Source organism: Xenopus tropicalis, chromosome 2, assembly GCF_000004195.4.
Source record: "Xenopus tropicalis strain Nigerian chromosome 2, UCB_Xtro_10.0, whole genome shotgun sequence".
Taxonomy (NCBI): Eukaryota; Metazoa; Chordata; class Amphibia; order Anura; family Pipidae; genus Xenopus; species Xenopus tropicalis.
In genome coordinates this window covers 115592587-115664675 of record NC_030678.2, presented here as the reverse complement: position 1 = coordinate 115664675, position 72089 = coordinate 115592587, and positions in this window count along the sequence as shown.

Below are 72089 nucleotides of genomic sequence, written 5' to 3'. Positions count from 1 at the left end.
TAAAGCCAATAGGCTTGTTTTGCCTCCAATAAGGATTAATTATATCTTAGATAGACTCAAGTACAATACACTGTTTTATAATTACAGAGAAAAAGCAAATCATATTTAAAAGTTAGAATTATTTGATTATATGAGAGATGGGCTTTCCATAATTCGAAACTTCCTGGATAACGGGTTTCCAGATAAGGGATCCCATACCTGTATAAGGCAAGGGGAGAAGGAGGTGGGAAGTGCTCAGTCACCTATTTATATACCAGCCTTCTTCCATGTATACCCAAGCTACACTGATCCTAAACAAACACAACCTAAGAACAGCAAAGCTGTATTTCGTAGTTTGAGATATGTTTTTGCATTTACACCACAGGAAAGGATTCCTTAGGTTTTCATATGTTGAAACATCTAGGTATCCTACTTTTTAGGCTTTTTTCTTTCTGTGAGCCTTCACCAATTTGTTTAGTTAGTAACATTCAATAGATACAGCCTAAACTTAAGGTGCAGGGGAGAAATATGTGTTTTGTTGCATGATATCCATTGTCATAACATACCCCATTTTGATATTTGTTCAACTATTTGCTGATTGTGGATTTTCCAAACTGCAGTACAGCTTATTATGTACATTCATAACTTTTCCGGTTTTGATATCACAGATCTAAAATCCCCATAGTGTACAATTCTGTGGCTGTCTGTAGAATCTGTTTAAAGCCTTAGCAACTTGCTGGACAGCCCTGAACTAAAAAGTGCAAAGTTTTTGATCCTGTTGCCCTACAGCTGTTGTTGTACTATAGCTGAGGGATTCTCTGAGAACCCTGGGTGCTGAGGAATCCTGCAATTTGTACTTTAATAGCAGATGAGGCTCTATCCCTTCCCTTACTTCCCTTACTCCATTGCAGAATCCTCCATCCTCCAGATGTTGTTAAATACAGCTTGAGCATCCCTTGACAGAAATAAATGCTTATTGATTCTTGGCATTTTCATTTAACTAGGGCTTGAAGGACAGTATAGCATGACTAAGCAGTGAAATCTATATATATATCATATTAACCTCATACCTTCTATTAAATGTGATTGCATTAAATTAAATGTGCATGTTTAAGTTTTATACACTCTTGGCTAACCTGAGAGCCATTTTGTTCACTTTCATAACTTAATTGTGGTGCCTGCATGTACCAGGTTGGTTATTCATTTTATACTACATTTGATGCGGTTTAATTAGCAATCTGATTTTCTGTTTTGGCTAGGCAACTGTTGTTATAATACACCACATTTTCTTTTCTTCCTCTGAAATGCACATTCAGGGACCTCACATGTGAGCCAATTGTTATACAAATTGCTCAGTATGATCATACTTGCTAGGAGATGCAGCTCCACAAAAGATTCACGAAAGGTCATCTACATGTTTTGACAAATTGGTTAGCAGATGTTAAGATGAGGTAGTGTACAGTAGATACAAGGGGGGGGGGGGGATTCAGAAAAGTGGTGATATTCCGACAAGATAAAAGTGGAGATAGATTTGTCAGATTTTCCACCTAATTCACAAACATCTATCTCTACTTTTGTGAATTTGTCTTTTAAACAGACAGTTTTCAGATTTTGTAATTTTCCCGACATTTTTTTAATGAATTTGCCTTTAGCTCTTAGTAAATCTGTCGGTGCCATCAAACCCAGTCCCACAGCTACATGAGCCTTGGGATACAAATTTTACCAGCAGGATTTTGCATTTCATTTGCCATTTCACTTTGGGGCATTTCCTGAGGGGTAATTTTAGTTTGCCCAAGGAAACTATACATAATTTTTTCAGGACAATCTGGGCTTTCTAATGTTTTCTATATTTCTGTGTAATTCCACTCCTGTAACAAGATTTAAGGGTCTAAATACCTTCTTCTCTAGCCCCTACTCATTACTGGGCAGCAGCAATCCGGCCCCCACCCCAACATGCCCGGTGAATAGAGGTCCAACAGGACTAGGGCCCAGCGGGTTTTTATCCAGTGCCCTGTTGGGGCCAGTCCGACCCTGTACCCCAATATCCCAGTTTGGGTGCCAGTGTGTATGTGCCACCAAGATGGCTGCTGGGAACATGTTGGGACCAATGCTGTGAAGCAGCTCTGTAGTTCAGGACATGCTATGGGGGCACAAGTAAGTTGGGGCAAATGTCAGTGAAGTGGTTAAAGAGGGGGGCACTGCTGCTAAAACTAAAAATTTGCCTGGGAGGCTTTACTTTTCCTTTTAATAAAAATGTTTACAATATATTCACACAAAATGTTATTATTGCCTCATTGATTAAGCTAAAACTAGCATAATCATGCAAATGTGAGGTAAAAACTTTTTATATAAAAGATATAAATTAAACTTTTTTTAATCAGTGTTTTACTTGTTTATAAAATGTTAATGAGGCTTTTTGCACCTATTGTTCTAGGGTTAGACAGAAACTTGTCCCCTAATCTGCTAATGCCCATTAATATGTTAACGATCCCCCAATTGGGCCCCTACCTTGGGTGTGAAATGGAGACTGGGGGAAACAAAACAAAACAGAAGAGCTTAGAATTGGTCTGACAGAGTTACACTGAGCTTTACTCCATTTTGAAAAAATGTCGTTAAAACGTCGTATAAATGTCGTTTCAACTACAAATTCACAAAAGTGTCTGTAAACTGTCTTTCTTTCACCAAAAACAGAAAAGTGGTGGTTGAGTCGGAATTTAGGCTGATTTCTGTTTGTGAATCTGGAGATAGTGTTTTCGACCAGTTTTTCCACCACTTTTACTCCAAAAAAGGGCAATCTCCACTTTTGTGAATTCCCCCCATAGTTTTCATTATAAGTTTCATTGTTTTCAGCCTTCACACGCTTAAAGGGGAAGGAAAGGCAAAGTCACTTGGGGGTGCCAAAATGTTAGGCACCCCCAAGTGACTTTAACCGCTTACCTTGTACCCCGGGCTGGTGCCCCTGTTAGGAGAAAATAGCACCAGCCCGGGGTACCTGGAGCGCAGCGCTTCCTCCTTCCGCCTTCCACTTCCTAAACTGCCGGTGGCCGGGCATGCACAGTAGAGCGAAAAAGCCGACTTAAATGTTTAAGTTCGGCTTTTCACTCTACTGCGCATGCGCGCGCAGCGAAGCCGGAAGGAGGAAGCGCCGGCAGCTTACTTAAATGCTTACTTAAATGTTTGTCATTCTTATTTTACTGTTTACTAGGAGTCTTCTCATATCAACTGTACATACTTGCAAGCAAGCACCTGTTTCTCAGCAAATTTCGTATTATAGTTTTTTGACTGTACAAGCATTTGTGATCTTGCTGATTGCTTTAATATGTGCTCTATGCACAGCTTGTAAGATCTATTTTATAATTTACTTGCAGATACCATGGTTTCTCTTTATGAAATAATGAATTTGAGCATAAATTAGAGGCATGATTAATCTGTTGCAATTTTGGCAATTTACAAAGCTGCAGATTCATCTAGTTTTGCTATATAATATTCTTTTTTCCCAGAGCTATTCTGTTCAGCACAAACCTGGCATAGTTTCTTATTTTATAACCAAAGACTACAATTTATGGGCTAGCAGGAAACATATTTGCCACTATCTCCTAATTTGTGGGGGTTGTGGTGATCAAGCACTATCAAAAAATAAAATAAATGCCATTATTGTGTTTCCTTTATGCCTTCTCTTGTTTTGAAGAAGAAGGGTGCTCCGTACCTATAAGGTAGCAGGAGCCTTGACGGTGCTAGGAACAGCAGGGGAAGTGGAAGGGGTTAATTATAGAGGCTAAGACTGGGGGGAAGGAGGGCTTGTAAGTAAGAGGAGGGACCAGGATAAGGAAACTAACAGCAGCGGAAGAGGCGGTACCATTACCTCGTGGAGAGTCAAGGAACATTGTCCCGCCCACCCGCCCTTTAATACAAGCAAGGTGGACTGGGTTGGGGGGGGGGGGTTCGTTTATGCCGTCACAGCTTGCGGTAGGAATGCTTGCTGGAAGGTGGGGGCTAAGCCCCAGTTTTGGCACATGGGTGTCAAAAGGTGGAGGGTAACCTCCTCGGACAAGGGTCCCAGGAGAGTAGTGGATTCTGGTTGCCTGCTCTCACTTGCCCACCTGAAGCTGCTGCGGAAGGTGGCCGGCATGGCAGGCAGCCATGGTTGGTGGTTTGGAGTGGGCAAGCATTGCAATGGGTTATTGTTAAAATGTTGATCATTTTATAAATTATTTTGTATGTATATATTTACATATTTTCTGTTAATAAAGCTGTGGCCTGTTATATCCCATCCTGGACGTCATTATTGTCTCTGAGGTACCGGGGGTGGGGGAAAAGAGCTTAAGGTAAGGGAGCCTGCGTAATTGACGCTGCACTGTCAAGCAAAAATAGGTTATTTTCTACTGCACTTGCATTAATAGATACTGTATCCCTTGTATCTACAAATATGTTTATTTAAATAGTGTATGTAGTGCTGTACATTAAACCAGCAGATGAATCTGATCAAGACAATAATAGAATATAGAAATATAGAATATGCAAAAATAAAAAAATACATTTGTGTTCAAGTGTTCCATATCAGACAAGAGGATTGAGACCCCTGTTCTGTAGAGCTTACAATCATAGTGGTTAGGTAACTTACACAAACAGGAGGATAATAATTGCTGCAATTTAGAGGGGTTGGTAAAGTCAAAATAATTGAGAATTAGGGGCAGATTTATTAAGAATTGAATTTGACTTTTTACAGAGATTCAAAGTTTTGGCTGAAAAAAGAGCTAATTCGAATTCAAGTTTTTAAAACCGAAACTTTCAAAATATTCACCTGTGAAAAACTCAAACTGAAAAATGTAGTATCGAAAAGCTGGTGAGTAGAAGTCAATGGGAGTTGTATTAGCAAAATGTAAACTATTTTTCATTTCAAGTTTTCAAGATTAACCCAAGATTTGGCTCACTGAAATTTAATGGTGTGATTTTGCTTTTGTACGTTTTAAGCAAATGAGTTTCCACTTTTTTAATAATTAAGTGCACAGTGGAGTTTCACAATTTTCTCAAATTAGAAAAAAACCCCAAATTATATTTTTTCAACAACTGCCATCTATAATCAGTAGGTAGAAACTGGGTGTCCCCAGTTAATCTACCTGAGATGTCTTTTGACATTACACAGTTTATAACAATGCCACAGTATATATTTTAAAAAAAGGTGTTAAAATGTTCTATTTAAATGGAATGACTCATGGTGGGCTACCCAAGCCAAATGTGTAGATTAGGTTAGCTCCTATAAAGCAGCAGTACAGTTGATTGAAACACCCTTCTGTGATGTGAATGTCAAAAGAAAACATCCAGTCAATAATCATTTGATTATAATCATTGAATAAGAATGTAATAAATATGAAACTATAAAAGGGGTTGGACAAGGAACATGTGTGTGTGTTTTAGGGGCAGAGGATAAAAAATGAATAATCACTGAATCCATTGCACTTAAATTGCATCCTCTTCAAAGTTCCTGAGGATTTTTCAGTGGAATAATGCCTGCAATACCCGATATGTACTGTGGGACAAGGTCAAGAAAGCCAACGCATTGTATTATAGCGGTTGTTATATATATATTGTAGAATATATTTATGTAAATATGTATATTTATTCTCATATTCACATGTTCATAAATATTCCTGGTTATAAGGTTTTTTTTTAATAAGAGAGATAGTTCAATCAAAAATATATATTTATTACCAAAAGCTATTGACACACATTTACAGAATTAACAAACATGCAAAATACCAAACAACACTGTGTCTAAATAAAATATACACATATATTATACTCCCTAATTGTTCCATTAAATCTGGCATCTCTGTCCTCACTGCAGGAACTCCAGGAACACACTAACTAAAACCCATGCTATTAACCTAGATATTGACCATTGGTTCATGTGTCATGTTCTTATTGGTCTATGACCATTAAGTTAATTTTAGGGAGTTGGCCATGGATTTTAAGGCAGATTGGCCGATGAAAGTTGGGAAAATGCAACTGAGGACAAAAGGGATTGAATTTCCAACAATCCTAGGTCAAAGGGGAGGAGACTTAAATAGGATGTGTTTGAATCGTGCATCTATTGTATCCTGATTGTATCTAATATGTAATTATTGGTTGCTAGAGGTGGTAAGTACAGAAGCAAACTTTGCACCTTATATTACATAACCCCCAAATAAAGCAATCTTTTACCCCAAGGGATTTTAATAATAAATGTAATTACAGGTTTTTTTTTTTTAAATAGGTGTAGTATTAGGAAGAGTAGTTAATCATGTAAACAAAGTGGTAACACATTTATACATTTACACATTTATCAGTAATGTAATATATAGAGACAATTAGAAGCTGATTAATTAAAATTTGATTTCAGGTTTTTTAAAAACTCTATCACAGCAAAAAAATAAAAACAAAATGTAAACTTTTTTCTGTGATGACAATTTTTTCTTGCCCGCTAGCATATTTCTGAAAAACTTGAATCTTACAAAATGCAGATGTGTTAAGAGCAACAAAAAACATAAACAAAAATTACTTATTTTCATGAAGTTGTAAAATTTGTCTTTTTGAAAAACTACAATATTAAAATAGCTTGAATGTTGAAAATCGACCTCCCATTGATTTTTTTAGAACTTTGCCAGGTTTTAGTTCTTAAACTTTTTACTGTCATTTTTGCAATTTTATTAAATCATAAAAATTGAAATGGGGTTATGTAACAAAATGCAGTAAGTCTGACCAGGAGCAGTAACCCACAGCAACCAGCCCATAGATATAATTTACTGGTCACCTATTTAAAAGCAAACATCTTATAAGTTGTTATAGATTACTGCTACTGGGCAAACTTAGTGTCTTTTTTTTATATATGATGATAAATAATCACATTTGTGTGTCACAGCCCTTAATACACACACACGAGCACATACACACACATATAAATACCGCATTTGCATATTTTTGTTAACAAAAATCATTATGCAAATATTGTGACAAATTACGTACATGATTTAATTACGTATTTACATAGTAAATGTGTGTTAAAAAAATACAAACTCATCAAGTTCAACCCCTCCAAATGGACCCCAGTGCACATACACAGGTGTGGAATCTATTATCAGGAATGCTTGGGACCTAGGGTATTCTGGATAAGGCATTTTAACATAAATGAAATCACCATAACATACAGTAAGGGGCACATTTACTTACTCACCATCGTTCTGATGGCGTCCGAATGCGTTTTTTTCGTAATGATCGGTATTTTGCGATTTTTCGGAAATTGTCACGACTTTTTCGTAGCCGTTACGAATTGCGCGAAAAGTCGCAGCTTTCGCGCCGAGTACGAAAGATTCGGATTCATTCAAGCTTCAGTATGGGGACTTATCTTGGGCCAGGTTGGAGCTGCAGTGTGCCATTGAGTCCTATGGGAGACTTTTCTTGGGCCAGGTTGGAGCTGCAGTGTGCCATTGAGTCCTATGGGAGACTTTTCTTGGGCCAGGTTGGAGCTGCAGTGTGCCATTGAGTCCTATGGGAAGCTTCCAAAATCATGCAAAGTCTGAAAGTTTTGCCCGCCGCTTACGAGCGCTCAATACGAAAAAGTCGCGACAAGATATGAGCGAATCGTAACGGCTCCAAAAAATTCGCGTCTTTTCTCGCAAGTTGTATCGGTTACGAAAAAGTCACGACAATTTCCGAAAAATCGTAAAGGCGCCGAAAAAAATCGCAAAAATACGAAAAAGTTGCAAAATGTTCGTTTTCCAATCGGAATTTTTCCAATTCGGATTCAAATTCGTGGGTTAGTAAATGTGCCCCTAAGTCTGCTAAAAACATTTATACATAAAATAAACCCAATAGGGTTGTTTTGCCACCAATACAGATAAATGCAGTTTTGTTACCATAAAGTACAAGGTGTTGATTTGTTTCAGCAGAGAAAAAGGAAATAATTTTTAAACATTAGAATTTCTGTATTTTGGAGCTTTCTGGATAATGGGTTTCTGGATAAGTGATTCCATACCTATACTGACCTATCACTATACTTGCATATATATTAGCTTGAAGTTATTTTTACATAGAAGCATAAATGTAATCTCAAAGATGCAGTAATCAGCATTAAAATATGATAGCTAGCAATGATGAATTAAGCAAATTGCTAAAAAAAACTAGATTTTATTGTCAAGATAATATCATATGCATGTTAAAATGTAGCATATAGAAATAAATATGTAAATTTCTGTTCTTGGAGAACAGGGTTGGAACATGATAATCCCTCGACATACCACAAATGCTTTTCTGCACAATGGTTAAAGCTATAATACTTCAATGGGATTATGAATGTGTAAAAGACATTAAACCAGTGTTGGTGGACATTGATTAATGAGGCCATTAGTACTGAAAACAATCATGGACCACTAAATCAGCATTTTCAGTTGTCTTGTTATCTTAAATGAAATCATCACCTTAACAACTGCACTGTGTGTGTTGAAATTGTTCCGTATGGCCTTTGCTAATATAAACAATTTGCTTCGGTGTGTCGCTTTTCTCTGCCCTGGGTAAAAGTTTTGTCCACATATATTAGCTACAAAACTGCAATGCCTAGTTTAATGAGCAGCACAAAATAACTATTATTTTGTATTTTATTCAAAATGAAATATTTTAATGTAGAACAAACTGCAATTACTGTCAATAATATAACAATAAATGTAATTAACTAGGAACAATTTTTTTTTTCTATTCATGTCAATCTTGTAAGTCTACTGAAGCCAAATGAGACTATCAAAGCCTGAAATGGCTCTTTAAGATTATTATAAAACATGACTGTCCAGCTGAGATGGGTGTGACCCTCCAAAGAATGTTTAAGTCCCCAGTCTACTCCAAACCTACACGGCCCTGTGTGAAAAAGTAATTTTCACCTAATAACTGGTTGGGCCACCCTTAGTAGCAATAACTGCAATCAAGCGTTTGCGATAACTTGCAACGAGTCTTTTACAGCTCTCTGGAGGAATTTTGGCCCACTCGTCTTTGCAGAATTGTTGTAATTCAGCTTTATTTGAGGGTTTTCTAGCAGGAACCGCCTTTTTAAGGTCATGCCACAACATCTCAATAGGATTCAGGTCAGGACTTTGACTAGGCCACTCCAAAGTCTTCATTTTGTTTTTCTTCAGCCATTCAGAGGTGGATTTGCTGGTGTGTTTTGGGTCATTGTCCTGCTGCAGCACCCAAGATCTCTTCAGCTTGAGTTGACGAACAGATGGCCGGACATTATCCTTCAGGATTTTTTGGTAGACAGTAGAATTCATGGTTCCATCTATCACAGCAAGCCTTCCAGGTCCTGAAGCAGCAAAACAACCCCAGACCATCACACTACCACCACCATATTTTACTGTTGGTATGATGTTCTTTTTCTGAAATGCTGTGTTACTTTTACGCCAGATGTAACGGGACCCGCTCCTTCCAAAAAGTTCAACTTTTGTCTCGTCGGTCCACAAGGTATTTTCCCAAAAGTCTTGGCAATCATTGAGATGTTTTTTAGCAAAATTGAGACGAGCCTTAATGTTCTTTTTGCTTAAAAGTGGTTTGCGCCTTGGAAATCTGCCATGCAGGCCGTTTTTGCCCAGTCTCTTTCTTATGGTGGAGTCGTGAACACTGACCTTAATTGAGGCAAGTGAGGCCTGCAGTTCTTTAGATGTTGTCCTGGGGTCTTTTGTGGCCTCTCGGATGAGTTGTCTCTGCGCTCTTGGGGTAATTTTGGCCGGCCACTCCGGTTCACCACTGTTCCATGTTTTTGCCATTTGTGGATAATGGCTCTCACTGTGGTTCGCTGGAGTCCCAAAGCTTTAGAAATGGCTTTATAACCTTTACCAGACTGATAGATCTCAATTACTTTTGTTCTCATTTGTTCCTCAATTTCTTTGGATCTTGGCATGATGCCTAGCTTTTGAGGTGCTTTTGGTCTACTTCTCTGTGTCAGGTAGCTCCTATTTAAGTGATTTCTTGATTGAAACAGGTGTGGCAGTAATCAGGCCTGGGGGTGACTACAGAAATTGATATTGAAATTGAAAATTGAAATTGATAAACCACAGTTAAGTTATTTTTTAACAAGGGGGGCAATCACTTTTTCACACAGGGCCATGTAGATTTGGAGTTTTTTTTCTCCCTTAATAACGTAAACCTTCATTTAAAAACTGCATTTTGTGTTCAATTATGTTATCTTTGACTAATAGTTAACGGTTTTTGATGAGCAGAAACATTTAAGTGTGACAAACATGCAAAAGAATAAGAAATCAGGAAGGGGGCAAATAGTTTTTCACACCACTGTATATGTCACAAATCCTGGCCGTAGACTAACAGTATTGTTTTGGAACACATGAACATAGCCTGACCTAATAGGATTGATGGTTCACATGGATGCTGCCCATGATAAGTTTGTGAAACCTGGGTGAATGATATTGAGAACCTACACCGGGCTAGTGTGGTGCTGGAATAGACTGGGCAGAAGCTATAATGATAATATCCAGGTATAAGTCAACCTAGCAGGCACATGGGGAAAGAAGGAAGCCTTGGGAAACAGCTCTGGTCAAGTCTTCTGTTGCCTGTAAAAAGGTCCTGGATTGGGCAGCAGTATGCTATTTGCTGTTACATGCAGGCAAGTCACAGACTGGTTTGCCAGAATAGCTGGGCTCTTGGTAACAAGGGTTTTGTTGTCCAACAATAGTGTATAACAAAGTTTTGTAAATTTTGGTAAAGCTTTAGCAATTTAGAAGTGAAAATTTTTGACAAAACGACTTGCTCACTTCAAATACCCCCCACTAAGGCAGACATGTCAGAACCTAATGTAGTAACTCTTTCCCACTAGATTAAAGCATAGTCAAGCATTAAACATAGTGAGATATAAGTATCTTTATATTATGGGACAGATTTACTCTTTCTTAATTTTTTTTTTTTTTTGAAACAACGAATAAATGAATTTCCACGAATGGCAGTCATTTATCAAGAGATCTGAGCTGAACTGACTTTTTCGTATTGTCACACAAAAGCCAGCATCAATAAACCCAAAAACGTATAAAACTAAGCAAAGAATCTGCCAGTTGTAAAAGGGACATCTGCCATTGACTTCTACATGATCTCAACAGGTTTTAGGTGGAATATTTTTGGATTTGGAATTGTAGCAGATTAGCTGCATGATAAATCTTGGAAAATTTGGGGGGAGGGGGTTCTGCAACAAATTTGGATTTTTGGTGTATAAAAGTCTGACCCAAAAAAGCCGCAGATTAGTAAATGCCCCCACATGGTTTTAAAACATAAACTTGATAAAGCACCTTATCTAAATGTCACAGCCTCTGTATACAATACATGCAAAAATTTATATTATGGTAAAATAACCCTTACATGCAGTAATTAATACTAAAGTTTAACATATTTTGTTTTTTTTGTGCCAAAGTTAATTGATATCCATTGTCCCTAATTCCTCTGTCAGATACTACTTCTCACTTTTCCAGATGGCAGGGTGTTTATCTAACCTTTAAGCGATCCCAGTTTCCTCACCACAACCGTTACATATTACATTACCATTACATATTAGAATAGAACATTTTCTGATGTCATTTCTTTTAGATTATACTAAGCCAATAGCTTTAGACTGGAAATTTCCAGGCTTCCCCCAAATGACATTTTGAACACATCTAGTAAAGCAAGCACTAATAAATGACAAATGAAGCCAACCAAAAATAGATATTATCTCTTGGAAATACTGACAAGACTCCCTAACAGGGTAGAATTTGCTTTTAGTGCCATCATAGGCCAATTTGTTGTAATGAATTTCTCTTGGTGAGAAGCCAAAGTGGGCCAGAAGCTGGTGAGCTGGTATCCTAGGAGGGGAGAGACAGCAGGGCTAAGTGAGTAGACCAGAGAGTGTTTACGAGTGTGAGAGTCACTGTGGATGTGTGAAAGTCATTGGGGATGATGAGAAGCCCCGGGCAAAGTTTTCAGTGTAATAGTTACCCTGGAAGGTGAGAGCCCTGAAGCAGGGACAAATCATAACCATGTTTGATGAACTGTTTATCAACTGACCATTATGTTTATATTGGGAGGAGTTTACCCCAAATAAATTTTATGTTTTTGATGAAAAACATGATGTCATGTGTGGTGTCCCTGTCTCTTAGGCTCCTAATCTTCTGCATACCTGTTTACCATAGCTAATTCCCCCAAAATTGCATGTACAGGCAGTCAGCATGTCACACTATATATAGGACATTAAGATATTCTGTGAATTAAGCTACCAAGAAATGCCCTCCCCTTTAAACAAAAAAGGAATTGCTTGTCCACATATTGCAATATACTTCAAGTTGGCAGAGGACCGCTTGTTGTTGCCTTCAGATTGACTTCCACATCAACTACCTTAAGAACCCATATGACACTTCAAAACCCCATCAAAGTCTGGGTAAACCTATTTTAATTGGGTATCTTGGAGAACACTATTTTTAAGTCCCAGTTCTCCTTTTACCTTTTCACCCCCTTGCAAATATCTTGGTCATATACAATTAAAATTATGATCTGGGGTTCCACAATTTACACTTCACCTATAAGACAAATGCTTTGTGATCATTTTAAACTATAGCGTGGTCAGACTGGAAAAGAAAATTTGCCATGAGCCTAGCACACATTAGATACCACTTTAATATTAGCCTTTATATTGCCCTGTAGATTGCACCATACATTAAGGATATTAAAAAAAAAACATACTGTTTCAGAATTTGCAAGTAAGTAAGAATTTAATGCAAATACATTCCACTGGTCTTTTTCAGCTAACACCTTAGGGCAGTAAATATTCACTTGTTAATTACAGTAATAGGTTTACCTGTTTAACTTGGGATTTTTTATCAACAAAACTAAATGGCCCTTAGCAGGATAAAGCTGTGATGGAAGTTAAAACAGACAGACAATATTATTGCATTTGATCATCCTTTTTCTGGGTGCTCTTGAAAAAAATTACTCACATCTTTATTCTTTCAAACAACACTAAAATCATTGCACTTATTTATGCTGATTTAAAGCAGTGTTTGTAAGAGGGCTCCCTACATTTGTGACTTAAGAACATTATAGATATTTTATATTTTTCAGTCTTACTTATCTGGATATTGCCTGAATAGATTGCATTAAACATTGCCTGGAACTTATTTAATATTGGAACATTCATCTTCGGTGCAGAGCTGTCACATCTTCTGCTGAAACAATAAGACGATACAGGGCACTACAATGCAATAAGTGGGGCAAACCAAGAAGAACAATTAAAGATACATTTTATGAAGTGTGGCAGTCTACACTCTCCAATATTGTACAGCATTGTTAAAGGACCAGTAACACCAAAAAGTTAAAATAAATGAATATATTACTTAACAGTTTATCCACTGTGCAAAGTTGACCCTATTACCCTACAGGGCCCTTACAGGATGTTATTTCTATAAATTATATTAAAGTAGGGTCGCTACTTCACCCCTTTAATACCGGATACAAATCCTGCTTGGCTAATTAGCAATTCATTTAGATGTATGCTGCAGACTGAACTGCAGCCATGCAGCATGCATTTAATGAATGCACGATGCAGATTTAATATGTGGCCGGTATTAAAGGGGTGAGGTGGCAACCCTATGGTAAAGTTAAAACTAGGATGGGGACACATAGCTGCAGGTATAAGACAGACCTGGGTTGCTATATTGCTGGGAGTTTGATTCACCAGTCAGTAATTAGGCACAGGGCAACTTTCCACTTCTTTGCACCCTAAAACAAATGCATTTTGGGATGGATTTAGCAGCCTATGGCTTTCATGTCAATAGTTAATATTGTTATTAATAAAGCTGTGGGCATTTGTGTGGCACATTTTTTTGCAGCAAAATTCATGGTATCGCAAGTAGCAAAAATTTTCGCAAATCAGTGCTACAATTTTAGAATTTGTTTTTTCACATGGAAAAAAAACAAGAAAAAACACCTATTGACTCTAATGCATTGGGCGCAAGAAAACAACATGAGAAAAAATGTCCTTTGAAAAAAAAGTGCAAAGTGAGCAATTGTACACAAGGGGGTCCATGGCTTAGAACTGTCATTGACAAGCTGTAACGCCAAAAAAGAAAAAAGTTTTTACGTAATTAAAATAGAATATACTGTTGCCCTGTACTGGTAAAAGTTGTGTGTTTGCTTTAGAAAGACTACTACAGTTTATAAAAATAGCTGCTGTGTAGCCATGGGGGCAGCCATTCAAGCTGGGGTAAATGGAGAAAAGGCACAGGTTACATAAACAGATAACAGATAAACTCTTTCCTTCTTTTTTCAATTTGAATGGCTTCCCACATGGCTACACGGCAGCTTTGTTTATCTAGACCAGTGATCCCCAACCAGTGGCTCTTGAGCAGCATGTTGCTCCCCAACCCCTTGGATGTTGCTCCCAGTGGCCAGGTGCTTATTTTGAATTTCTGGCTTGGAGGCAAGATTTGGTTGCATAAAAATCACATGTACAGCCAAACAGAACTTCCTGTAGGCTACAGTCCATATAGGGGCTATCAAATAGTCAATAACAGTCCTTATTTGGCACCCCAGGAACATGTTTTATGCTTGTGTTGGCCCCTAAGTCTTTTTACATTTGAAAGTGGCTCATGAGTAAAAAAAGGTTGGGGATCCCTGATCTACACTATAGTAGGGATTTAAAGCAAACACACAACTTTTACCAGTTACCAATAGTATATAATTTAATAATTACTTTGATACACTTTGATACATTTTTTGTTGTTACTGTTTCTTTAAGTAGGAAAAGGTTCTGCAAATTGTATAGAATTATACACCCCACGCCTATCCATTTAGTGCACATTAGGTCCTGGTTTGAATTGTTAGGCACAAAATGTTGAGCCAAGTTTCAGCAGTCACAATTTACTCCCAGTTTGAATAAGATACTCCCATGTTTTCATCAGTTTTTCTTGGTACTTCCATATTTAAAATATTTTACAAATTATGACCAGTTATAATGCAATCAATGGTCCACAATCATGTCTACAACCACTTACACATAAATCAATTTTGATCAAATGATTATGATCAATTTGATTATGCAGAAATACAACTTTATTTGTAGTTATCTTGCTATAAAATCTCTGTAATGAATCTTTACCGGAAAATATAACAGGGCACAATGAATCAGTAAGAGATATGTTAAAGTAACATGTCAGGCAAATTAACTTTGTCCTTTTATAGATTGATTGAATTTTAATAGTATATCATTACCTTCATTTTAATGAACATTAAATTACTTTTTTAATGAAAGGAAATGTCAATAATTACTGAATTCCTGCTCTAATCAAGAGTCTAGGATATAATGCATGTTTAACAGTATTGGTGTGAACAAACATCAAGTGACGACTTCAGTAATTGCTACATGTAAACTAATCCCTGTAACTATCCTAAAATTAGTCTTACATTAGTTGCCAGTATATGCACAAACCGTTTGCTGATAGCTAAACATTTGGCCTGCTGACCTTTTGTTACTAAGACAACTGGGCTCATTTACACCGGCAAGTGCACTAAGCAAAGTGCAATTTTGAGATAAATTTCCATTTTTTTCCCCCCATAGTGCACTCTTTTTTCCCAGAATTCCGGCATCATTGTGGTCACAATGAGGTGATGCCTCTGACTCAGTTGCACTGATGCAATTGTGTGAAAGTCTGGCTGGTATAATTTGTGGTGTCCAGCGTGCATGTGTGTCTGCGCCTGATTCTTTAGGTCCAAGTGTGCTGAGCCTATTGATGCTGGGAGTGAAGGTAACCCTGGAGCTACTGTCTGGTCTGGAGGCAGCGGTGGCTCCAGGGTTCCCCTGTGTAGGTGCAGGGATTACATTTTGACGCAATTAACTTTTTTTTATTTATTTATTTATTTTTATTTAGGGTTTTAACATTTTTAAACAACAATAGAAAAAAAAAAAATTTAGAAGGAAAGAAGAAAAGAGGAAAGAAGGAGAGAGTATATAGAGCTTTGGTGAGCCTGGCAGAGTTATACAGATTGTGCATTTAACCAGGTGTCCCACACTGCATTGAACTTGGTTGGGCAGCCTCTAGAGATATAGACTAGTTTTTGCTTAGGTAGCACGTCGTTGATTAATTTTTTCCAAAAGGTAAGTGAGGGGGCAGTAGTCAATTTCCAATTTAGCAAAATGGCTTTTTTAACATATAATAGCAGTTGCAAATAGCACAAACGTTGGTATGGCGATAACCCCAGGTCTTCTAGCACCCCCAATAAACATTGGCTTTGGGGAGCGTATGTTGGGGAAAGCCAATGTTTCATTGATGTATTTCAGCACTGCTGACCATAATTGTTGAATGGCTGGGCATTCCCAAAATACATGGAGAAAGGAGCCTATTGCTGTGTTACATTTGGGGCATAGGTCCGACATTTGAGGGTATATCTTTGCTAGTCTGTGGGGTGTCAAATAAGCGCGATTAATAAACTTAATTTGCATAAACCTGTCTCTGACTGACATTGTTATTTCGGGAATCTGGTCAAGGGCATCATCCTACATTTCGTCATCCAAGTCTGGTATATCGCTCTGCCATTTAGCCTTGGTCTTGGCCAGTGGGTTTGGGGTAGATTGCCATAATAGGTTGTAAAACCATGACATAGCTTTTCTCAAGTTTGGTCTATGCAGGTATTTTTCAAGCGAGGTATCCTTCACCTGTATCAGTCTGATAGGAAACTGGGCATAGAAGGCATGCCTGAGTTGTAGGTAGCGGAAATACATGGCAGGGGGGAGCTCAAATTCCTCTTTAAGGGTACCAAATTGTTTTAGTTCCCCATCTTTCACGATATCCTGCAATATTTTGATGCCTTTACCTGCCCATTGACTGATCTCAGGCATAGAGTTGAACTGGGCCAGTGTGGGGTTGCCCCATAGAGCAGGGGTCCCTAACCGCCGGGCCGCGGACCAGTTCCGGGCCGCGGACGGCATGGCAGTGGGCCGCAGCGCCCCCTCCCCCCCAGCGCGTCGCATGTATTACGCGCTGCGCCCCGCCCCCCTCGGTCCGTGTAAAAGATTTTGTGCCTCCTACCGGGCCGCGGGGCTACAAAGGTTGGGAACCCCTGCCATAGAGGAGTTCGTGGGGACCAAATCTGTGGGGATTTCTGTGCTTGTTGGAGAGATCTTTGGAAGATCTTAGTCACCGTGAGCATTGGGGTAGTAGTGCGGTAGTGTCGTGAGGGGCCTCGGTAAGGGAGCTTAGCTAGCGCTTCTAAGGAGTGCAGGGCTGCAGCTTCAAGCATGACAGCTGGGTTGTCTGCTGCTGGCGTGAACCACCAGTGTGCGTTTACCAGCTGGCTGGCCCAGAAGTACAATTTAAAGTCTGGCAATGCCAGCCCGCCTTTAGTTCTGGGCGCCTGTAGGATTTTTATATTAAGGCGGGGATGTGCTCCAGCCCAAAGGAATCCCCGAATTACTCTGTTGACGTGGTTAATGACGCAATTAACTTTAATGAAAGAGGTTAAAGTTTGCAGAACCGCAACTGTACTTGCAGTCATAAATGACCCCTAATATCTGCTCTATGGTGACCCTAAACACAATTTCAGTTTTAACATATCCATAAAACATTTCAATTACAGCATTGAATACCAATATGTAGGATACATAATCAAAATAATTTGTATTAGGGAGATATGGATAAAATTATAATTTTAAATATTTTTGCTAGTTAAATTGTGTATTTTCAACAAATCTTTTCTGCAGAAGCATTTCCTATTACTGATTAACACTATGTACTGTACTCAAATAGTGCTTTCATTTTTCACTATAAGTTCCTTGTCTTTTTATTTTAGTGCACTGGAAGGTTATGTATCAGCCTGACAGATGTAAACCTACAAACACAGTCCTGTATTTATTAACAAACGTCTCTCTCTTAAGGAACCTAAGGTAGGAAACATAGTGCATCTTGTCTTTAAATATGTTTATACATATTGATGACTAGTGATCTTATTAAGCAATGTGTTCCTCAAATAATAATGCACATTTTATAACACTGCTTTCACTACATTACAGAAAAATGTATGCCCAAACATAGTAAAGTATGTAACAAATGGATGCAAGCTGCTGGAGTGCACAAACAACATTCCTTTAGAAGCAATGTACAAAAAAATAGGCAGATAGTTCCATGGGAGATAAACGCCACGTAGGTTTTAGTTTTGCTCATTAGGGTCCATATGAGAGCTAAGTGACTTAGTAATAAGTCATACACAAATACACATACATCAGTATAAGTATGATAATGCGAAGCAAATGGGCAAATTTGCACTTGGGCAGTAACTCATAGCAATTGATCAGTAATGCAGGTAAAACATTGAAAGCAATCATCTGAGTGCAAATTTGCCCAGGGTTTATAAATTACCCCTACTGTGACATAAAAAAAAGATTTGAATAGTTTTTCATGCTAATGATTGAGCTATTACATTTGTTTGCCTGGTACAGGTTTAGGTTGAAATTTAGGGTTTCACGTATGTGTGTTATAATTTCACTGTGCATTCTATTTCTTCTGTTGCATTTAAAAAAATGTAGTCAAGTGTTATTATTATGTGCAGGGTCAGACTAGGAAAAAACCTGGTTGGCCCCAGTGGCCCAGACCCGATCCCTGTTGCCGCTTTCCCTGGCCACCAATGTCCTCCCCTGACGCGTTTCACTTACGCTCACTCAGGGGAAGATGTCGGGTGGGTGGTGGGGGCCCCTGTGAGGGGTGTGGGTGATGCGGCTGGCGGGTAACGTTGGGGGGTGCAGGTGGGCCCTGCACCCCCCAGTCCGACCCTGATTATGTGCCCTTTGCCTTTTACATCAATGAATGGGATTGAAATCATCCCAGCTCTCCCCCTGTCTATCTAAGGAGCTGCCCAGGGTCATTTATAAATGGTAGTCAAATTTGCACCTGGGCAGTATCTGACATTATCTTTCATTGATCTACATGCAGCTAGCTGGAAACATCTAATCACAGATTGATTGCAATGAAGTACAAATGTTCCCAGTGTTTATAAATGAGCCCTGGTGTTTAGAAGAGATTGGCAACATAGAATTTTTTTGTATATAAAGAACAGTTGTACCATAGTGGAAAGGATAATGTAAATGCTATGTCATTTTGCCATAACAGCAGTGTAATTTTGCCTTTCTGTCGATGCATTTTGGTAAAAATGTATTGTTTTGTGAATTTTTTGCGAAGGCAAACCCACCAGTTTCTCTTATGACTAATACACATATTTATTTAATTGAACTTTATTTTACTGGCAACAACATGCAAAGGGTAACCTAAAAGCAACCATATATACACATAAAGTAGAATTCTTTTTCAAGTATCAAGTTTTCATATGAAGTTAATTTCATGAGAGACATTTCCTGTGTCACTATTTAGGAGAGATATTTAATAGCAACCTGGAAAACTTTTTTATTATTTAATTTTCAAAGAAAAAAAATTAAATCAGTTTTTAAGTAGTATAGCATGAGGCATGTTTCAGAAGGTTTTACACTGCACTGTGATGGGCTCTTTGGCTCCTTTTAGCCCTTTTCACCCTAACAAGGTTGTTTTCTCTGCTTCTAAAATCCATATAAGATGTACAGTTAAAAGCCTTACCCAGTAATAAGTCAGACTGAAGAAACATGCCCTTCCAGTTAAATCTTTTGCACTTTACAAATTCAGCATATCTAAGCTAATCTAGATTTTGTTCATGTAGATATATTAAATCCCCTGCAAACATTGCCTAGTTTTAATATTAGGGGTTAACATTAGGCATAACTGCACGTTCATGACTACATGATGATTAAATAATATTTAGCCAATGCAGGAAAAGCAATTTGCCAATTCACTTCAATTACCAAGATGCAGCTTTCATGACTGTTTCAGATAGGGGATACTTGTTTGAAGCAATCAGTGTCAGAGTGGATACATTATTCAAACTGAATGGACCATATTTTTAACTATTGGGCAACCGTGAAACTAAACTTTCCGAACCAAAATGTATTAGGAGGGGAATCAAAGCTATAGTTGTTTAAAGACTAATCGGCCTGCTCTATGCAGTGCCATTGCTGATGAACAGTACACTCTTCCACTAAGCTTACCTTCATAGTATGTCCAGATACCGCTGCACCCATCAGGGTTAAGGTAGTTACTTAAGAGGAAATGTCTATTTCTGGTTTAAAAAAAATTATTTGTAATTACAGTACAGGTATTGGACCCCTTATCCGGAAACCCATTATCCAGAAAGTTCCGAATTACGGAAAGGCCATCTCCCATAGACTCCATTTTAATAAAATAATTCACATTTTTAAAAATGGTTTCTTTTTTGTCTGTAATAAGAAAACAGTACCTTGTACTTGATTCCAACTAATATATAATTAATCCTTATTACATAGTTACATAGTTACATAGGGTTGAAAAAAGACCATTGTCCATCAAGTTCAACCCATCCGAGTAAACCCAGCACACAACCTATACTAACCAATCTATACACTCACATACATAAACTATATATATACAACCAGTAATACTAACTGTAGATATTAGTATCACAATAGCCTTGGATATTCTGATTGTTCAAGAACTCATCCAGGCCCCTCTTAAAGGCATTAACAGAATCTGCCATTACCACATCACTAGGAAGGGCATTCCACAGCCTCACTGCCCTCACCGTGAAAAACCACCTACGCTGCTTCAAATGGAAGCTCCGTTCCTCTAATCTAAAGGGGTGACCTCTGGTGCGCTGATTGTTTTTATGGGAAAAAAGAACATCCCCCATCTGCCTATAATCCCCTCTAATGTACTTGTACAGAGTAATTATGTCCCCTCGCAAGCGCCTCTTTTCCAGAGAAAACAACCCCAACCTCGACAGTCAAACCTCATAGCTTAAATCTTCCATCCCCTTAACCAGTTTAGTTGCAGTCTCTGCACTCTCTCCAGCTCACTAATATCCTTCTTAAGGACAGCACTTTATTTGCTGTAGTAGCCACAGAATGACACTGCCTGGAATTGGACAACTTGTGATCTACAAAAACCCCTTGATCCTTCTCCATTAAGGAAACCCCCAACACACTACCATTCAGTAGATAGTTCGCGTTTATATTATTCCTACCAAAGTGCATAACTTTGCACTTGTCAACATTGAACCTCATTTTCCAGTTTGCTGCCCAGTTTTCCAATTTTGTCAAATCGCTCTGCAAAGCGGCAGCATCCTGCATGGAACTTATAGTTTTGCACAATTTAGTGTCATCAGCAAAAATAGAAACAGTACTCTCTATGCCCACCTCCAGGTCATTAATTAACAAATTAAAAAGCAAAGGACCAAGGACTGACCCCTGCGGTACTCCACTAACCACACTGGTCCAATTAGAAAATGTTCCATTTACCACCACTCTTTGTACTGGAGCCAAAACAATCCTATTGGGTTTAATTACTGTTTAAATACTTTTATTAGCAGACTCAAGGTAGGAGATCCGAATTACGGAAAGACCCCTTATCCGGGAACACCCCACGTCCCAAGCATTCTGGATAACGGGTCCCATACCTGGCAGTATAACAATCAATAAAAAAATCAGCATAACAATCAATAGAAAATAAATATAATATAGGATTTGAATTATCATTTATATTACAGACTTAGTTAAAGGAACTTATTAAAGGGGAACTCCACCCAAATACAACTTTAGCTTTTTAAAAGCATTTTAAGCAACTCTATATAAATTTAAAAAAAACCAATTTAAGCAACAGATATCAATTAAAAAATATGCAATATGATTTTTAATAAAATAATATGATTTATAACAGTAGTCAACTGTCCTCAGCCTTCCTTCAGCCTGCATCCTCCAAATCCCACTATGCACACGTGATATCAATAACAAAAGAAACATCACAGTGCAATGCATTGTGGGTTATGTAGTTAATGCATGCTCCCTGTAAGCTGTAACAACTTGTAACATCATTATTTTAGTCCCTCCTCCCCTGCCAGGATATCAAATGATGCAGAAACAGAAGAACTGTTTTACTGCTGGATTTTAGCATATAAAAATGGTATTTGTTAATACTTTTTGAAAAAACAGATTACAGGCATATATTAGGGGTATATAAGGGGTTTCTGTGTTTGATTCAGAAGTTGGACTTCCCCTTTAAATGCAGTGGGCTGAAGTGTTCAAAAATACTTACATTTCCAATATGCTGAAAGTCTTCTATTAAAGAATAGTGAAGTTGATATGTCCTGTCATAATAAAATTATGTTCAAGGTTTATTATAAGATGCCTTCTGTAGTTCCAAGTCTGCTATTGTTCTCAGGGATCCATTAAGTTTGTTTTTTTTTTGCAGTACTTATTAAGTGAAAGTAATTCAATACATATTGCTATGTCAAACTGATAGTATTCCTAGTAAAGTAAAGGTAACCCAAACCATACCAAGAATAGCAAAGTGATTATTCACAAACATCCACTTGGTACCTTGGGGCTAAAAGAGCAGACTCTGGTTGCTCAGCAGCTTAAGTCGTCAGCTATATTCAAGGATCTCACTGATCTCTGCCTGTATCATGACAGACAATTCACAATACAAACCTGAAATATAAAAACGCTTCACAGAAAATGACATAAAGACCAGGCACACAACTTCCCAGACTATTTGCTGAGAAATAGACTTGATGCACATTGATCTGCAAATTACTAAACTGATGAAGCACAATTACCTATTATTTGTGTAAACTTTAAAATACATATCAGTGTATGTATATATGCATATTTAAGCCTGGCCTATGTTCTTAGAAAGGGCCCTAACCTCCACTTAAAAGTTGAAAGAATTAGATTTAATATCTTAAAATAGCAAGCGTTGACTTGGACATTTTTTCCCATAGGGTCTGTATTCATAAGAGCATGAATGTATCATGGTCAGAAGTTCTATGTGCATTAGCATTGGAGTAAATGCTTATTTTATGTACTAGGCAATTCTGGAATGCTAGAGTAGGATGCATGTTATGACAGTATTATTTTTTTATTTACAGCTGTTATTAGTTTAGTCGCTGCTACTACACTATGTTGTTCACTCGCCATAAGTCCCTGACCTATACAGCTTACAGTTTAGAAAAAAAAAGTGGAAGACACTCTTTATTAGAGATGTAGCGAACTGTTCGCCAGAGAACTAATTCGCACGAAAATCGGGTGTTCGCAAGTTCGCGAACTTTTAGCGAAGTTCGCAATTTCGGGTTCGCCTTAGCTGGAGCCAAATTTTGACCTCTCACCCCAGAGCCAGCAGATATATGTCAGCCAATCAGGCAGCTCTCCCTCCTGGACCACCCCCGGACCACTCCCTTCCATATATAAACCGAAGCCCAGCAGCCATTTTACATTCTGCCTGTGTGTGCTTGATGAGTTAGCATAGGAAGAGAGCTGTGCAGGGGTTTGAGGGAGAGTTTAGGTAGCTTTGCTGACTAGTGATCTACTTTCTACTGCTCTGTATGTAGCTGCTGTGGGCAGCTGTCCTGCTGATCTCATCTGCTGTAACCCAATAGTCCTTGTAAGGACTGCTTTTATTTTCTGATTACTGTTACTCTTCTTTTCATTGTGTACTGCAGCTCCGTCTGTGTGTGTTGGAGACAGGTGTGCTGCTCATAGTAGTGCACTAAGCACCAACCACACATTCACATAATTTTTTTTATTTGTGTTTTTTTACTTTGCTACTGTAATTTATAGAGCCCAGTGCTATTAGTCTAGCTGTGTTGGGGACTGGTGTGCTGCTCCTAGTAGTTCACCCCCAGCACCAGCCAGAGATCACTTTTTTTTTATTATTAATATTTTTTTTTTTTTTTAATTTAAGTTACTGTTCTTTAATGTGTCCAGTGCTGTTTGCTGTTATTCATAGTAGTGCACCAAACACGTTACACATAGTAGTGACATTGCATTGCAATAAAATCACCTGAGCGATGTTTTTCCACCAGCAATAATATATTCCGTATCCACTACTGCGGCGTTTTATCTTTGCGTGTGAACCGCCTGTAACCTTTACACGACTTGATTGGCATGTAGACATCGGACGTTTTAAAGCAGTTTATTACACAAGTTTAGAAATGTAGTGTGATTTCTGCCCTTTACAGCACAAAATGCAACGCTGTGTCAACAACGTATTTTTCAGAGAAGTTTTTGCCCTTGATCCCCCTCCTGCATGCCACTGTCCAGGTCGTGGCACCCTTTAAACAACTTTAAAATCAGTTTTCTGGCCAGAAATGGCTTTTCTAGGTTTTAAAGTTCGCCTTCCCATTGAAGTCTATGGGGTTCGCAAGGTTCGCAAAAGTTCGCACTTTTTGGTGGAAGTTCGCGAACGGGTTCGCGAACTTTTTTTGTGAGGTTCGCTACATCTCTACTCTTTATTTCCACAAGAGATTAAAACATGAAGGCCATATGTGACATTTACAAACTTACTGGCAGAGTACCTGCAAAAAATGGGCACAATCTACTATTTTTTTATGCCTTACATTGTAAGAATTATACCATGCCTTCTTCCCAACAAGAATTGCCGCAGGTATCTGCACTCTGTTTCATAGCAGAGAGACCTGCAGCTGCCCCATAAATGCAGTGCTGCCTGCAATATCCAGCACTGTATTCATTAAGGATGGGCAGGGGGAGGCACATAGGTGTCCCCCCTCTTGCTCTCTTCCAGTCCCCTAACTTACAAAGCAGTGAACCCTGTGCTCTGCCCCTTGCAGCTTATTTTCTATCTGGCACAAGGTGCTTCCTGCATGACCACTAAAGGGGTGTGCTCTTGCATCCCAAAGTGCTGCTGCACTTCTGCCCCAGTGCTTAATAATTTATTTTATATGTGTGTATGTAGGGGGGCAAATAGCGTGGTTAAATGATTAGAGGGAAAAATAGAATAAGTAAAAACCAGGATGCATTACTCATAGCTACCATGGTAAGCCCTGTTTTAATTTTGCTGAAATTAAATAGTAACTCACCTAAATGGTATAAACTCTCCTTCCAATTCTTTTTAAAAGGAAGGATGTGAAAGACTGAATTAGTGTCGAGTACATAATAACTTGTCATTTATAGTCCTTGAGGGAACTAAATGTAATTAATTTACTCAGGTTAGACAGCAGTTGTTAATGCAGTGTGGTAAAACACTGTAAGTTGAACCATGTACGGTGCTTATCTCATCAGTCACCAGAGACTGTTCCAAACACAAAAGCCAATATGCAAACAATGTTCTTTCTCCATATACAATGTGTGCAGTACATAATACGTAACCTCAAGGCACTTGCTGGATGTTAATTACTAAACTCAATTTAATTAGGCAGGTTAATATTTTTAATGTGTCATCAATCATGAAATGTTTTTGTCGAAAAAAGCTTTTTCAGCAAAGTCTGAGAGACGATTGTAGTTTGAATTTATCAAAAACAGACATACTTTTGTCTAGTTTGATTTAGGCATTCCATCTATTAATAACGATACACAGTACATTATACCATACAAAGAATGACATTGGGTTTGGGCTTTATTTAATTATATTGTATATTATTTGGTCATTCTACATTCTATTTCATAAGTTGAAGAATGTAGATCTATTACTTGATCTTTTAGACTACATGGACGTGTATTTAGTTTTTCTCTGTAATATGCATCTGATGTAATTCACTGTATCTATGCCTACCCCCTTTTCTCTTTTCATCCCTTTTCATCTCTTATTCTCAGTCCCTCGCTCTGTGTTTCAACCTCTCTGTATAACCTAGCATTTCCTCACTGTGTATTTCCATATATATATATATATATATATATTTATTTTTTATATATATATATATATATATATATATTCCTTTACTTTATAAAGGAATACAAATACATCTCACTATGTAAGAATTTCCTTATTTGTCTTCTTTCTTTCTCTATTTATATCCCTCTTATATCTTCTCATTCCTTCTCTAAAGTGTTTTTTCTCCATCACTCTCTGTATATCCCCACATTGCCTTCCTTTAGCTTGATATGTATATCCTAACTTTGCCACTCTCCCTTCTAGAGTGAGTTTTACTACTTTCCAAATTATTTTCTAGATTATTTTCCAATTATTTCTAGATACCTTGATACCTTTCCCATTACCTGTGTTTGTCCCTCAGTATACATATGATAAACGGATCCTTAAAAATCCCATAAAAATAAATACAGGTTGGCAGAAGTTTACTGGTGGGTTAAATGAGCTCCGTTTCATCATTTGCTAAACAATGCCTACCACCACATCTTGATCTCTTTTTATTGCATTTCCTCTTCTTTACTCCCTCCCTCAGGACCTCTCACATCAGATTAAATTTTTATGGTTAGGGTTATAATTCAGATGTTCCTAGGAAAAATGTCTCTACCGTTAAACCCACTTCAAAGTTAATAAGCAGAGAAAATGTCTTTTTGAAGAAGGTGTTTTGCAAATGGTCATTTATATTCAAAAAATATGTAAACTTTATTATAAATTCCCAGTGTAATGACACAACTTACCTCTCCAGACCACATAGCAAGTTCCCTGCCATTCTTTAGTACAAATCTGCTGCTACCTGTTCTAATGCCCCACCCCTACTGCGGTTTTGTGCTTTTCATTCTGACCAGCTGCTCAGTCTGCTGTGCATACCCAAGCTGACCTGCAGTCAAACATAACCCCTGCTCAATACAGGCTTCTCACAGTGTTCAGAAATAGTGTAATCATAATCAGATATTCAAGGCCCATCCAAAGGGGGTTTTTTCAAGAGGAAGCAGCAAATCACTATGCATAACATGGCACGGTAGATTCTAAGATCTAAGATTTACCACCAAGAGCGCTGAGTATTGTATATACAATATATCAATAAATATTGCCCACCTTTTACCTTTTCCACATTTTGTGGTTGTCTGTGTGCTCCCTCAGAGATCACATGACCAGAAATAATGCAGCTAACAGGAAGAAGTGTGGGAGTAAAAGACAGAGCTCTGTCTATTCATTGGCTCATGTGACTGAACATGTATTTGTTCCCTTGGTTTGTTTGTGTGCATCTTGAATTGTATGATCACATTTCTTAAAATGACAATTTTCTATTAAGGATTACCCAATGGCACCTACTACTAAAAAAGTATTTTTTATGAAAATGGCTTATTTAGATGAAGCAGGGTTTTACATATGGGCTGCTTTATGTGATATATTATATTGTGATATATTTTTATAGAGACTTCCTTCTAGTTCATGAAAACATAAAAAATTATATTGAATGCAAATTGTCCAGGAATGTTATTATCTACATAATACTTGAAATTTATTTTGATAAACATTTTTTTTTAAAATATCTGTACAATTTTAAAATGACCATTTCTGCTCTTTTCTGTATCTGTATCTCCTTAAGAATCCTGCTGAATCCATGTCTGCCACCCATATTTTTAGTGCTAAGCTTGCCAAATTTGTGATTATCCATCCTCGTTTCTAAAGCCTTTGTGTTATTAATGCATTGTTGTTACATTGTGACCTATTATTGAGAACATATCAAATGCAGTAAACACTGACACAGTAGTTATGAAATGCTGGGTGTGTTGAGTAGACAAAGGAATCACTTACATAGTATATTAATAAAACACACAAATGGAAGGCTGATTGTTCTGATAAGCGTTGTTCAGTAACCTGAGAGCACAGGCAAATCCAGAAATATGAAATCATTGCATGCAGAAAGAATGAGCTTATCCCGAGACTAAAAATGTACAGGCAATTCTGGCTTTAATCCACAAGTGATTAAAGGTTTCATAAAATGTTTGGTGGTATAAGAAATAAAAGAAGGGACATTCATCTTGACTGTATACCCTGGTCAATTGAAGAAAAATGTTCTGAATTGTCATTTCTGACCTGATAACAGTTGCTGATCCAAAGTATTTCCTGTAAAGCATGTAAATGTATATGGCTGCTCACTTATTTCATATGGGAATATACATTTTTTTAGTGTGCATGGAAGAAGAGAAAGATAAATTGGCAAATGACATTATCCCCATGACTGCTGGAAGAAAAGCTGAGATCATGTCTAATCACATGGAAAGGAAGGAAGCCTTCAATGAGAAGAATTAGAAGAAAGAAAGTCATATTCTTATTGGATTACACAATCAAAGAGGAGGCACATGTTCAACATTCTCTTGTTTCTGTAAATTAGAAAATGTATCTGTGCTTCATTTATAACATAAAGACAACATTCAGACTATCATGGGTATTTCATGATTATAAAAATAAATTCAGGCTATAAGCATTAAATGTGTAATCAAATGTAGTAAGAAAAGCATGTTCTGTTTGGGTCTGTTTAAGATATTTTAATCTTAAAAGCTTTTTTTAAATGAGGGTAGTATTTTATCTACTGTTCTGTTTGATGTTCTGTGTGCTTTAGAACACCCCTGCCCAGTAAAATGCAGAGAAGTGCATACTGGGTGGTAGAAGTAAAGGAGAATAAGGTGTAGGCTATGCTACTCTTCAAGTCCTAATGCTATTAAAATGAAGGTGTTACTACACAGCACTACATAATATTTCGACATAGCTGCTTTTCACAACAATATCTCATGGAAAATTACATCAAACAGGACTGAATTTTAGAACATAGACATCCAATTTAAAGTAGGAGGTTAGTAAAATGCATAAAAGATTGAGGGTGAACAACCAGAACTGTAAGAAACAGCAGATTTCAGTCACTTGATCAGCCATTGGTCTGCTTCAGTTTACTGAATCTATAACATCCATTTTACATGAAACTAGCATTTTACTTCTATAAGGCCTTCCATAAATACAGGCTCTGCATAGAAACTATGGTCAACTAAAATTCCCACTGCAAGCAATAAGGCCAGACAAAACTCTAATTTTACAAGCATTATACAGTGGAAGTGACCATTTAAAAACCTTTTGCCTATTGTTTTAATATAAAATCATGTTCTTTGTTATTTCTTGAGCTAAACAGGGAAACACATTGCCTTACATTATTATCTACAAGCTAAACCCTTAAAATTTATCCATCAGTAACTGAGCATTCACCTATAAATCTTTTTCCAGACAGTCTGCTGTTTACATTGATATTCCATGGCTACTATAAAAGCACTTTGCCTTCAGCCTTATGACTTATAATATTCTTATATTTTACAAGAACAGCATTATTCACTTTCACTATCTATCTATCTACATTAAATATTAACTTGCAACTACTATATTTTCGCAATATTTTCCATCCTGTGAATATGTGGTGAGCTGTGTGAGGTCTTTACACCCCTCATTGTTACCATACCAAAACTTGTATTTCAACAACTGAGTTGAGTCCCAGAACAGTGCATAGATATTATGTAGCAACTGCCATAGCTACAAATGATCTAATTTCTATAAAAGGTATGGTATTAGATCATCTGAAGAAATTGCACTCTCTGTGCAGATTAACTGCGTCCTTTTAAAGTATCTCTGACAGCTGCAGCCATCATTTAATTATCATACAAATCTTTAATTATGTCAGTTTTTTTTATCTAATGTAAGCTAAACCCTGTTTAGTCTGGGTCTCACCATGCACTTTCTGCCTGCCTTCACCACTCATACTGCAACCGTAAATTCAGAATGATCTGCCTGGTCAATCAACTCAGGTTGCACTGTTTTGCTATACATAAAAAGAAGGACTGACTACTGATTACAATACATTAGAAACAGGTTGGGTGGGTTTGGCTTGCAAAACTTACTTATGCAGGCTCAGGTGGGTGCAGATCAGGACTTCACTAAGATAGTATACAGACTTCCCAGAAGAAAAAGTAAAAAAGTCTGTTGTTGGTATGGTGTGTAAAATGAGCGTGTAAAATGAGGATAACGGTTGTGTTTAGTAGGATGATTAAGTAAGGGCTTTTACACACAAGTGTGTTTATATGTGATCCTTTGTTGTGGTTGTTTTTATTAAACATTCCACTCCACTGCAGATGTAGTTCACTTGCAAGAAGCCACTTAGGGAGCAACATAATGAGACAGGAGAATGGCCAGCCAATAGCAAGCAGCAATATAATATTTCACTCATAACTCTGTCCAAAGCACAATTCAGCAGATAACTATTAGAATATAATGGCCATTATAATAGTCAACAAACACAAAACCATGCATGTATTATAAAGAAATGAATAATTATATTAATATATAATAATTTTCCTCTTGCTTTAGTTTTCTAGTAACAACTGGAATAACTAGTTTTTAGTGGAATATGAAGTTATAGTTGCAGCAAGAACAGCTTTCAAAGTGTGATAATAGTCTGCACAATAGATTCTATACCATCAAAAGCCATATGGGGTATATTTATCATGCTGTGTAAAAAGTGGAGTAAAACATCACCAGTGCTGTTGCTCATAGCAGCTAATCAGATGCTTTGCTTTGGTTTTCTAACTCTTGAAATCTAGTTGCTGATTGGTTGCCCTGGGCAACATCACCGGTAATGCTTCATTAGACTTTTTACACAGCATGATAAATATACCCCATCTGTACAGGAGAATATTAGTGTACAGTGGTTCTTCATTTAGTAGAAATGTAAGCAGTTTTGGTTATGACAGTATCCATAAGTGCTAGCAATCTGACCAGCAACAGCAAAGTTGTACATACAATCCCTATTAAAGATTGACATGGAGATCCAGTTTAAGTTTTCCAATACTGCACATAGTGCTTAGCTTTTTCAGTGAGGGAATATATTTAGATCTTAAATAGTATGGGCTCCATCTGCTACCTAATATAGTTGGCACTGTGGTATGGAGCTTTTCCTTGTAAATTGTGTCATATTTTGGTTTCCAAAATTCCAAAACCTCTACCAGTGGCATTGGGCAAGGATTTTTATTCTGGAGCAATGCTGGTAGAGCTATGCAGACATAGGAGAAACAAGTCCAGACTGAAGAATGTGTTAGGAAGTTATGAGTTGGGAAGAATAGCTTGAAGCCCCTGAAGCAGCTCTGTAATATATATAATATAATAACAGAACCTTGTACTTGTTCCCATATCAGATATAATAAATCCTAATTGAGGACAAAACAATCCTATTGGGTTTAATTAATGTTTAAATGACTTTTTAGTAGACTTAAGGTATGGAGATCCAAATTACAGAAAGATCTCTTATCCAAAAAATCCCAGATCCCAAGTATTCTGGATAACAGGTCCTATACCTGTAGTCATATCCAAAAGGTAAAAAGGTCCAAAAAAAAAGTTGACCTGACAGGAAGTAAGGAGAAGTTGCACAGCCATTTCAGCAATGCCACCAGTCAAGTAGGGGCATTTTCAGGACCATGGGATGGTTTGTCTGCTCAAAAGAAACTGGTCAAGATGCTTGACCAAATCTGGACATGAATGGCCATTATTACAAACTGTTTGAAACTCCCAATTCAGTCATTAATGTACAATTCCATGAATTATTAGGCAAACACCAGCAGGACATTTCCAGAGAAAGCATTTGTTCATACCTTTTCTTTAAGAAAAGTTGGGTGGTAATCTACATGACTAGCAAACAGGTGTGAAATGGCTTATCTGAATAACATATCCATGACACAATTCTCTTTAATAAGTTCCTCTATTTAAAACATATTGCAAATGAGACAAGCCAAACCACTTGGGCATAATTATTATAGTGTGTAAGCCAACATCACCAGTGATGTTACCTATAGCAACAAATCAAATCTTTGCTTTTGTTATCTAACTTGCAAATGACCTTCAAATCTAATTGCTGATTGGTTTCTATGGGCAACATCACAGATGATGTTGGCTTACACACTATAATTAGTGATGAGCGAATCTGTCCCGTTTCGCTTCACCGATTGCAACATTTTTGCCACAATCACACCTATTTTAACGTGACCGCACATTTTTTGCAGAAACAACAATTTACCAATGGTGAAATGTGGAATTCCACTGCGAATCCATGCCTGGCGAACAGATTCGCTCATTACTGACTATAATAAATATGTAGCAAAAAGAAAAAAGGAACCAGAATTGATCAGACAGACAGTTATTACACTGCAAATTCTAATCTCACATGAGTATTTGTAAAGGTGCGGTATTAGTTTGATGCATAAATAATAATAAATATGTCAGAAAACATTTTATGACATAGACTGTGCACTGGCAAGTTTAACATACTAACTCTTCTCTCCACTAGTGGATGAGGTCTCTAAAAACTTTCATAAAACTATAACTGAACTATATTCGGTTTATACATAAGACAAAGGGATTTCTTTTGTGCACTGTGCATATTCTTTAAAGGAGAAGGAAAGGCTAAGTCACTTGGGGGTGCCAAAATGTTAGGCACCCCAAAGTGACTTAGATCGCTTACCTTGTACCCCGGGCTGGTGCCCCTGTACGAAGAGAACAGCACCAGCCCGGGGTAGCAGCGAGCGCTTACTACTTCGTATTCGCATGCGCCGGCCCACGGATTTCACTGGCAGAAGAAAAAGGAAGAAGGAAGCGCTCACTACAAGTACCCTGGGCTGGTGCTTTTTTCTCCTAACAGGGGCACCAGCCCAGGGTACAAGGTAAGCGATCTAAGCCTAACATTTTGGCACCACCAAGTGACATAGCCTTTCCTTCTCCTTTAATGACTTTAATTAAATTCCTCCATTGGTGTCTATATATTGAACTCAGAAAAGAAGTTAATCTCTAGGTCTTGAATTACATATTGGTTGCTTTCTGTGGTAGGCTTGTTGGCCATCAGGTCACAATGTTTGACTGTTTGCTACACAGTCATACAAGGAGTATGGCATACAATGAATCAATATGTACAAAGTCCTTTCACAATTCTTATGAAGGAATTTTTTTCATTTCATTTTTTTTTATACCAAAATAAACAGAACTGCCAAATAAAGGCTCCAAGTTTGCACATATCTAATTATGTTTCATCATCTGAACAATAATGTGTGTATGAAATCAGCCCAAAATGTGATTAGGATCATATTTTCTGGACATTTGGTTTATGTTTTCTAAATCTCTTATATGTTTATCAACTCTTTGTTAGGAACGTCTGTGCTGTATTAATCTGATTTTAGTTCATTCTATTCCAATTTTCAGTGGATATGAAAGATAGGGTTTAAATTTAGTTGTGCAGCTGAAAGCTAAGGAGCTGCGGCTTCGACAATTCCAGCCAAACACAAACCACATTTATTTTTACTTTGAACCAGTATCACAGGTCCCCTGCAGTGAAAAATAATAATGACACTTATAAATATTTAGGAAGCTGAAAAGATCACAGCATGTTTGTATTCTAATATAACAAAATGATGCTGTTTGCTAAATGAAGGCTGGAATGAAAAGCACACTAACCTTTATCTTAAATACATATTTTATTATGCCCAATGAGAGACCCCAATAATAGACCCACATGTCTAGACAAGCCTTAAGGGTCAAAAGGGGCTTGAGCTCTACATCACATAGCGACTTAAAGGGATTGTTCACCTTTATGGCAACTTTCATTATGATATAAAATGTCCTCTTCATCTTTTTAGTTTGTCTTTATTTTGCATAGTTTAAGAATGACTTGACTTTCTCTTCTGCCTTCTTCCAGCTTTTAAAGGAACAGTAACACTAAAAAATAAAAATGTTTTAAAATAATTAAAATATAACGTACTGTTGCCCTGCACTGGTAAAAGTTGCGTGTTTGCTTCAGAAAGACTACTATAGTTAATAGAAATAGCTGCTGTGTAGCCATGGGGGCAGCCATTTAAATTGAAAAAAGGAGAAAAGGCACAGGTTACATAAGAAGATACCAGATAAACTATGTAGAATACAATGGGAATCTATGCTACTTATCTGTTATCTGCTTAGTAACCTGTGCCTTTTCTCCTTTTTTCAATTTAAATGGCTGCCCCCATGGCTACACAGCAGGGTATTTATATAAACTGCAGTAGTGTTTATGAAGAAAACACACAACTTTTACCAGTGCTGAGCAATAGTATATAATATATTAATTATTTTTATACACTTTCATTTTTTGGTGTTACTGTTCCTTTAAATAGGGGTCCCTAACCCCGAGAGTAAAAAAATATTGCTATGTGAGGCTTCTATTTTTTTATTACTTATCTTCTTTTTCAGGCTCTCACCTATTTATATTCCACTCTCTCATTCAAGTCACTGCCTGGTTGCTAGGGTAAATTAGACCCTAGCAAATAGATAGCTGATGAAATTTCAAACTGGAGAGCCGGTGAACAAAAAGCTAAAAAACAAAAGGACAGGATATCACTGTCTACATTATACTAAAAGTTCATCTAAAGGTTCCTCTAAGATTTGGAGGGGTTGTTCATCTTGAAATTAATTTGCAGTAGTTTGAATGAAAGTCTGTAATAGGAATAGGAATAGCAGAGGAGCTGAATAGAAAAATATGTAATACAAATAAATAATAACAATAAAATTGTAGCATCACAGAGCCTTTGAGCCTATTGATTGCGATGAGGTTCAAGGTACAATGTGCAACAGTGTGGGCACAAGCTGTTGAATATAAAGTTTCCTTTGCATATAGTGCTGTCTCTTTTTTATTTTTTATTACACACAAATTAACATCTATGATAATGTTGATGAAACTTATACTTATTAAATGGAATTCTGGCAAAAATGCTACTTTGTACACAAAAATGTAGTACAGGTATTGGATCCCTTATCCGGAAACTCATTATCCAGAAAGCTCCGAATTACGGAAAGCCCGTCTCCCATAGACTCCATTTTAATCAAATAATTCAGAATTTTAAAACTGATTTCCTTTTTCTCTGGTGCCTTGTAATTGATCTCAACTAAGATATAAATAATCCTTATTGGATGCAAAACAATCCTTTTGGGTTTAATTCATGTTTTATTGATTTTTTAGTAGACTTAAGGTATGGAGATCCAAATTACGGAAAGACCCCTTATCCGGAATACCTTTGATCCCGAGCATTCTGGATAACGGGTCCTATACCTGTACATTGCACCTATATTTTGAATTTCCCCCTTGCCCATTTTTAGTAAAGGACCTGATATAGGACTATGGTTTTATGTCAGATTATAAAACATTCTACATTTAGCTCATACAGAGCTGTGTAATTTGCATAGTCATGAAACATCTTAATATGTAGCTTTTAACATACAGGAAGTAGCAATTAATTTTTGTGTTGGCAGATTTATTTTATTATTCTTGAGGTTTTATGATATAATGCAGACGGGTAAACAAAAGTTAAAATTTGCATGAAAAAATATTTGATACTGATACAGCTGAATCATTATCTATGTGCTATTAAACGCTACCGAAATCCATTAATGAGAACCCGAAAGAATGACGATAACATCAATATCTCAATTAAGAGAGCATTAAGAGTGCATTACAGCACTAGGAAGCACCCATTATGATATTATGGAATTTAATACAGGAAAATCTATTCATAATATGCAGTCAATGACAACATGTCAAGCTGAAGAATGCATAATTGAAAAGTAGCAAAGGGAATGAATGTTGGATATTAATTTACCAGTTTCAAAATATAATGTACAGTACATACTGTAGTTTTTTTTTTTCAAAACAGACCTATCAATACAAAAATGAATTAGCAGAAGGGAAAGGATGATAAATTCATATCAGGATTTATTAACAAAGATAAATACTGTATATTATTTACTATGCAATTAAGTCCATTCCTTTTTTTTTTCGCTTTGAAAAGATAATAGATACATACCAAAGGGCCCATTGTTTGATCCCCTATGATTTTTACAGAACTATACAGAACTAACTTCTTTATAAAAATGATTTATGATAAATATGAACTCCCACAACAGGAAGAGGAAATTCCCTTAGGAAACGGTCCAAAAGCTAATCCTCTTCTGCATTGTGTTCTCCTGTATCCAAAGGAAGCGCAGAAAATACTCATCCTATTTTTCCTGTACTCACAGGGACACAGTGTATTGAGTTTTACCTGCGTTTGGCTCTTACGCATTAGGAAAAATATGATGCATTTGTTAGTGTGCTCCCCTGCAGTGGAACGCAGGAAAATGCCCCACTGTAGGGAGACATAGAAACAAACATCTGTAGGAGCACTTTGGAGAATTTTCCTTGCACCCTGGGACAGCTCAAAAGCTCCTTATGTGATTCAGGTACAGTCAATGGGGGGGGGGGGGGAATTATTCCTTAATAAGAATGTATATGTAAAGATAATATTGGCATTTAGTCTCTGTTTGTGAATGTAGCTCACATGCATAGGAAGACTATTATCAATCATATTATAAGGGTTTAGAAGGAAGATATGATATGAAACACTTTAATCCTTATACTCCTGAGAACCAGTAGTGGGACATCTTGCAGAACAGAACAATATGTATAAACTCCTGAATAGATGTATGCATGTTAAGTAGGTACAGTTGGAAGCCCTGATGGCTCACAGAGACAACCCTCCTGAAAATACCTTACTATTGGTGCCAGTGTAAATTATGGGTTGTAAAACAAACGACCATTGGAATTTGCCTTTTCTTGCATTCGGTGTAAGTACCATAGTTGTCACTTTTTAAAGTGAGTGTCTCAAAATATAAGGATATACTGTGAAAATATATTTTGCACCCATTTCCATAAATGCTGCGATACTCTGAAACCATACACAAGGCAAAAGCACAAAAAATGAATGCAAATGATGATATTAGTATGCATAGTGCAATTTCCCAGATTTATAATCTGCATAATTGTGCTCCAGATAAGTACCATGCACCATCATTGCAAATGGTTTACCTAACCATCTCCTTTGGTAAATTGTGTGCAAGCCATATTTGTATTTTTCCGCCATGAGTGACATTAAAATAGAAAAGCATTGGGTGACATGTATTAGCAGGACGTTAGAGTTGAGCGTTGTTGGTCGAAATCTAGAACCTGTAAGAAAGAAGCCCTTTTGTTCATGAGATCCGTAGGAGAGTAATACTTGGAAATTTATAAATATTACTATATATTATAAATAATAAGATGAGTTTATTTTTGTCTTAGAATAAAGGAATAAATTGTAACTTGTGAAAATATAGCATCTGATATTATTTATGTTGACTTGACTACCTGAGTATGCTTAAAAGTCAATGGTCAAAACCCAGCACTGTTGGTGATACAAACATCTGTTGCTTTTCATCCTTGCCTGAGTAATATATGCAACTTCCTATCCTTTGTGAACGGTGGAAAGGAACAACTTAAGGCACTAGTGCTATGTGCATGTTCAAATAATAAAATGTACTATATACTTTGTTATATCTTTCACCTAGTAAAGTATGCGCATTGCTTTAATGTGCAGCATTATATATGAGCCATAACTGTTGCTCCCATTCTAAGCAAGTGTGGCATCCTGCCTTCAAAAATGGTTATATCTGTAACTGGTTAGACTTAGTCATCTAATTCCTTTATTGATTTCCTTAGTTAGGGAAGAGGCCAGTGTTCGATTTGTTGTCACAGCAGTTGAAGGTTCCAGCTGGTGACCAGGAGTGACTGTACAGAGCTATTTGCCTTGTATGAGTCTGAAGAGGTCAGGGTATTTGCACTTATATTATATTTGAAATGGTCATCTAATTTTAATCTCAGCAGGAATACATCCATTATTGTGCTTGCTTGTGTTGGAGAGAGAATGCATTTAAAATAAAAATAATATTTTTTTCAAAATAGTTAATACTGCTTCATTATGGAGCTTACATTATACAGTATATGATCTTCATCATGTAAAATGTATTCTTAATATCTATGCATTCCTCCACTTCTGAAATCATCCTTGTCAATTCTCCTGTAAACCCCCTTATTTACTTTTTGTCTGACTTGCTATTTTTTTCTGTTTTCTTTGCTACTGACAGGATATATAGTCTGCTGCGCATCAAGTTGACATTGTGAAGAGATCTGTGAAGCATATTAGTAAGTCGTCTCCTGCAATGCCTGTAGCAGGGTTGCTATGCCAGTGTTTTTAGAGATTCCTACTATTTACAGGAAGTCTCACAGGGACGCAGGAAAATCAGTAAGTGGATGAATCATTATGAGCAAATGAGTCTAGATACTGCATACAAGGTAGCCTTTATAATACCATTATGAGTCGTATACCGCAGCTTCAGCAATGTAATGCCTTTCTACTTTTTTCAAAACCAAATTGCTTCATATTCATTTACCTTTCTATGAGTCTTTGTTTAAAAGTTTCTTCCATTAAGAAACCTCTACCAATCTTCTTTTTTTATACCTTTAAAAGTGATCCACCTTCTAAAGGTAGTCCTGTTCAGAAAGAAATTACTTGTAAATGAAAAAGCTATTTAAAGCAGCAACTGCCAGTCCCTTGCTGTACTCTGCACTAGAGAGAGGTTCTACATTTTAAAGCAATGTAGCAGGACCCAGCATATTCTGACTTCTGCTTCATTGTTTTAAAATTCAGAACCAGGAGTAGAGAAAGGAATAAACAAATATGGCATGGAATGTGTTACTGTATGTGGTGTGCTTGGGATGTGGAACCTTTTTGGATATCTGGTTTCCAGATAAGATTCTGCTTTGAATTGAATTTACATTTCTAATTTACTTTAAAACTATTGAAAATGTGCAATTAATATGTACTGGAAAGTTGCTTAGCATTACAGTAATTCAGTTTTGCATTAACATCACCTTTAACTTACTTAAATACTACATTTTTATTCTGGCCCGAGCACATAGTTTTTAAAAACGTGCACACAATGTCAAAATGTGCGCACAAAAGAAATTTTTGAGGCACGGCATAAATAAAAATTTGCAAAGCAAACTTAATTTAGTCTACTTTTATATATGTCTGTTTTAAATATGTTAAAAAACTGCTAACCTTAGTCAGGGGTTAGTGAAGTAAATATATATATATATTGTAATAAAATGGCTGGGTATATGGACGATATGTTTCTCCCAGGGTTTTGCATAGTTGGTACCCCCCTGGAACATGGAACAATTAATCACAAACCCAGCCCTTTAATACAGACCTTAGCAGCAAGGTGATTGCTGCAGCTGAGAGCCTTTTAAAAAGACTCCAGTGTGGGGAGGGTAGGCTCTTCCCCACTACACAGGTAGCAGGAGCTGCGCTGCATGGGAAAGGTACTTATGATTTCTGATTTTGTTTCTTCTATTAAGTTGGAGTTGGAAAAGCCACCCAACTGTAGTTAGGCTGCTAACTGTGTTTAGCCAGCGCTCTGGTGCACGGATTTATTTTCTTGTTTCTTATTTTGTGTTTGTTACTGAAGTTTTGTAACAAAATAAACTGCTGGCACTTGCCTGTAAGAGAGCAACCTCTGTGACTGCTATGTCTACCCTAAAAGACTGTGGGAAGCGGCCCTAAGACACTGAACCAGATCCCCCTGTAGGTTCAAGTGTCACAATATATATATATATATATATATATATATATATATATATATATATATATATATATATATATATATATATACCCCTTTAAAACAATCATTAAAGTACAGTGAAGTGATTCGGCAAAGCAATCATTAAAAATCCGTGAAACCGTACAATACATCATGTTAAAAATATACACATTACAGTGTCATGATTTAAAAAAGTGAATAAATACAATTAAACATATATCAATATAAGATTAAAAACATCATAACATTGTATGTACGCTGCGCCAATCAATTCAAACCAAACACTATCCTAATTAGTGGGGGCCCCCAATCTAATTCAAGATCTGCCTATTATAACATTCACATGCATATGCACATATCAGTTCCACAGCAAGATATATATATATATATAATATATATATAGAAAATAATCATCTGTGGCCAGCACACCCTTCAATGTTTCATCAAAAAAATTTTTTTTATTGTAGATATATTGTTAAAACCAACGTTTTGGTCCTTATTAGGACCTTTCTCAAGGATCCTTGAGAAAGGTCCTAGTAAGGACCGAAACGTTGGTTTTAACAATATATCTACAATAAAAATTTTTTGATGAAACATTGAAGGGTGTGCTGGCCACAGATGATTATTTTCTATACAGACATAATTTTGGCTAGCACCCCGCAGAATATTGAGCCTTGGAGTGCGGACACCATTTGGATTGATATTGGATTATATATATATATATATATATATATATATATATATGGATATTATCTGCATACAAGTAATATATCAAGTCAAATCAATAAATTTCTCCCACAGAGATAGTAGAAAACAAAGGTCCAAATACAGAAAAATGATGTACCCCCCATAATAAACTGAACAGAATGGATTTGTTAGTATAAGATACAGAAAAGGGTCTGATAAAAGGTAAGCATACAATCTCTTCCAAACACTAATTACAGGTGACCAAAAACTGTTTTTGTCATAAATAAAACTGCAAATTTTGAATTAATCTCTAAGGATTCCCTTGCATTTTGAGTCTCCACTTATGGCATACACACAGCTATATGTTATAATCATTTATATGTTTAATGATTAAGAAGAGATTAATAGAAGTGTATATTATGCATACAGGATCATTGGGATTCATATATTTTTTACACTGGACAAATCTGGTACTCTGCCCTAATAACTAACCCAGTGGTAAAATAGGATGCATGGTCAGTAAATAGTAAGCTAACTAGGTTATCATACAGAGGGCCATATCATTTTCCCTGTCTTCTGACTGTTGGTAACAATAGGGTTTTCTCCATGCAAAGCAGTTAGGATAAATCTGACCTTGCTCCTACTGTGTAGCAAGGAGACAGATGTGTATGGTGATTCAACCCAGGCAATGCTTGCATACTTCTCCTGTCTTCCATTATGGGTAGTTGCCAGAAGGTTGGCAAATAATTTGGTAGTTAGCAATTGGAATATGAAGGATACACTTCATATTCCTTTGCAAATGTATGTTGCATATGTAGCATATCTTTAAGATGGAACTCTTCTCTCTGTGATGTATATAGCAACATAGCTATTAATAGAATTGACTTTTTTAAAAATTAAATTATATTGCACTATTTTTATATAATGCAATATATAACAAAACATTTTGGTGAATAACTCATATCCCTGAGGTTCATGCAATTCCCAAATAAAATTAATTTGTATATTTATCTGCCCATTGTAACACTTACAGCTTCTTTATCATGGGACAAAAAAAAGCAAGGCGCCAATTTAATCATGTTCATTATAAAGCACAATTATTCATAGTATCAGCCCTATGTTTCTTATGTAAATAATGAACAGCTTGGTTGTTTTATATTCTAATATTTATTAGGAATTAATTAATATTACACAAAGGTACAATGGTGATCTACTGTGATTTTCTTGTATGACTTAAGTTATTTTCCTTATAATTAATTGACAGTACATGTGTAAAACAAAAGAAACTCTATAAGTTTAATTTAGAATAAGTGCCGAATTAAAATATTAAAGACACTTCTAGAAACCAGAGATATATTCCACTGAGCACCAAGAACATTTTGATATATAATTTATGTTGGTGAATTATTCAGTATTCATGCAAATAAACTTAGTTCTGGCTGCCTAAGTGAATGGTGTTTCAACCACTGGACCTCTCTGTTCATCACAACATCAGTATTGAAAGGAAATCTATGTTTCTGTGGCTGGTATAAACTGAATACAATAGTATGATTTAATACTGATGTACACAGATAATTTATGTGCTGTTATTATGATGAAACAGTGGTTTTGGTGAGAATGCTGCTATTCTGGTATTTCATAATATGGAAGTGAAACTTAATATTCTGTGGCAAATCGACAGCACTGACCACAAAATGACAAGAATGTGTATTTTCTTTTGTCTATTCAGTTTTAAATTATGAGAATTCTTCCATGTAATGATTTTATGCATTTAAGATTGTAACCTGTTTAAGCAGTGCCCATAAGTTATTGGTTGTAATGTATGTATGAATGTATATTTTCATGTACGATTGTGCATGCAGTGTTGAACAGTAGAACAAACAGAAGTCAATACAATGATAACATAAATACAAAATTGTTTTGTTTAAGTTCTAAGTAAAAGAGAAAGGAGTTACCTGCCCCATAGAAATTACAATCTAAGTGGGTTGGTAATTTTGAGGCTCCAATAGGAGGTGTTGCAATTTACACTGTCACAGAAAAAGACAAAGGTGGGTGGTGCTCTGAGAGGAGAGGAGGAGTCAGCTAGGGGCCCAGTGAACAGTTTGATGTTCAATGTGCATAGGTTTACCTAATTATGTGGCATTTAGAGGCCTAAAATTAAAATACCCTCATATAATCTATCATTTCTGTCATTTCAGATCTTGTCCATCAAGTGCAACCCTTCCAAGTAAAGCTACAAAAAAGTATGCCATACATTTTTAGAAAGTAAACAACCCCCCAAATCCAAAATAGGTACACATGTTTTTCTACTCCAAAGTACCAAGCCTCAAAGCTTTCCTAGAGTTGCCATTTTTGATGATATTTCCAAAAATCACCTCTTGCAGCCTCTTATCTTCAACACATCATTAGGTACCAAGATAAAACATCCTAAATGTAAAATGTTTTATTATTGCAGAATTTTATTATTACAGGTATCGGACCCCTTATCCGGAAACCCGTTATCCAGAAAGCTCCGAATTACGGAAAGCCCGTCTCCCATAGACTCCATTTTAATCAAATAATTCAGATTTTTAAAACTGATTTCCTTTTTCTATGTAGAAATAAAACAGTACCTTGTAATTGATCCCAACTAAGATACAAATAATCCTTATTGGACACAAAACAATCCTATGGGGTTTAATTAATGTTTTATTGTTTTTTTTAGTAGACTTAAGTTATTGAGATTCAAATTATGGAAAGACCCCTTATCCAGAATACCCTTGGTCCCAAGCATTTTGGATAATGGGTCCTATACCTGTACAGAGAAAAAGGACAAAGGAAAGGGGGGTGCCAAATGTGTGATTATATTCACTTACCCGATACCCTGGGCCGGTGCTCCTATAAGCAGGAAACTGCACCCCCGGGGTCCCAGGGGCCCGTGCATGCACAATAGAGTGAAAAAGCAGGCTTCTTTTTGTTAAACTTTGACTTTTCACTCTATTGCGAATGCACAGTCGACGCAAAGACAGAAGAGGATTGCTTGTCTGCATGTACCCCAGGGCGGTTTTATGCTAACAGGAGCAACGACCAGGGGTATCAGGTAAGTGATTACTATCACTCCCAAGAGATGTGATCTTTCCTTTTCCAACATTAAAGTTATTTGATAAAAATAGGAGATGGCCTTCCTGTAATTAAGAGCTTTCTGAATAATGGGCTCCTAGATAATGAATCCTATACCTATATTGTGATATTTGAACTCCATACAGGTCCTGAATGTAGTTTGCTACAAAAAAAAGTTCTTTTTTTTTTCTCATAGGGTTTTGATCCATATTTTCTAAATATAATTTAAGAAGTAGCATATACGGGTGACATTATGTACCTAACCCATTAGCATTACCATCTTGATTGCACCCTGACAGATTTATATTTGCATATACTATACATTTAAGTATTGATATTGATTCTTTTATTTATTCATGACTATGTGCATTTCTGAGATTCTAATTTAGTTCACATTAATGTAATTTATTAGCAATAACTTATTCACATCTAAGTAATTGCGATTAATGCAGTATTGGCTGAAGGGATATCCATAAAAATTACAACCTTAAAGGAAAATGTAACATCTCAGGAGAAGGCACCTACAGTATTTGCATTAATAAAAGTGCATAAAATATTAACAAACCTAAAGCTTTCCCTTTTTGTAGTAAATTACTTTTTGCTACAAGAAAAAGTAAGGGACAAAATTGTGTGCTCTCTGCTAATTTATTAGCGTTTCTTCTTTACTAAACAAGACAAGAAGTTTTTTTGCAACCAGCTCTGAATATGCATAGATTGTAATCTTCCTTGGAAGAAATAGGAGCTTTAAATACTTCCTTTATTATTAGCCATTTGTGTTACATGTTCCAGAAAAGAGTAGCACACCGGGTTTGGTGACACCACACTAGCACCACTAGCATGGAGATGCACAGTTGAAGTCAGGTCCATATCTGCAACTAAGTTGGTTTATTCTTAAAGGAGAAGGAAAGGTAAAAACTAAGTCAGCTTTATCAGAAAGGTCTATGTAAATACAGCCATAAGCACTCACAGAAATGCTGCACTGAATCCTCTATCAAAAGAAACACAGGATTTCTTGTCTCCTTTTTTGGGAACATGTTCTTCCTCTCTTTTAGGGCTCCTTCAGGTTTGGGGCATGAGTCTGCTTAGTCCCCTCCTCTCCCCCCCCTTCCTTCTCCTGCTCCCCCCTCCCATAAGAATGCATAAGAACTCACTGTGTGATCTGAGCTTTCAACAGCTATAACTACAGCAGGAAGCTACAAAGACCAAGCTAAAATAGCTGCTGCTATTAGGGGGAGCTTCTAGGGTTCTTTACTCAGGTATAGTAAAGCTTTCTGCTGAATAAATATAGTGTTCCAGGTGACATTAATGTGGCAAATCTATTTGCAGTAAAGTGCCAAAATGACTTTCCTTCTCCTTTAAGTCTAGAATTGGTCTGATGATGCCTGATGCTTTTATTATTAGAAAAAGTCTTAAATAAAATCCTGTAAATTTTCTTATTTCAAAAATGTTTGTAGTGCTTCTTTATAAAAGTAGATGATCTATATAGGTCTGAACTAATTCTCTGTGAGTTAGTTCAGACCTATATATATATATACTTATCAAGTGATTGTTCCTTGCAAGTGGTCAAAATACAAAGCAAACTCCTTCTATTATGGGTTTTGTTTTAGAAACCATCATTTCTGCTTGAAGAAGGATGATGGAAAAAAATAGACTTCTTATTCCTCCCCCAAGATGTTCAATAGCCATTTCTCCAAGTTGATTTTCTAGCATATTCCTTCCCAGGCTTGTATTGCTTTAAAGATTAAAAGATGTTACTTTGTCCTGATTATAATTTAGCTTCAACCACAATCTCTTGTTCCTTCTTTCCTGAGGCAAACAGAAACTGCTATGTGGCTCCAATTGTGATACATTTATAATTATGGCATCCAGTCTTCACAAAACAACATTTAACCTACAAATGGTATCTGACAAAGGTTCACTGTGGACAGCTGCTTGTTTTACCAGTGGCTACACCAAGAGATGATTTTCTTGCGTCATTGATGTCTTAGGTTTTGGTGAGTCTCTGCACTTTAAAATATTTAAAAGGGTGTTGCAAAACTTTCTATAAAATGTTCTTTTTCTGTCATCAAAATATCCATAGGTAAATGTATTTAATAGCTCAAATTTCAGTTTCCACACCAGATGTTTGAACTTTTTAATATGATCATTCCCAAATACCAGGTCCACCAGGACTTGATATTCCCTATGCACTGTAATCACAGAGAAAGATTAGTCACCCGCAGAGAAAGATTAGTTTAATCTCAGCTTTTTAAAGTGGATCACTGGTGGGAAGGCATACACATCACTTTGCATTCTGAAGTCAGGCAAAGCTAATTGAATATGAAGTGAGGCGTATGTCTTTCCACCAGTGATTCACTTTAATGCCGTTGGGAAGGCATTTAAGAGAGATTACTTGGATGCAGTAGCCAAAATTTAACTGTGGGCAACTAATCTCCCCATGGGCCAAAGCCCTTAAGGATGAGTTTGCTCTAAATATTCCATCATACATTTAAAACTGATATATATCTGTTGGAAAGCAGCATTTGGTGCTAAAAATGAAACAATTTTTTAATTTGGAAAATTTCCTAAGTTGTGTATATTAAAATTTTAATTGACACTAATGTTGAGAGGGAGGGGGGAGACCAGACTTTGCTAAAAAGAGCCATTCAGTTAACACCAAGAATAGCTGTATTAAACATTAGTTGATTTATGCTGAAAAATACATTTTGGGAAAAATTAATCAAAAAGAAAAAAAATAATCCAGCTTTTTAAATTAGTGTGATTTGAAATATTTCTCAAGTATAATTTATTTACCCTCTGATAAATGTACCCTTTCAAAACAATAACTGTTTCTCCATCATTAGTTGTGATACTGGGAGGCAAACCTGGCTAACTGAAAGATCAGTAGACTAAAGGTGGCCATACACGGGCCGATTTCAGCTGCCGATATAGTTCCTTTAGAATGATTTGGCAGCTTATTTGCCCCTGTATGGGCACCAAACATGGGCCTCCCCGACCTACATCTGGCCTGAAATTGGGCAGCTCTCAATTGGGCGGATTTGATTTCCCAATGTGGTCCCCGATCCAACGGCGCCTATGCCAGTTGTTTAAATTCGATCATTTGGCTCTAGGGCCAAACAATCGAATTAGCCTGATATTGGGCACATCGGGAAAGGATCGGCTCCCTTGGAGACTTCGCCAAACAACCTGACAGTGTATGCCCACCTTAATTGTGAGTAGCTTTCTGAATGAGAGACCCTGGCCCACCAGCAGGCAGGCAAAAACAATACAATATTAGTATAATGGGTTGCATACAACCTACCTTATTTTTGCACCTTCTTTTTATGCTCTATTTTGTACTCTTATTCTTTATTTGTTCCTTTCTCTTCTCTGAATTTACCCTTTTCTTTTGACTTTTTGCAGAATTATTCTTTTTTCCTAACACCCCTACCCCCAAACTAAAAAAAACACCTAACCTAGACTAGTGAAAATACACCCATTGCAAAGTAACAACAACACAACAAGTGCACAAGGGACAGTTAACTTTTAATATTAATAAATAGTGATGAGCAAATTTTTTTCTAGGCAAATTTTTCAGGGAAGAGAAAAGGGACAGATTCGCTCATCACTATTATATACAGTACTTTGCACAGTAACTTTGCATTCAGTGTTATTTTACATATGTGGGTGTGCTTTATTAAATTTGATTAAAGCTTAATTAAATGTAAATCTTAATGGATGTATGGATGAGAAAAAAAAACATCCCACAGTGATAACTTAAAAGAAGACAATTTGTTTGGGATGGTTTCCAAATTTGCTTTTCAAGATGAATGAAGATTTAACTAAACTATGAATAATTCAGAATAATAGCTTTACATCTGCCACAATGAATTTGAAGGGTTACTGACTGTTATTACATAATCAACCTTTTTTTATACTATTAAATTTTGTACACAAACTTTAATATTGTTTGGTTATTTACTGTGACATTAGAGATTCAAATGTAATACGTGTACTTATTTCAAAGTTTAGTGCTTCTGTTTTCTCTGACCCAACAGACCTTTTTATTTCTTTTACTTTCATTGTTTAATAAGACACGGGCATCTCCAAGGAGCAATGTAGTAAATATTAAGCAGGGGCTGTGATTTTGAGTACATATAAAGGATCTCTATCATAAAGCAAGACATGACTGGTGTTGTTTGCCAGAAAGGAAATAGTCACATTAATACCAGGAAACTGATTCCTCTATGCAACTATAAAAACCTTTTTAGGAAGTCAGTTTTTTTCCAAGAGCACATTAGTTTGCACAATATTGCTTAGGGCAGGCAAAAAGAAAACTTTGTTTTATTCTGATGATGGTATTCCCTAAACCATTAGTGTCCTAATGTCATTAGATTGAGACTCCCAGTCACTAATTTAAAGACTAATATTGTTTTTATATGTTTTACATAAAGAAAGCTGATTCAATTAAGACTTAAAGAAAATAAACTGATTATGAAAGCAGTACAAATGTTATAGCTTCCTTCAAAACTCAAGAAATTGCTGTACCGTTTAGCCAATACTACTTTGCAGTTGCATCAAAAAAAGTTGTGTACATCAAAAAAGTCACGCAGTAGTCGTGTTTCTAGAATCACTGTTTCAAATTTCATTTGGTTTCACAAGTTTTTTGCCCCTTAGCGCACTATGGGGCTGATTCACTAAAGGTCGAGAAAACAAGCGCTATTTATAGCATACGTTAAAAATGTTATCACTTATTTTTTGCGCCCTAACGCTCGATTCACTGAAAGGACACTTGTCATAATTAAGAAGTGATGTTCTTTGCGTTATTTATCTTGCGACGAGTGATTTTCTTGCGTTATTTCCCGCTGCGTGTGATATTAGTGCACAATATTACGCACGTAACCATTACTGTCTGAAAATGACTGTTCTGAAAACTACTATTTCCCTGAAAACTGGAGGATGCATCACTCTAGGACGATCACATACTTGAAAAAAATCCGACTGCAAACTCCATGTTGTGTTGCCAAACACTCACAAACCATAATGTTCTTTAAGTACTGCCTACCCCAAGTAGGTGTTAATATTCGCACAGATTAAAGTGATATTTTGCGCGTTTAATGCTTCATATGTGTTTGTGAATCATGCGTTAGTACAATTTCTATTCGCTAATTAACGCAATGCGATAAAAATAACACTTTGCAAAAGCGCGTTTTTTTGTGCATGTGATATGCATCTTAACGCATGCGAAATGACTGATGAATCGGTACTTATTTATGGCATGCTTTAAGCGTTCTCGACCTTTAGTGAATTGGCCCCTATGAGTAGGTGTAGTCATACTGCCAGTGAACTATTGTTGGACAATCACCATGGATCCTGTGGCAATGGACAGCAATATTTGCTACTTAGTATAGAAGTTCTGGAGTATACTGTAGGTCTGCAGGGAGCCAGTGTTTGCTGAGACACATAACATTGTTAAGTAAAGTATACACCATGTTGTTAACTGTTTTACAATTGAATCACTTTAAAATGTAATTTATTATTTTGTTTATATTGCAACCAATATGCATTTTTACAAAACGAGCTCATCTCTTGACCGTGCTGAGATATTTTTGATTCTGCATTTTGGCTGCCTCATTTATTCTCCAGACCAGACATGCATTATACTGGATTTCTGAAATGTTTTATGCCTGTAAACTCTCTGGCCAGCACAATATATCTTTCATTATTTAAACGTCTCACAATATTTTATTTAAGATGCAAGCAAACAAAAGTTAAAAATGAATCTCGTTTCGATACTTAGTTATAAATATAATTTTACTTAATTGCATTCTGCCATATTTAGGGCTTTAATTTATGAATTAAGAGCATTCATATTATGCATGGAAACATTAGCTGAGGTTCATTGTTCATAGTTGCCTGTCCTTTTACCACTTAATGGAATATACAGAAAATTAAGAAAGTATGTTTACTTAACAACTGGCAATTCATAAATTCATTACACTGAAAAAATAGCACATTCTAATTTCTTTAAGAGGTTCCCCTTAAAATGCCTAATTTACATTTCTGTCTTCTTTGGCTACGATATTATTTCATTAAGATTTTCCTTTCTAAATTAGAGATATTTTAATGACTGGACTTATTTATTGCTTCCATATGTAAGTGGTGATCTCTCTTACAAATAGAAATGAAACTAAAAATTGAAACAAATGGAGCCAAGCCACCGAGTGTATGTTCTCTTTTAAGGAGAAACTACAGATGCCTGGTTGAATTAACGTTAACCTCTGTGTCTATTGAGCAGATATCCTCTAATGTGAGGCTTTTCTTTTTCCTCTGCTGTTTTTTGGAGAAAGGGTTTAAAAAAAAAAAAAGCTCTCATTAAAATGTATTTTGAATTGCTGAGTACACTTTATCACATTTATTCAGCCAATAACCTCTGTGAATATTAAACACCTGGTAAGCTTCAGCTCTGCAGCCCCAGAGACCTAGTGAGACCACATTTGGCCCTTGACCTCTGAGAGTGTAGTTCCTTTATTTTCGATCCATTCTGATTCAGGAAGCAAACCACTCTGAGGAAAAACACCTGTCTGAAGAGTCTAACCCCCAAGTCAATGCACAGATCAAAAAAGCAAGTTCCTACTAATGGGACTCAAAGTTTGAGTGCAGGTGTTTCCTTTCCGTTGCCAAATGAATACATAAAGTACTGTACAAATCTAAAAAATGAGACAGAAGATGATGTCTGATTAACCGTGTGAGAATTAAATTTCCCAAACTAAACCTGCGCTCTCTGTCCTTTTCAGAAAATAGGGACGAAAGCATTAGTTTACCATTTCTAGCCACCAAGTTGAGATTATCGTTATGTGGACTATGGCTAAATGAACACTTGTGCTGAATTTTTTATGTTGTGTCATTTTATTAACGACGTTATAAAATTCTTGCTGAGTGCAAGGCAGCTATAATTTGGTTGGAAAAAATGCTAGTGAAAGAAGGGAAGGTAATTGCTTTCCTAATAAAATTACAGTACGTGCTGTACTTTTTTATATGGTATGCTCAAAAACGCATGGCACATTGTGCTTGGATTTGATATTTTCCTGCAAAATGTCACATTGTTCATTTTTGTTAACAGGCCAGCGCAATGATGGGGCACTGAAGGGGAAAACATTTAGAGATATTCTTATTTATTGACTGTTTCTCCAGAAAAAAAAAATAAAAGTTGAGATGGTGGGAATTCCAGCCTCTGAAATACTTCCGCTTAAATTCTTTTCACAAAGTACTGTAATTGCTGGTTAAGGATAAGGACCCAGTAAGGTATTTTATTCAGGAAACAAGCTGTTAGTAGACTATTGCACATCATATTCTGTACAAGTGATTCTGTAATGGCACATTGGTGTACTCTGCATGCAAACATACACTGAAAAGGATTTTTTTTAAATGTGGACAAAAGTACGAGAATAAGAATGTGTTATTTTCAGATTTTTCTCTTATTTTATTTGCAGTTAAAGCACGTGTAAAGCTGCTTGTCTGTCCCAGAAGCTAAAGGTCATTTTAGTATTCTCATTGTGCAAACAGGCTCATTAATGCGGCTGGATCCTTCAACAGTGAATGAGAGAAAATGTTAAGAGGGAAAAAAAAGATAATTGGCAAACAAAGTGGCACTAGCCATTTCCTTTTATCTTTAGCCTAGTGTTTAGGTTCATGTGTAGCGAAACATCTGAAACCAATCACCTAAGTACATTAGGGTTTCAGACTGAAGCAAGTTATAATGAGGTATTATTCTGCAGCATTTGGAATTTAAACAATTTACAATACTGTTCCAAGATGACTTTCTTGGAAGGGAGCGAACACAAGAAACTTCTTCACTTCTTCCTAGTTGAACACTAAAACAACTGAAATGCAATTGCATTCACCCTTCTGGAAGCAAATGGAAGTCATCACTTTGCATCAGGCAGTGGGTATGATTTGTGCCAGGACTCATAAAAATGTTCTATTGTTGATGTGCCTCAGTCAAGGCCACTTAGCAGTAAGAATGTCAAATTGTCAAGTGCTTTTAAAACTGTAAGGCAAGAGACACATAGTACCAATTTCACTATAAGCCAGAGGGATGGATTCCCCAAATGTCCTCACTTAATACAGTAACTTAATGTGATAGGAGGTGCTGGTCCTAGCCACTGGAAAAACACTAAGGACATTTTTAAATATCATTCTCCAGAGAGCACAAAGAGATGGCATTACATAATACATTGACCTTATTACCAAAACCCTTTAAAATGTGTGTGAGAAGAAAATGATGTGCATATATCTGAAGTATACACGCGTGTTTATTTTTTTTGCTTGTGTTTTAATATGTGTACATCCACACATACTCACATAGGTCAAGAAGCGCACAAGCAAAAAAACATTGGCTGAATACTAAACCTGTACACTCAGGTTTTATAAAGAATCTGTTTCTATAGGAAACTGACACGATTGCAGAGAATCAGCAATTATACAACTCTGGGACTTTGCCAGGTGCCACAATCAGAAAGTGAGTATACTGATGGGACTGCATAATGCATAACAACATAATGTTTTGCATGCTTCTCGAATCAGTATATATTTTCTTTGTGTATATATTTGTGTAAATATTTTCTCTTGTGTGAAGCATTCCTTTTGTAACACAGTATGGATAGTATACAGGCTATACTCTGTAGGAATTGGCACACATTGTGAGCAGAATTATCTCCAGACTGAAGAGTTTGATTTAATTCCACTTGTTTACTATAGAGGCAAAGAACTCTAGGGGGGAGATTTATCAAGACATGAATGCTCGGAGCGTTCGTTCAAATGCTCCGAGCATATTTCCGCTGATTTTTTTGCGACTTTTTCGTACGCCCGCGAGACTTTTTCGGACACTACTGCGAAAATTCGGGAAGGTTCTGTCGCTGTTTACAATGATTCAGTACGAAAATTTAGTGACCTATGGATCACCAATACGATATTATCGTGACTAATACAATTTTTTCTGAAGCATTTTTGTGATATTTGCGATCCTCAGAAATTTTCGTTTCCAATCCGAATTTTTCCCATTCAGGATTCAAACTCGTGTTTTGATAAATCTGCCCCCTAGGTGTATACATGGTATACTCTATGGTAAAACACTAATTTAAGAATGAAAGGAAAAATAAAGCAATGATCAAAGATCGTTGCTTTCAACATCTGACCAGAGGGAAACAAATTGTATTTCACAGTTCTCTATATAAAGATTACACAGTAGATAAAATCATATACAACTGTATTTTACAGCAAAGGTCAACAATTAATCTGGGTAACATGGTATTACTGTAACCTAAACACCTTAAAGAACAAGGACATACTGAAGGACAACTCAGTTTCACTTTATTAGAGATGGTTGGTTGCACCCCAATAATAGTGGGGCAATCAGGAGACTTAAACATAGGGAGGTCCGGTGGATAAGTGGATTGAATTATCTATAACCATTACTGTTTTTGTCAGTATGGTCCATATGACTTAAAAAAGGGCCTTATTGTGTCTTAAATTGAGTTATTTTCATGTGTGTTTTATGGTGGGGAACTGTTTAATTTGAAGCATTCATATATGCTGCCTTTTTGAAGTTATTTTGTACTTTGTATATATAATAATGAATGGTTTGGTGTCCAAAGTTCTGACCCCCAGTGATTATAATCGTTTACCTGGGTATTAGATATTGAATATAATCCTCTGGGGGGAGGGGGGTAACATTTGGGTGGGATTAAACAATATCTGCATTTTTGCTGTATTTTATTCTATAATAATTGCTTTTCATCGTACTGGTGCTATATAAAAATAGAAAATGATAATGATGCTGGGGATATATAAGACTCTGCTGTGATATTATTTGACTAAGATGACATTCTATGTAGACAATCGTAGTAAAATCCTAATCATATGAGCAAATTAGATTTCAAAACTATCTTTGCTTTGGGTTTCTGACACTTGTTCCCAACACAAAATAAATAAATACTGAGATGCAATTGTTTGTGTATGAATCTAGCAATGCCCTCACATTTTACTGTCTAAAAAATTTAAATCAAAGATAAACACTGCTTAAAATAGATAAGGGAGCTATTAGCCATATAATCCAAAATGATGGAGAGGGAAACCTGGGGCTTTTTGGATGAGGGAATTTAGTAATTTAATGCACTGTGGCTAATAATGCCCATATTAGGTATAGTTTTGTTGCAGTATTCAGTGTATTTTTATTTAACTATATTATATGTTGTGTCATTTTCCTTCATTTATTTTTGTTACAGTGAATTCATGCAAAACATTTAAAGGAGAAACATGGAAATAAAACTGAATGTACTTTTACTGTATACTGCAGTGCTGTAACAATGAACATGAGCAGAGCTTAGTGTAAGCATCCCTGGTGTTACAATTAAAATCCCAGTAAGCTGTGTAAAGTGGATTGGAAGAATGTTGAGGCAAGTAGGAAACGATAAAGTCCTGCTGAGCTCTAATGTGCAAAACATAAGTCTAGCTAAAAAGAAAAACAAGAAATGCACTGATAACTTTTTTAAAAGGAAGGTGTACAATTTAAAGCACTCCTGGGGCAATGTGTTGGTTTTACGGGCCTCTTAACAGTATATTTACTGGTGTTCAATAAAAGTCTATAATAGACCCATTGGGCCTATTACTCTGTTACACTACTTACACTGTTTTCAGGGGGTCTAGAGGGTTGAATGACATATATGCTTCTCCCAGTTAAGCCACTTAACTGCTGTCAAGGGCTCATTGCAGATCTTTGGCTTACAAAGAAAGTACAAATATGTGCCCAACTCAGTGACAGGATGTGCAATGCCTGGCTGTAATGCAAGTGTGCTATAATGCTTGCCAAAGGTTTGGCATTTAATTAATATCACATTGCCCCTGCTGATGCAAATTGATGTTTATCAAGACACGTCTTACTTTAAAAAGCAAACCACAAAAAAAGACACACAAACGTAAATAGATTAATTGATATAGTATTTATAATGTATATACATTGCAAGTCCAGTCATCAGGTAGACTACAGACAGCATAATAGCACAGGTTCTTGTATTTCATTGTCTATAAATCTGTAAATAGATGGAGCTCCTTATTTGTTCCCCTGATTTGCTTTCAAATGTGGTGCTTACTGTCCTAAAACTTTCATTGCAGTAGTGTAACAAGTGGGCACTGGGCCCCCACAAAAAAAAATCTTTGAAGGGTCCAAGTACTCAGTGCGGCTTGCACCCATAGTTAACCCCTAAGCGTTGGCGCTCACAAACCACTTCTTGTGATAAAATCAATCAATTTATTTGCATTTCAAAATCAATAAAAAACACGGTGACATATAATTCATACAGTATAGATAAAAATAAAGTGCATATTTACTATTTCACACATAAAATAAGAGTATATTTATAACATCGATTGTTAACAATAAATAATCAAACAGAGAGTAATTGATTAAAGCTAATGAATTGCGGCTGATAGGTTGCTTAATCTATTAAAATCAAGTTCCAAATTAATTATAAAAAAGGAAGGAGGGATATAGAGTATAAAGACCAATATATTACTCAATCAATTGGAATCCGATTCCCAATTCATTAAAAGGAAAAAAGAGATTAAAACCTATTATAGCCGATAAATGACCCAATATGTTAGAGTCAAATAGCCATTCCTTCGGTGACGTCACCACTGAAGCCGAGTCCTCTGATACGGGTCCTCCCTCTGACCAATCTAACTGACAACGCGTTTCTCGCTCGTGCGCTTCTCCCTGGACTGCTCTTCCCCTAGGGGCTCACCCTTTCTTTTATACCCAGCCTCACCATACACACTTAAGGTATTAACCCTTACATAGGTTCACTGGGCGCATTAAACTAACATAAACCCACAGGCAGCTTCTATTTTTCTGCATCTCTGTCCTTAAGAGTACCTACACCTAATTATATTAAATGGCAAGTAGGGATAAAAGAATAAAAAAAAAAAAAGAAAACATAATTTTTGTTGAATTAAAGGTAAATTTTAAGTTAAAATTAAGTAGCTCCTCTTCTCACGATACTTACTCATTTGTACCCATAGTACCTGTATCCTTCCCACCGGCTTGAACGTTTGCGCTTGAGCTGAGAAAGGGTCTTTTTCCTCTATAGTTATGCCACTGTTCCATTGGCTGAATAGTGATTTAATAATATGATATATAAAAGCCTGTGAATAACAAGCAAAATAATTGTACTTATATAGGCTGTTTGCTGATGCTAAGGAGAACAATGGGCTATAGAAAGAATAAATAGGAAAAGGTTGAACGGTTTGAATGGAAGCCAAATACCATTAGAGCACAGACACAAAAAGCCACATTAACATAAATGCTCTTTTTGAAATGACCTGCACTGATTTCATTTAATGTCAGTTTGCAAGCAGTGTAGCCTAGCAACTTACTGCAAGAGAGTTCATGACACTTTTCCTTTCCTGTATTTTTCCAGGAATCTGGAACTCCAAATCAAGATACGGCAGGCAAATTTCTATATATCAACATGCTTCTTTTCTATGAAAATAAATATAATCTGACTTTTCATAACGTTTCTCAGGTGATCTTAGGGGGGTTCCAAGCTCTTGAGCATGGAAAACTACTAGCGGATTGTGTGTAATGGAAGAAAAGCACAGAATAACTACAATTAAAGCTCTACAAGCCACTTAGAGTCTGGTAACTCTGCCCATTAAAAAGCATTCTTTCTAAGTAGAGGAACAATGAGGCAGTATTACTGTAGCTGAGTATGCAAAAAATAAATGACCTTAGTATGAAGAATGCTGATTGCCAATTGCTGCAAGAAAGTCAGAGGTGTGTTCATGTGTTCCAGTAGAACCTGTTTTCAAGTTTTCCAGTTGTTGGGCCCACACTGGCCACAGTGGAAGTCATGTATCTACACTGGGTGTATTTGCCCGTGGGCAGTAACCCATGGTTAGTAAGCCCCAGGGTGTTTATAATGTACTTCTACTTTTTTTTGCAATATGCTACACACTGGTGCGAACTACAAACAAATTGGGTCACTAAATAGTTTTGCGGGTTCACCAAAATTTGTAAACTATGCACAAAAGAACAATTATTTGTATAAAGGAAAATTTGTTTGCATTGGAAATATTTTTTTCCGTTAATGACTTGTAGTACATTCCACCATAAGTGCTTTATGGTCTACTGAAGCACTTCAATATAGAATGAAAACCTTCATATCAAAGGAATCGTGGGAACTGCTTTCTGAACAATTTGTTGAGTACTGAAATTAAACACTGGGTTCAAGCACCTAGTCTAGTAACTCTAAAACGGATAGATGTCTATTCCAATAACATCAGGTTGTAACCTTTCACCAATCCTCTGACATCCCTGGCCTTTTACATTTAGGGGCACATTTACTAACCCACGAATCCGAATCCGAATTGGAAAAATTCCGATTGTAAAACGAACATTTTTCGATTTTTCGGCGCCTTTACAACTTTTCGGAAATTGTTGCGACTTTTTCGTTACCAATACGATTTGCGCGAAAAAACGCGAGTTTTTCGTAGCCATTACGACTTGCGCGAAAAAACGCAACTTTTTCGTAGCCATTCCGAAAGTTGCGCAAAATCTGGCGATTTTTTTTCGCGCAAGTTTTAACGCTACGAAAAAATCGCAACATTTTGCGCAACTTTCGGGATGGCTACGAAAAAGGCGCGACTTTTCACGCAAGTTTTAACGCTACGAAAAAATCGCCAGATTTTGCGCAACATTCGGAATGGCAACGAAAAAGGCGCGACAATTTTCCGAAAAATCGCAAAATACCGATCATTATGAAAAAAAAACGCAATCGGACGCATTCGGCCCGTTCGTGGGTTAGTAAATGTGCCCCTTAGTGTAATGAAACATGCCAAATGAATTGTTCTCATCTCTTAAAATTTCTACTTTTTGTCAATTAAATGAAAATCTATATTTAATCATAATAACCACCTTTCTAATGTAGAAGAAAGAACCTGAGACACAGAATAATACTTTAGCCCATTTTTAGTTTTCTAATTGTAAATCATTAGAATACAGGAATGTATCTATTATCCAGAAACAAGTTTTACAAAAAGTTGTACATAAGTAGCGCTTTATAAATAAAGATATACATACATACATACAAAATACTGCATTGCAGTCAGTTCTTCTGTTTTGACTGATTTGACTTCTTTCTGTTATAAAATAGTACAATGTACTTGATATTATGGAAAATCCTTGCTGATGGCAAAACAATCCTATTGAGTTTTTATAATGTTTAATAGTTATTTAGTAGCCTAAAGGCATGTTGCCCCCTGTTATAGAAATATGCCTTATTTAGAAAATCCCAGGCCCAAAACACTCCGAATAATAGATCCCATAACTTGATTGTACACATGATTGTCAGTCTTTCCTTCAATGGGATTTGTGATCAGTCACCTTAAAATAAATCATTATTTGCCTAGAAATCAATATATAAGGACCATTATTCCATTCACTTCAATGTAGTCTGGCAGCTCATAAGTACATTAATAAAAATCTCTTCTTATTTAGAAACTGAATTAGAAATGTGGGTCTTTTCCACTACCTGTTATAAAAGTAATTTGGCATGGAAAAAAATCTAAATCTCCTCCAAAAACTAAAGCAATTTGAAGCTGTTCATTGTCTTTCAAATAAAAACTGAATTTTTAAATACTTTTGTACTAAATCATTGGCATAGAGGATATATTTTAGTTGTGGTTGTTAAGCACTAAATTAATAGCTATATGTGTATTCTGTAGGATAGGATGTCTTCACCTTGACATTGGTGAAAGAGTCTGATACCGATTAATGGGATAAAGTAATGAGTTTCTGTGGGGCTAATATGATTGTTGTTAGACATGCTGACATGCTGATTTCTGGTTGCCTATGAGCAGCCTTTGCTGATAACCAACCATATCCATAGTTCAAGTTGCTTGTTTGCATCTTAAGTTTTTTTTTGTTGTTTTAGTCCAAAGTAGCATACTTCTACCATCTAAGCAAAATCCAGATTGAAAGTTTAACCCTCAGTTAGTAGTTTTGCAAGGGTCTATTTGACCACAACTGGATGGGTGTATTATCAGAGGTAATGTGTGTTTTAGTTCAATATCCAGTGACCAATTAGATGTTTATCAAGGCTAAGCATATTCTTTGGTTCTCATAATGACAGTACTAACTGTAACTTCTTTATTCATCTTAAAGTATTTGAATTGCCAAAATAATGCAACTAACCTCGAACTATACAGAATTGCAAGGAGTACATGTTTACGCAAGTACCTGTGTTATTTTTCTCAGTGTAATCATCAGGTATAGCAGCTATAAGCTATATAACTTCATAGGTAAACATTTATACCTATCATACTCATGTATGTTTTATAGTATGGAAGGATATTTTGGACAACAAACATTGAACTACATGCCACTCTGTATATGCCTCTCTAAAAAATATATATTTACAAGAGTTATTGACAGAATTATCAAGCATGAAGAGCAGATAGATATGCATTTTTGTTATATATATATATATATTTAGATATATATATAGATATATATATATATATATATATATATATATTTAGATATTTTAGATATATATATATATATATAGATATAGATATATAGATGATAGATAGATACTATTATGACTTAATGAGGCATGGACTATGGGCAGCACTAGGCTTATTAGGCAGCCAGCAAAGGAAGGTAGGGTTTGGAACACAAGATGAAACCAAGAAAGAATTAACAAGGGACCAGATGAGAGTACAGCATTAAGTGGCAAGTTATTGCCAAAAGCAACTAAAACAAGCCAGTATTCATATCAGATAGTACCCAAGGAGCAACTGTGTTGTACTGAGTTAGCCATAAATCAAAACAAGAAAATATAAAGTAGTTGACCCCTTTTATTGGCTAATTGAGTATATTATAATTATATTGGGGCTACTTATGTCCCTACTTCAGGCATGGTATCTGACTATATAATGATATGAGACTATGCAATACCATCTGGTGCAGAAGGCTATCTGGGTATCCCAGTAGAAATAGCAAAGCTCACAGAAGTGAACTGACCAATTATACAGGCTGACAATGCAATATAATAGAACAATCAGAAAGATTAAGGCAGGCAGGATTACAGGACTATACCCAGGCCTATTTAGATGATGACATTTTCGTTTGATGGGGAATAACAGGTTATACCTAATCACAGTCCTTGGTAGATTAAGCGATGCAGGTCTCACCATCAAACCTAAATGTTAACTTGGCATGGCAGAATTTCTTTACTTAGGCCACAAAGGTTGGAGATGGTAGGAGAAGGTAGGGATTAAACTACTTATCTACTCGCTAAACCTAAATAACCTAAAAAAATCCTAAGTACTTGATTTTTTTGGAACAGCTGGTTATTAGTTTAGCACTGCAACAATTTGTCAAAAACTTTTACATTTATGGAAATACAGATGGACTATCATGACAGGAAAAATTGGGAAACTGACCAGTTATGCTCTTTCCTCCGCTTTGGACTTTATTAAAATTAATAAAATAAACCCAATTTCAATACACATTTCTGCTGTTACAGGTCATTAACATACAATGATGCCCAGAGAAATCATTTCAGCAGGGGGTCAATTGGAATTCCCTTGTTAGGAAATAGGCTGCATATAGACTATTTAAAATTGTTCCCTGGCAAGGCAACTTTTGGCTACTAGTCTGCTAGTGTGCCATCAGCCTTTCCTGTAAGGGGTGGAATTGGATTGAGGAATGGAGAATGAGCTCTATGAGGCAGTTGGGGGGGGTGAGCCTGAACAAGGGGGACAAAAAAAATAATTTTGTGACAGGACAGAGAAAGAAAAAAGGACGAGAACAGAAATGTGCCTGTAACTTGATTGTCTTCTTATTACTGTTCCAGCCTGTAACATCAATTCATGCATAAACACAGGGCTATTACTAGTACACTACAAGTACAATGTGTTAAGAACAATTTCAGACATAATTTGCTATGCTTTTAACCCACAATTCTGTGTTTTTTCTCTTTAAAGGGATTCTGTCATGATTTTTATGGTGTACTTTTTATTTCTAAATGACACTGTTTACATAGCAAATAATTCACTCTAACATTTGAAATTTGTCTTCTTGAACCAACATATATTTCTAGTTGTAGTACTGGTGTGCTAGTAGCCATCTCAGTGAACTGTATCTGAGCCTTTAGAAGGAGCCGGTGCTACACAATAGAACTGCTTTCAGGTAACCTATTGTTTCTCCTACTCCCATGTAACTGGAAGAGTCCCAAGCCGGACTTGGATTTCTTACTATTGAGTGCTATTCTGATATCTAATTGATGCTGCTATCTTGCTGCATTTCCATTGTTCTGCTGATCGGCTGCTGGAAGGGAGATGATATCACTCCAACTTGCAGCACAGCAGTAAAGTGTGGCTGAAGTTTATCAGAGCACAGATGACATGGTTGTGGCACCCTGGGAAATGAAGAATATGGCTAGCCCCATGTGAAATTTTAAAATTAAATATAAAAAAAATATCAGTGCAGGATTCTGCTGGAGAAGCTTTATTAACTGATGTGTTTTGAAAAAGAAAAAGTTTTCCCATGACAGCATTTCTTTAATTTCAGTGTAATTAGGGTTGTGAGGGGAGCACTTGCATCTGATGCATCAAAATGTGTGCACTTCTATGTGAATCAGACACAATTTGGAAAGGTCGCAGCCCTACTACCACAACAATACAGAAATGCAAGGGGTTGCTTTGGATGCAAGTATCTTTAAAGAATGGAATATTTGTGTTACCACAGATGTGATTGCAGTAGTCAATGAGTATTATACTTTTAGGAATCGGGATATGATATGATAAATAATAACAAAGTAGAGCATTCTCTTAGAATACCAATTATATCTAATTTGTTGCTCCATTGAAAAGAGTGCAAGTGGGTCAGTTATTGGGTATTGGGTCTAGTTATTAGGACATACAGATGTTTAACGAGGGAGAAAATTAGTAGCAGTAGTTATGTGCCACAGCAATGGATTTATATTAATGCATTCCTTTGACTTACAACTTATTAAAAATGTTTAATATATATTGGTGTGTGTATGTATATATATATATATATATATATATATATATATATATATATATATATATAATTATACCAAATTATGCAGGCTGGAGGTGACATTTGCACAGTTTTCATTGCCTGCCTGTTACAATATATATATATATATATACCAAAAACTATGTTATGATATATATCTGTCATTGTAAGCTGCTATGATAAAAGACCTCCTTATTTAAAACTCACCCTGAAATCACATTTACATTTTGAAGTAAATCTGAAGCAAGAATCTTGATTGTCATATTTTTCTTTTGCCAAGTGTGGCACTAATCGGCCACACCTCTTTCTTGGATTTCTCTTGGAATTAAATATTTACTTTTTTTTCTACTTAAATACCTTGGGGCAATAGCCACAAGCACAACTACAGCATATCTAAGTGTTAGATTTTGTAGGCTGGGTTTTCGTAACATGATTTCATATGTGGAAAAAATAGCAAAATGCTAATGTTGCATATCTATGGAAGCACCCGTATAAATCTGAGAACTGACTACAAAAGAGTACATAAAACCAGATGAGGCATGACAGAATTAAAGTCTTTGAGTCAGAGGCTCAGTTGTGGCAAGCAGCCAGCTGTGCCACTGCCAGTTCCACTCTGCATATTACCATGACAATTATATTGAGGGGAAATGACTTCATGCAAAGGGTATGGCCTGAATATTAAAAATTCTTAAGCTAAATAAAACCCGCATAATGCTGTGAAAGCAAGAGAGTGCAAACATGTTTGGTTTTATTTCAACACTATGCTCTAACAGATGTATTGGTAAGCAAAGGAAATTGCCGTGTCTCAGTTTCATGTTTCATAGCATTAACTGATTGGAGGACAGATTTACAGCACATGTAAGAAACAATTAAAATGGGTGCTCCACTGACAACAAAGCTAGGAAATAAATTCCGATAATGAGACGGAAAAAATATAAGGTTAAAATGATCTACATCCTCACTCTTAGAGTCTAATGTCAGAAAACTTCTTGTTTCTGTGAATTGCACTAGGCAACAGATGGTGTACAGATTAGGCTTTTTTCTACCTCTCGTTTCTTCTTCTCTCTCTTTATTTTATAGGTTGTTTTTCAAAATGCCCAGATTTTCCTATTTATTGCCTGTCAGTTGAAAAACCTTAATTGTTGGAGGTGGAAGGGAGGAAAGCTTAGAAAGGCTTCACTTCAAAAAGTTTTTCCTGTTCCAGTTACCTTGACTCGGAACAAATACTACAAGCAGTTTGTAACTGTCATTTTATGTGAAAAATCACATTTTGTCTTGAGAAAATACATTAAATAACTGAGTTTTGATAAATTCATAGTTCACATGTTTCATATTTCGCTTAGGATTACTGGTCCTTTGCTGACTGCAAAAAAGATTTTATAACAATGACATGGGGACTACTGGGAAGTACCATGGATCAACAAGGCAGTTTTGACCTATGTTTGAAATATTATAATTGATTTATAGAGCAGTATGATATATGAAATACTATAATAATCATTATTTAGTTGGACCTATTCCTTATTGTAGTATCTCACATTAATAATCTTAGCCAACTTACATTTTCACACTACTTCCACCTTAAACAGGTGAATTAAATGAAATTAAATTGCACCAGTGCAGTTACCAACTGATCAGACTACTACAAGTAAGGAAATGAAAGGCTGCTATGGGTTATCACACTGCCACTGGCTTCTACATGGTCTCAACAGCTTTTAGATGGCATATCTTTGCTTTCAGATTTGAGGTTTTGTCACATAATAAATTGCTAAAAAAAATTATGTTTTTCCAGGGGCAAAAATACAAATTGTAAAAAAAAACAAACATAACAAATTCCCCTTAGTGTCTTCAACCTACACACAACTGCCAAATGAATTACATGCTAAGCTAATGCCATGATCGACACCATGGGGCACATTCATCAAAGTACAAGTTTGAATCCCGAAAAGGGGTAAAATTTGGATTAAATACGATAATTTCTGATGATCGGAAATGTCACGAAAATGCTTACGACAAAATCGTAATAGTCAGGATAATATCGTAATGGCGTTCTGAAAGTCACAAAATTTTCGTATCCGAACAATTGTAAACGGCAGGAAAACCTTTCTGACTTTGATCCTTCTGTGCATGATTTTGGAAGCCTCCCATAGGAATCAATGGCACTCTGCAGCTCCAACCTGGCCCAAGGAAAGTCACAATACTGAAGCTTGAATGAATTCGAAACTTTCTTACTCGTTGCGACAAATAGGATTTTGCTGTGTAAATTGTCATAAAGTAAGAAAAACTAGCGCACATTAATGAAAAAGTCACAAAAAATGCACAGTACGAAAACTTTGAAAAAATACTAATTTTTTGTGATCGGAAACAATCGTACTTTGATAAATGTGCCCCCACATGTATCAATATATTGAAAGTAATGGTTTTGTGCCTTGCAGTGTTTTCATTCTAGTAAGCAGACCAGGGTGCCATTGGTTATTAGAACTATATGTCTAAAGCACAGTTGGTAAATAGGGATGTTTTAGTCTTCATTAGAAGTGGAACTCTATTGCCTCCCTTCTTATATACTGCCTTATTACAGTACCCTATTTAACTAGCAGTTTTCAAAAATATTTACTCAATATTAAAAGTGTATAGTGTATTTTAACCTTATGAAACCATATAACACAATCCTGAAAGCAGAATGAGAGAAACTTTTAGTAGTTCTTTGATGGAAATGTGCCAGTATACTGTATATTTAAACCATAAAACCAATGCTTATATGTTACATAATGAGACCACATGCAGAGACCAAAGCTCTATTTGCAAATCCATATATTTAAAATGTAACAGGACTGTGCAAGCTACAAATGATCTTTAGTAGCTTTTGATTATATGGACCTGAGACATGAAAAATTATATTGCTTTAATTTGGAATTCACAGTGAATAACTATATCCAGGCAGTTTTCATTTTCAAGTTCTTGATTTTCAATTGTAAAGGATAATATTTGCTTTACAATTAGGCAGGCTCATTTTATAAGGGCATAATGTAATAAAATGTTTATTATATTGCAAGTGCCATTGCTGAGTTGGGCACTCTTAGGATCAGCTTGAAGGTGGGGTCATTTTTTTCACAAAAACTTTTTTCAACAAGACATTTAATTACATTTACTATTTCCGTATGTTTAAAATTAGTCTCACTGAGGAAAAATTGTTAGCATTGAGTGCATTTTTCTGAGAATGAAATTTACTACATAGGGGGTTTTGGAGGTTTATGCGGAAAACTGAAGAGCAGAGTATAACAGGCCTGCTATAGCAGGGGTTATGGGTAGTGAATCTGTCCTGTTTCGTTTAGTGAAACAGGGAAAAATTCACAACATGCAAGTACCACAGAACTTTTTTGCCTTGTGCTACTTTTTTTTTACACACCTTTTTTGATGCAACAACACCCTTCTTTGCTGTGGGCATGCCTTTTTCGACGCGACCATGTTTTTTTTGATGCGACCGTGACTTTTTTGCCCCAAAGCAAATTTTTTCCCCCCTAAATTTTGCAGACGTTTCATGAAACAATTCCAAAAATCCATGCCTGGCGAAAAAATTCACTCATCACTAGTTATGAGCCCAATGACCCGTAGAAATGTAGGGAAGCAGGGCTTGTTAAGGCTAGGAGGGCCTGCCCCCTCCCCTTAGTCGCAGTTTGGGGTGGTTTGACTCTGAGACCTAAGGGGAGGGGGTTTGGGTGGGTGAGTAGGTAATTGGGTAGGCCTGGGGTCCTAGGAAAGGTGATCAGCCTCAGATGGGAACTTGTGAAAGAAGGTAGGAACCAGGCTTTAGTCCTACCTATTCCTATCATAATATTTCACTACAGGATACTGCTTGTACATGTGAGCAAATAAACTGCTGCACATACTCTATATACTCTATATATTTTGCAGCTGGAAGGCACATTATTTATTGTTGGGTTAGTGCATAAAGATAAAATCTCTAGTCAGGCCTTGCTGTTATTCGTTTTCTGTATGTGTTTATTGATTTAGATATATAAAGGTTGTTGCCTTGTGTAAATACACAAAAAAGCCTTTTCCTGTAAAATATATCTATATAAACAGCGCTTTCTGATGCAATCAAGTATAACGGATGCTTAATTAAGTAAACTGTGTCTTATGACTAGCAATGAACAAATTTTGCTCCAGGTATAGTTTTGCCTCAAATTTTCGGGTTTCACACGTGGCAAATATTTTTGTGAAACTGCAACAAAAATTTTCCATGTAGACAGTGTCATGGCTCAAAAATTGAAGACTATACAGAAATAAAACATCTATAGTGCTATTGCAATTTTGTATAAAAATTGATGTGCGGCTTGTATACGGCACATGAAATTTATAAAAAAAAAACGCATCATGTGACAAGAATTATGAATGGGTGTGTCACCAGTATATAAAACTGTTGATAAGCAACATTTTTCAGCATGGGTTTGCAGTGAATTTCTGCATTTTAGTATTGGCTGATTTTTTTGTGAATCAGGCAAAAAGAATTGCAGTGGAAAAATTGACGCATGTCAAAAAAAATTTTTTGGGATGCACGTCATTTTCTGCATTTCACAAATTTTTATTATTTGAAAGTTTCCTGAATTTTTCGGCAAAGTGAAATGGTACAGATTCAGTACAGTATATATCTAGAGAGAATGGGAAAAAGACTGGAAAGAAAGTTTTGTCTTGAGATCAAGCTCCAGTTCCTGCAATGGAGCAGCAGATAGTATGCATGGAGGAAATCTTAGTATGGATGGCTAGCTCTCCTCCTCTACCTCCACAGTGATGTTTTCCATCTTCATCATCATCATCATTTATTTATGTAGCACAAGCATGTTACACAACATTTCATGTTTTACTTATCATTATCATGCAAGTAAAGATATGTTTATTTGCATGTCTTTTTAATTTCCTTTTTAATGTCTTTTTCCACATTTTTCAATCACTTTTTTAACATATTTTTTCAAGTTGGCCAACCTATTAAAAATGATAAGTAAACCTTGAATTCAAAGTATTTGAGTTTTATGTGAAGTAAAAAAAAAATCTGAAATAAAAATACAAAATACGAAATGTATTGTTTTATGTGACTATGCCTTTCCCCTAGTACTAAATGGTGTTCTTTGTTCATTTCTTGTTCATTTCTGGGTATAAAAAAGATCCCCCACTAGTAGACTATAAATGCTCTCTAATATTTTGGTAAAGCATTAAATGGTCACCAAGCTACGCCCTCTGTTCCAGAGAAGACAAACCCTACTATGACAGTCTTCCTTTATAATGTAATAGTTTAATTCCTTTTACCATTCATTTTGCATTATATTTAGGAAATTAATACCCTTGCAATGGCCTGGCACTTAAAAATGCACTTTTATCCCTCAACTCAATGTCCAATTTTATACAGGAAGTTATTGTATTATCTTTAATAGATACTGACTGTCACTGACCATCCATGACAATGCATAGAGTTGCAAGGAAGCTGTACTAAACGCTGAGTTACTATGCAAGTTCAAATAAGGGTGCACAACTCATAACCTGTCATTTCCCGGAATTCCAGGGCAATAATGTTGAACTTGCACACAGTTAATCAGTCTGTTTGATTGTGTTAATGCAGGTGTGAACTCTACAGTATCCAAAACAGAGATGCAATGCACTTGATGGCAACTGAGAGGTGCAAGTCAGTTTTGTGAGCAGGTGCAACACACAAAGGGAAGTAACACCTCCTTAAGGCCAGTTTTAATTAACAGGGTTTCCTGTGACTGTATGTTCTTCAAGTTTACCTGGGATAAACCTGCTGTTAGTGGAGTTGTTACCCTTGCAAGCTGAAGTGGTAATGTACCACTGGGAGTTTATAAGTCTATAAGTAAGAGATCTCCATGAAACTATATTATTGACTTCAGAAGACATAGGGCTCCCCAAATCAGCTGCACTGCTACATAAAATAACTTTCTGTAATTGTCCCTATATTTCGAAAAATATTATCTTGTTACAGAAGAGGAATTACAAGGTGTGACTTGCCTTAGAAAACTGCATATAGTCTTTGAAGTAAACTCCACCAGGATATAACCCAAAATGGCGAAAATGTCAATATTCACACTACATACCTGTATAAATATTATTTATATTATAAGTCCTGCTCTGTATTTTTTTTTTTAACACCACTAAGCTAAAAACAGAAAATCTCTTCTGGGTTGATTTAGCATTATTTTTCAGATCACAATAGACCCGACATGCCTCCTGCAGGTTATTCCTCACTTTCCACTCCAGTTTGTCAGGCTGCAGGCTAGAATGGTTCTGCTCTATCCAGCAATATTGCTAGAAGAACACAGTTATGGCTCCTTTTCGTCCAAACTAGATGTTTAAAAAAGGCAATAGGCAAAATACAAGGGGAAGCTCCACTTACTACTCAGCCTGCAAAGTAAGATCAAGTAACAGGCAAAAGTGCCAGGTCTAAGCAAATGTTTATTGCTGTTAATGAATAATTAACACCTAATGCAGAAAAACGTGACCATAGCCATTTGGGATTAAGATTTTTGTTTTAACAAAGGTAAAAAAAAATAATAGTTTAGCTTAATAGAACATGGGTTACATTCCACAGAGTTTTACTTAAACGGTTTATAACTTTTATTGAGGGAAATTCAGTGCCACATTAGAACTCAGTATAGCAATCTAGCACTCAGTATGGTTTTCACTACTTCAGTGAAGGTATTAATACACACACACACACACACACACACACATCCTGTTCTAGCTAGCACCTCTATCCTGAGTCTAAGCACTGGAGTCCCAAGGTGGGGTAGTTATCACTGGGTTGCTATGCCAGTGCTATACCTGTATCTTTCTTGCACTGAGCAACTCAGATTGGAAAGTACTTTTAACACTGGCAAATCCTCATTGACAGTGCCCAAACAAACTGCTTGACACCCAACATTCTGGACTGATGCTTTTCATTTGCTGGCAGGATTTCACCTTACAGATAAATAACTAGTAGTTAATCTCAATCCCAATCAAACAATCTGTTTAGATGGTGATGCTTCCAGCTGAATTTACATTGTTCCTCAATTTCTGACTTCTATCATTGGTTCACATGCTGATTTCAGATATAAATGTTTTTATAGTTGGTGGCTTCAAATGCTAAGCTCAGGAAAATAGGATATAAATCTTATCCAAGCTCACTTTTCACTCCAGAAAAGCTTACTTGTAAAGACCCTTTTAACTTTTGTTACCTGCCTTTTTAATGTGCAGTTGGTGAGGTGGCAACATGGGAAACTCTGAACTTCAAGGGATGGAAAGCCAACCAAGATAAAAAGAAATACATAGGGTTGCAACTTTATTATTTACTGAAGGCCACACAAGAAATACACACACTTTTTGGCTGTTTAGAAACAAATATGGTGTTACTTAGCTACCATGCAGCAGCACCTGGAGTGATTTCTGATCCAGCTTATATAGATTTCTCATATGGAGTTCATGCGTCCTAGCTTTCTAGTTTTAATAACCATTATTGAATACAGGAGCTGCAAGAATTTGTCTTCATTAACATCCATTTCAAAGGGATGATTTGGTCATAATATTGGAAATGTATGAATTCATTTCATACCTTTAGATAAATAAAATATTACAATTTATACGAGTACTTGTTTTTTTTATTAAAAATAGGTAAAAACTAGAAATATATAAACATCTAGATCTGAAGAGTGCAAGGCCTTTCAAACAAATAGATCCTATAAAGGGCAGTGTGTGAGCAATGACCAAGCAGCGCATACCTGATTGTTCAGGCAGAGCCTCACCAGATTGGTGTCAGCTGGGTTTGGCCTTTAGGTTGCAGCCCCCTGAGGCGCTACAAATGGAAACTGCTTAAACACATACACAAAAGAAATCAGCCACTAAAGCAGCAGGTGGCCTTGCTGGGGTAATCACTATCACATTCAACTGAGAACCAGTTTCAATTTTCATACCAGTGTCTGCCAAAGAGCCTTGCGCTGCCTTTTTAATGTCACAGGGAACACGTGGGACACACTGAACATTCTAATTGTCCCTACTCATTCAGAGCGGAATGAATTATAATGCTGCCACTTCAGGATAAAGCAAACACCTATCACAATAATCATGTCATTAATGTGCAGATGCCTGCTGCTCTGCTTAACCTCCGCTATATTTTTCAGCACTCCTCTTATAATTGATTTATAGTTTGTTTTTTTTTAATTGTTTCTGCATATCAGTTTGAAATAAATTGCTTGGATTTAATATACACTAGAAATAGTTGCACCATGGCTCTTTTGTGTAAACATGTCAAAGTCTTGTTGCACTCTACAAAAAAAGTATGCCATCTAAATGTATGTCTTTTACAAAACAGAATGTTTACATATTATACATAAATGATCCAACAATAGTTTTATTTTATATGCAGTATATATATATATATATCCAAAAAAAGACCAGCAACACCGAGTTATATTCCAAAAAGATCAATCAAGTATTAAAAACGCATGAACAGACAACGTTACGTTCTCGATGGGGACCGAAACGTAACGTTTGCTAATACACGATTGATCTTTTTGGAATATAACTCGGTGTTGCTGGTCTTTTTTTTGGATATTTAAATCACTTACCTTGCACCCAAGGTAAGAGCTGAAGCAGAGTGCCACCCTGGGTTTGCCATATATATAGGGGTATTCAAAATCCACTTTCCTCGCAATATATATAGTGAATAACACACCTCCTAATATAATCCAATAAGCAATAAGCACCAATTAAAAGGATATCATTAAGAGGTTTATTATGCTGCTTGTGTATTATATATGTACAGTATATTGCCCATATCAATTAAAAATCCTCTTTTTTCCATTGCATTAGCAATGCTTCAACTCACAGGAATCCCATCACCAGAGTGCACTGAAAGATGATATCATCACCCAGTGCCAAAGGCATACAAGTCTATGGCATCCTTCAGCTGAATACTATTGTCCCCAGTAATGGCATTAAAGAAAATTACCAAACAAGAAGTCTAACAAACTGTGTAAAAAATAGATGGTGGTATACGTACATCACAGATTCCCTTTTCAATTCAATGCATCGCTTCATAAAATTCTATTGGGTTTATGTAATAAATATGTGAAATGCATTGAAGTCAATGGGCTTTTTCAACTGGGCTAATTTTTCCTTGAAAAATTTGTTGTCTATAGGGTTTATGTAATAAAAGGAAATAAGATTGCCCAGGAGCAGTAACCCATAGCAACCAATCATCAGGAAGCATTTACTGGTCACCTGTTAAAATGCAAATTTATAATTGGTTGCTATGGGTTAATGCTCCAGGGCAAACTTAGTGCCTTTAATTACTTAAGGGGGATAGTATGTTTAAAGCCTTGTATTGATTTATGTGGCTAAGTATAAAATTAGCAGTGTAAAAAGGAAGAAATGCCATACCTGCTTCAAAAACTTTTCCCCATTGGCTTTAATGCCAACGTCTGTGGTGGTGTAAAACAACGAGGTAAAATATTGCATTTCATCTGTGTAGAAGGAAATATGCACCTAACACCGGATCTTTATTTGGATTGTTCAAATATCAATCAAATATATAGGCTGTGTATGTTGCAGGCCTTGTTTATTCTATTTCTGTCTTTTTATTATTTTAGTATTGTTACACTGTAAAACATCTAATTGCTAATAGTGGAGCTAATTTATTAGCACAGGGCAAATTTACATCTGTGGCAATACATGGGTTACTTGCAGGTTGCCGCAAAAAGCTAAGGCTGATGCCACACGAGGCGTAGGGCTGATATTTTCGACAAGCGAAAAAACTCTTGGCGAAAATTCAGCCCTACGCCTGCTATTTGTGCCTTCACCCAAATAAATGGAATACGCTCGGGTGCAGGCACATGTAGCCGATATACGCATGAAAATGTAAGACTTTGCTTTCTCTCGCGTTTTCATGCGTATATCGGCTACATGTGCCTGCACCCGAGCGTATTCCATTCATTTGGGTGCAGGCACAAGTAGCAGGAGTAGGGCTGAATTTTCGCCAAGCGTTTTTCCGCTTGCCGAAAATATCAGCCCTACGCTTCGTGTGGCATCAGCCTAATAAGAGAGAGGTTGCTATGGGATGCAGTCCAAGTGAAAATGATTATTAAATGAAAAGTAGAGATACTGAGGCATTTTATTGCCAATAGATTAGTCACAATATTGCAAGCTAGAACACTACTGTATATTTATTCTGCATAATGCTTTACCATACCTGAGTAAACAAACCTAGGAGCTCCCTCTAACATAGCATCTGCCATTTTACCTTGTTCTGACGTCACTTCTGTGCCTACACGCAGCTCCCTGGAACAGCTCTCAGCTTAGATTGTTACAGAGAGAGGAGGGGAGAGGAAGAAAATGGGGAGAGGAGAGAGGAACAAATTGAGCAGACTTGTGCCATGCCTTGCCCTGAAGGAGTTTTCTGAGAGAAGGAAGTTTAACACAGAAGATCATGTAATGCAGACTCAAGGCAGCAGTTCTGGAAGTGCTTATGGCTGTATTTATATAGACCCTTCTGATAAAACTTACTTCATTTTTACCTTTCCTTCTCTTTTAAGCCTATATCTACCCAAAATAATAACCCTAGTGAACAGTAACTGATCAAGGCTTCTTGTGGGTCATACCATGCTGTACCATCATTTATCTTTAAATTGTGCTTTATATTGCTATCTAGCTACCTGACAAATAATGAGGCTTATACATGGAGAGAGCAGCGTATGCATTTGGAGAACATATGGATTTGCTGTGCACACTACAACTTAGATGGACTAAAATGTTGCTGCTTGTTGGTACTGCTCATCTAACAGTGCTACAAAAATTGTAGGTTCTACCCAAAAAATCATGCTTCTTTTAAGGACAGTACATTTATGCACAGGAAAAACTGTTTGGTAATGAGAGTAAGAAAA